The 72089-nt window shown below is 31.4% G+C and overlaps 3 protein-coding genes and 1 long non-coding RNA gene across 10 annotated transcripts; all 4 read left to right on the top strand.

Annotated features, from left to right (window-relative positions):
• Positions 1–7215: 7215 nt before the first annotated feature.
• LOC118033365 (transcription factor PRE3-like) lies at positions 7216–8640 on the top strand. Its single transcript, XM_035038320.2, has 2 exons — positions 7216–7723; positions 8290–8640. Exons 1-2 carry the CDS (start codon positions 7598–7600, stop codon positions 8437–8439), a joined length of 276 nt encoding a protein of 91 aa, XP_034894211.1. The 5' UTR covers positions 7216–7597; the 3' UTR covers positions 8440–8640.
• A 36285-nt stretch (positions 8641–44925) lies between these two features.
• LOC118033366 (F-box/kelch-repeat protein At1g74510) lies at positions 44926–48408 on the top strand. Of its 6 annotated transcripts, XR_012167984.1 has the most exons (4): positions 44927–45094; positions 45725–47323; positions 47644–47694; positions 48016–48408. XR_012167984.1 is itself a non-coding variant. In XM_035038323.2 (2 exons), exon 2 carries the CDS (start codon positions 45775–45777, stop codon positions 47158–47160), a length of 1386 nt encoding a protein of 461 aa, XP_034894214.1. In that variant the 5' UTR covers positions 44926–45094; positions 45729–45774; the 3' UTR covers positions 47161–47562. The 6 variants fall into 6 exon arrangements, 3 of the variants coding, with proteins under 3 accessions (XP_034894214.1, XP_034894213.1, XP_034894212.1); XR_012167985.1 differs by lacking the exon at positions 47644–47694 and having other exon boundaries at positions 48016–48404; XR_012167983.1 differs by lacking the exon at positions 48016–48408 and having other exon boundaries at positions 47644–47916.
• An 8717-nt stretch (positions 48409–57125) lies between these two features.
• LOC118033369 (uncharacterized) lies at positions 57126–63681 on the top strand. Of its 2 annotated transcripts, XR_012168095.1 has the most exons (5): positions 57126–57234; positions 57348–57567; positions 59688–59774; positions 61992–62079; positions 63409–63681. It is a non-coding gene; the product is annotated as an uncharacterized lncRNA (long non-coding RNA). The 2 variants fall into 2 exon arrangements; XR_004684847.2 differs by lacking the exon at positions 59688–59774.
• Positions 63682–65094: 1413 nt separating this feature from the next.
• Positions 65095–69875, top strand: LOC118033370 (RINT1-like protein MAG2). Its single transcript, XM_035038325.2, has 4 exons — positions 65095–65583; positions 65680–65772; positions 67651–67754; positions 67846–69875. Exons 1-4 carry the CDS (start codon positions 65280–65282, stop codon positions 69757–69759), a joined length of 2415 nt encoding a protein of 804 aa, XP_034894216.1. The 5' UTR covers positions 65095–65279; the 3' UTR covers positions 69760–69875.
• The last annotated feature ends 2214 nt before the right edge of the window (positions 69876–72089 follow it).

Genomic DNA, 72089 nt, shown 5'->3' with positions numbered 1-72089 from the left:
CTATATTTCAGTCTGGTAAATGAAAATTATGCAATCAAAAAGGAAAATGCGGATTCAATATGGACTCGCCCTTCACGAGGTGGCAATGGTAGTTTATTCATGGATTTTAAGGACCTGAGCCATCATCATGCCAACGAGGGGACCCCTGTCTAGTCTTGCTTAAGTTTGAGCTATTGATAAACCTTTCAACTTTTAATTCAAGTCTGTTTGTTTTTTGTCAATTGTAACAACTCAGGCTCTTGTATCCTATGTGATGACCATTTTACACCCAATGGTCTTGGAATTCAAGATGTTGCATGTTGGGCTAGCCATAATGAGATTACACAAGGTATAACCTAATAGATTGGTTCTAGTCGTTAAGTGCATCATGGGGGTAGGTTACTATCTAGGCTTAAAAGGTCCATCGAATGCTCAGCAATCGTCCTCAAAAGGTCGATATGAGGCTTACAAGTAGTGTGAAGATAAAGGCCAAGAATAATATCAGATTGACATATTAATCACCATCGAGTAAACAATTAAACAAGAGTTGAATAGTTTCATGAATCTTACCAAGACTAAAATCATTGGGATATTGTTACTGCTCCACATATCCTAAATTTTAAGGTGTGTGCTCTTGAAGTGATTAAGATTGGTTCTAGTCGTTAAGTGCATCATGGGGGTAGGTTACTATCTAGGCTTAAAAGGTCCATCGAATGCTCAGCAATCGTCCTCGAAAGGTCGATATGAGGCTTACAAGTAGTGTGAAGATAAAGGCCAAGAATAATATCAGATTGACATATTAATCACCATCGAGTAAACAATTAAACAAGAGTTGAATAGTTTCATGAATCTTACCAAGACTAAAATCATTGGGATATTGTTACTGCTCCACATATCCTAAATTTTAAGGTGTGTGCTCTTGAAGTGATGCATGAAAATATAAATAGGGATACATGCTAAAGCAATAAAGGCAATCAAATAAATCAAACAAGCACAAAAAATGAGATAGTAATAAAAAGACAAACAACAAAGCTTAGTCCTAAAAGTTCATGGTGGAGTCGCTATTCTATTACACCCGGACATCACGATGATTGATTAAAAATAATCTTGTAAATTATCGGACAAAAAACAAATATCTGGCATCTTGTTTTTTGGGGAAAAAGGTCTATGTTCAAAAGAGTCGCCACCTAGTATTATAGTCACTAGAAACCCTAATTGGTCAATATAGATTCTATGGTACGGAACTAGTTATGCGAAATGAAAGGTGTTATTACCCCTTAAATGTTCAACCTGAGGCAGACTATTGTTGGTCTTGTCTTAAATTGCTAAAATTTTGTTTTTTTTTTTTTCGCCTTTTGTTCTTCCTACAATGTTCTTGACTCTGGCGTTAATGAACATTTACCAACAAATATTTTCAACTTTGGTGTTGATAAATATTGAACAAACCTAAAAAGTGCAATATTCCTGACTCTAGCACCAGTTAATAAGTTCGCAAAATTTGGATTTTTAATTGAAGAAGAAACAATTTTTTTTATGCCTTTCTCTTTTTGTTTACCTGTTTTATTTACTTTTTTTTTTTAGATAAGAAGGAAAAAATACATTGCATAAAAGATTCACATTTAATAGTAATGGTCTGTAGATTGAACATGCAACATAGAAAAACAATATGTTAAGAAAAAAAAAAAAAACAACACGTGAGGGGACTATAAATAAATCAATGAAGATCTTCAAATATTGTTGATTTTTTTACATTCAAAAGGAGTTCGTTCAGCTAAATATCAAAATAAAAAAGGAATAAAATACATGGAAAAGACATAAAGATACTTTTGATAAAAGGTGTTGATATTGCTATATACACCCTTAGCCAAAAGTAACTTGGGCTGGTTGGGCCTGAGGCCTAAACCTGACTTATTCTTTTTTATAACATGTATGTAATGTCATCAGGAATTGTTTGATAGGAGGTGTTGATATATGATTGGTGGCTATTTTTACAATGTAATGGTGCGCAATTCATGGTGGTTAGCTTCTTTTAACAATAACTTTAACTGCTTCTTTTATTTTGGTCTTAGCAACCTAATTTATGCAATTTTTCCTCAAAAATCTATCAAATTTTGCCTATAAAATATAGTAATGTAAATCCTTTTGTTTTTAAAGAGATAAAAACTGGATTATAATAACTAATATTACTATTGCCATCATTATTGTCGTGTTGTCATTTCAATCCATCCATTTTATCTTATTAATTAAATATATAATATTATAATTTTTTATATTTTAAATAATATTAATATAATTTTTTTTCATAAGTTAATAAAATCTATAAATTTTTTTTTCAGAAACCAATAAAAAATAAACAAGAAATATTTTTAAATTAGAAAAAAAGAAGAAGAGGAAATGGTATCAAACGACCCTTAACTTTTGAAACTGGAAGGTAATTCTTTTAAAGATTTATTAGATTTAATTATTATTTTTTTAGATGAAAAGCTAAGTATTTCATTATTTCATTTAAAAGATAAAATAATCTTTTTTTTTTTAAAAAAAAAAAATATATACTGCATTTATGAGTCTTTAACAAATTATACAATATATTTCTTTTTAAAAAATGAAAAATAGTATCACGTATTAACTCTTTGTCTTTTCACAGACATAGATTTCATTAAAACTTAAAAGCACCAAATTGACTAATGAAAATGAAAAAAAAAAAAAAGTACAGAAAGTTGCAGCGATATAGTTACAACATGAGAAAGTAAAACAAAGTGATCCTCTAAAAGTAGAAAAATAAAACCTGATCTATAGAAGAATAAGATTTAAAAAAAATTCAAAATGAAACGTATTATTTTTTATGCTGCAATTACCGTTATTATAGGTGGATAAGTGTCAAAGTAGAGTCATTAAATTGTATATTATTTCTATTTTCTAAGGTATATCTTTAACTGTAATTTAATTTGAATAACGTCGCTACAGATTATAAAATAATTAGGTAATTTTAGTATATTAATAGTTATTTTTTAAAGTTTTTTTTATTTAAAAATACAATCAAAAAAAAAATATATATATATATTAAAAAATATTTTTAATATCAACATATTAAAATAATTTTAAAAAAACATAAATTTTAACCGTATTGTTAAATATTATAAAGAGCTGTGATATCACTGGAGACCGTTTTTGAGGCAAACCATATAATACCACAAACTTTAAATACAATAAAATATTAAAGTACGAAAAATACATGTATAGAATATTGTGGTTACAGTTAAAAAATAAATATATCTGTACCGCGTAGGGCTTGGGATACGAGACACCACCACGTGTGGCGGTGTGCCTGTGATTTGGGCCAAGAACATGGTGTGCTAGCTTAGCTTGCTTTGCACTTTTGACCAGTCAACCTTTAATTACTCCTGCCCCCTCATTAATTTGGCTGTTTCTCAAACAGTGAGGGCTCGTTAATCATAGCACTAGAAATTACTGTTGAAAAGCTATAGCTATTAATTCGTCTATTTATTTTACTAATTCATTGGTGGCTTGTGATTTGAGCTCTATTTCATGATTTTAATTATTACGTTTTGATAATATTAAGTGACTAGTTCGTGCAACACGAAATGCTTTTTGGTTCTTTTTACATGCTTACACTAAAAAAAAGACACACACACATCCTCTGCATCCTGGGTTCAATCTTCATCGTGCACGCTTGTTACCCCCGCGGTATCTTACATGTTCACTGGGTTTGCAGGATATTCAGTGAGCCGTGGAATTAGTCGTGGTGCACGCAAGCTGGCCCGGACACCCACATAAAAAAAAAACAGTAATTACTTACAACGAAACAGGAAAAAAAAAAAGGCTAAAGTTGATTTCAAACGGTAAAATCAATATGATTTTAAAAAAGTTCATATCAACAAGAAAGATAAAAAATAATCAACCAAAAAAATTAGAGGTCAAAATAATCTCATTAAAAGAACATACCTAATTAGCTATGCTATTTGAATGAGGTCAAAATCCTCGTTTAATAAATGAATCAAATTAAAACAAGTAGTTTAAGGAAGATCAACAATAACTAATTTCAATAATAAAACTCAAGCTTGAAGAAAGCCTAAATAGTCCCACAAGCCTAGTAGCAAAGAAAAAAGAAAAAAAATTACCAAAGTTGTCAATGAAAGTAAATTTATAATTTTGACATAAAAAAATTCAAAAAATATTTAACCAACTAATGAGTAAGGGGGGAATCAAGGTTTTTAGTAGTCACACAATTCCCTTAACTAAACAAATTAGGGGGGAAAACACTACAAATGGCATTACTCATGAAAACATGACACCAATAGTTGTTTTATATTTAAGAATTAGATTCATAAGGCACTGGAAGTTGATCCTATAAACCTTTTAAGAAAAGAAGATGAATAATGACTTATTATCTAAGTTAAAAATAACATTAAGTACCTCTAAGTTAAAAGGACTCTTTGATAAAGGAGAATTATAAAAACTAGTCTGATCAGTTATGAGATAGAAGCTTGAAGTAATTATATAAACTATAGTTGAAAAAAGTTGCCTCGATCATGGCAAGACCAAAGAATTGGCATAAGAATTTTAAAAAATGCTTTCTTGTGTGTTTTACATATTCCTTAACTATCATGTCATTCTTTCTAAATAAGAACACTTAGGAGGCAAAGCTAAACAAGTCATAACTCAACAATTGATCAAGACCTTAAGCTTAAAATATCTACTGATACTAAATTGAAAAAACATAAGAAACAACATACATCATCTTAAACTAAATGATGAGGATAACGGTTAGTGATGGCCAAAATCTCGTAGACCTTGAGAGAAGGTTGTAACAAGGTTGCCTAACCAATACTTAATTTAGAAGGAAGCAATATCTAAATATATTAGTGAGAAAGTATGATGTTACACACCTCACTAAGAGAACATGTTTTGAGATCAGAAAAGACATGTTGTTTTATTCATAATCAACAACAAAAACCTATGACAATACTAACACGTGGTGTTGATGATTAACTATAAATAAGATCACTATAAGATATGATTAAGCATAATCAAGCACAAGAACAAGCTAACCACATTATATAATGGTTGTGTTATTGAGTGATTTTAGTACACAAGGCAAGTCAATATAATTTTTTATTTATCCTAAATCAAAGAATATAAGAGATTATTTAAGCTAAATACAAACATCTATGTGTTGGCTATATAAAAATAGTAATTATTCACTACTAAATAAGAAAAACAAGGATAACATTGATTGCAAATACTAAAATAGATTAGATCCAAGTTGAATCCAAATTGATTCGGGGAAGATAGGAAACAACTGACATGAAAAATCAAATGTCATAATCATCTAAAAGTGCTAAAAGACATGATTGATGAGAATACGATAATTGACTATAGAGATAAGGTTTCACGTTATTGACGAGACAAACCAAACTCTACCATGAATAAGAGTCTGTAATAGATTACACAGACATAAATTACAAGTTAGGTTGGAATCATACGTTTACTAGGAAAGAGACATGCTAATAAGGATATGAATTGTATTATGATTTATGTTGTGAGCTTTTGATCTGCTATGGGCAGTTTATATAGAGTTAGGAAATGTGGTTTTCATAGGATTTCATCTTTGTAACAATATATTAAGGCCATCCAATTACTATAAATGATGATTAGCTCCATATACACATTTTATTTATGCAATTTTCCTTTCTTCTATCATTTTTTTATCTTATATTTTTTGTTATAGTTTAGTTTTGCTGCATTATCTTTCTAGCTTGTTAAAATCAAGTAGGATTCCTTACATTTCATTTGTTTATGAAGCTATTATTTATCTCGGCTTGAAATTTATTTTTTAAATGTGGTTATTTCTTATCAGATAAAACAAAAAAAAACATTTATTCTAAAAATTATTTGACTCATCACAAATAATTCAAACATGGTTGATGTGCATGTCCCCTAATCAGCTACCCTATGTCTCCAAGAATCGTATGTAATTGATTATGATAACAACCATATAATCATGTTTAGATAAGAAAGAAAGAAAGTATTCCAATAAAAAAAACAAAAAAAAGCAAAGAAAAATAATATATAGTTGACATAGCTTTAATTTCTGTTGAGATATTTTAATTAACAGTCATCTTAAATTACTACTCCATGGTTCCACTTTTGATTAGAAGTTGTTTATAAGTATCAAAAAATCATCTCAACTCAATAATTTAAGTTGTTAGGTAAAGTTCAAAATATAATTTATATTTTTTTTTAACACACCCCTTCAAGTAAAAGTTTATTGAGCTTGAAACTTGCATAAACTTACATTACCTTGTGCTTAATTTTTATCAAATAAATATGAATGGTGAGATTTGAATTCGTGTCCGCTTGGTCATCAAGGCTATGATACCATGTCAAAGAATTATTTCGACTTAATAACTTAAACTGTTATGTAAAGTCTCAAGATATAGTTTATATTTTTCTCTTATAATAAGTGATATTAGGGGAACGAGTTGGCTACATTTGATATTTAATAATAAAATATATTAAGAAAATAAAAAAAAATATGTGAACTATTGCGCCTCTATCGAGATATCACAAATTCAGAACAACTTAAATGAATTGATTTTTTTAAAAAAACTAACTAGCTTCAAATATTCTCTAAACTATTGATTAACTTGAACTTATAATTTATACAAATTGTCTGCAAATATTAACTTAAACTTATAGTATTTAATAAGAATTTGTTGAAAGATATATCCCTGCCCTCACTCCCTATTATTTAAGAAAAAAGTAAAAAAAAATACTTTCATAGCTTAAATTTTAAAGATGATCTATAATTATGAATTATTGATTTAAAACAATTAATAAATATAGAGTGCATAACATTTTTTTTTGATTTGATGATAAAAATATTTTCAGACTAATTTATATATTAATGGAGACTTTTTGTTTTGTTTTTTTTTTTTCAAACGTTCACCTCTCGTATCTGTTTTGCTATAGTAAAAGAATCTAATACATTATATGATAATATATAATAAATCTAGTCAGGTCGGAAGAAAAACCATGTTAATTATGGAGATAATAAAATAAGATGGTATTGGGTGGAGGGACTGACGTGCTCGCTGGCTCCGAGTGTGAGATTCGAGTAGAGATCAAACTCCGACCTGAAAACAAACCCTAAGGAAATACAGTTTGGCGTATCTCTACAGACTTGATTCTCTCTCTCTCTCTCTCTCTCTCTCTCTGAAACCCCTATTTAAATGCAAGCTTATCCCAGTGCTCTCTCCCATGTATTAATCTGTTTTCTCCACCAGCTCCACCGCCACTGCTTGTGATCTTGTTCTTGCTACCTCTCTCTTTCTTAATTTTCTCCTTCCAGTGCCTCACTTGTTTCCATAACTTGTAGTTGTAGTAGTAGTCTCTTCACTCCTTTTCTTTCCCTGTGGCTTTCTTTCTTGCTACCTAGCTAGATATACTTTTTACTTGGTGCCTAGTCATGTTAACCTTCAATATATATTTATAGACTACTATTATTTCTTCTTTAATTATATATCCTTACTTTGTTTCTTAATTATACATCATTAATCAGCTAACCTTTGTTTTAATTACAAGTTAATATTAAGATATGTCTAGCCGGAAGTCGCGATCAAGGCAATCAGGTAGTTCAAGAATCAATGATGATCAGATCCTTGACCTTGTTACAAAGTTGCAACAACTTCTTCCCGAGACTCGCAATCGGCGTTCTGAAAAGGTACTATAGTAGGAGTCATAATATTATCAAAAAACACTTTTCTACTTATCTCTAGCTATGTATCAAGTCTATTTTGTAACTAGTCGTCATATACTATATTTACCACTTTCCTATTAATTTGTCTGGTCTCAAACAAAAATTAATCCAAGAAAAAAATAAAGGGATCGGATGTGCATGGTTTACGAGCGAAAAACAATTCTAATAATTGGTACAATTATTGAAGATTGATCGATTCCATCATATATATATATATATATATATATATATATATATATATTTCTAGCGCATGTGCTTTTGCTGTAACTTCTTCCTCTACTTATCCATGGAATACCTACAAAGACACATGAACTTTAAGAATAAACTTCCATGTATCACTTCTGATATTCAAGTACTGTGCAATTTCTTGGAGTACTGAGCTGTTTACAGATCTTCTGTATATGCTAGCTATGACGTTCACTCTACTTTCTAGCTAATGTTAAGACCTTCTGTTCTGTATATGCTTGTGCTTAATTTCCTAGCTTTCAACTTAAAATTGGATTTATTTTTTATTTTTTTATTCTTCGTAGGTCTCAGCTGCCAAGGCCTTGCAGGAGACATGCAACTATATTAAAAGCTTGCACAGAGAGGTTGATGATCTTAGCGCGCGGCTTTCTGAGCTATTAGAAACAGCAGACACTACTCAAGCTGCGATAATTAGGAATTTGCTTAAGCAATAGGGCTAGTTAAGGATTAGTACTTGTTAATTAGCCCATGCAGTAGGATCGTGTGTGTTTGTTTCCCTCTCTTCCCTTGTTTTTATCTATCTTTTAATATCTAGATTTTAGCACTAGAATCAATCCGTAATAATGCTTTTTAGAGATTAAAAAATCCTTTGGCAAAGCTTTGTCAAGGAATATAATAATAATAATAATAATATTTGCTGGCAAATGAGCTTATCAATTTCTGCACAACAGCATGCATGGCACTTTTGATTAAAACAAATCATTGCCATCGTTCTATCAAAACAACGTATAGCAAGGTATTATTAATCCCCTCTTACGAAAAAAATAAATAAATAAGGGGAGAGATCAGTGGACGGTTCTTGGAATCCTTGCATATTTTGACTTTTAATTAATGAATTAAGGTTAGATCTAGATTGGGTCACTATTGTCTGCTTGCCAAGCCCATATATATGGGTGTGTGCGCGTCTGCAGGTTATTTTGGTTAATCTTTCACTATAGTGCTCTGAAAGGATAATGATCAACAAATATATAACCTCTTCATCTGCGAAAAACATATATACAAGGTATTATATGATCAGAGACGGAAGTTCGTAGGGTGGTGGTGCAATTTTGCTGAGATGTGAAATCACATGTTCAAAACGGATCATGGCTTGTGAAACGCCGAAACAGACATACATATGATAATGATAGTAAATGAAATCGGCTAAAGATTAGGAAAGGGACTTGTATATTTTTGTCGGCTGAATAATTGTATTGGGTTATTAGAAATTACAAATCATCTAAATATTTTATTTTTAATAGTAATTTATACGAACTATTAAAGAAAAATCTCTTCAACTTTTAGAAAAAAAAAATTGTTATACCTTTGAGTGCTAACTCTTTTATCTTATGTTTTAAATATTTTTGTACTGTACTTTATTTACATCACAAAAAATAAAAAGCATAACTTTTTATTAATAGAGAAACCTAAAAACCCAATAAATGATAAATTAATAATTTGCCTCTTAAATAATATCACATATATTATTTTAGGTTAATTTTAGAAATTTATCCAATAAAATTCTTACATGATTGTTTCTAGATCTAGAATTGTAATTCCATGTAATAATTACATTCTAGTAATTGATTTCTAAAATATATTTATAATCAAGTCACTTGATTAATCATCCCATTTAATTTCTGACAAATGGTTCTTATGTATTTAATCTATTAGGTTTCCTAATAAGTTGACTCAAATATAAATTATAAACTTAAATATAATACGATTACATAAATTAAACAAAGTAATTTATTATCGATTCAATAATTAATTACTTTATATTTGAAAATCAAGTACAATGTCTAGAAATTTATTATGATCTCTTATATATTATGAAAGTCATAAGTGGTTTGATTGGACCTTTCAGTGACCAATTTATCAATATAATTATTATCCCTTTATTAACAATGTTTTGATTTAGATATTATAGCATAGAGTGAGTCTACTATGTCAAATCATGTTTATTCTCAACACTATAGTTATTGATTCTTTGAGTAAGATTTGAAACTCTTTTCATATCTCATTTCACCTTACACAAGAATTTAGAATAAATACTATTTGAAAATAGATGAAATATTTTTTTTTTCTAATTCACCTAGAGTGATAAATCATATCTTGATTACTTAAATACTTTCATATAGTTAAAGTTATACCCAATATTTGTCTATTTGTTACCTTTGATTAGAACAACGTGTAGCAAGATCAAAACATAACACTTTTTTTTTTTTTTTTATATAAGATAACTTAGTAATTTCAAGTCTAAGGGTTATTTATATAATCATTATGTGAGCCTTTTATCGTAGACACAAACAATCTCTCCATATGAAATTTTCTTGCGAGTTAGTTCACTGTACATGTCATCTAATAAACACCTCTATATTAGTTCTAGGTATCCTTCATACCTCAACTTATAAGAACAACCACTTCCTTTTATAAAGGAAATAACATAATATGTATCCGTATCAACAACTCTAACTAATATCCAGTCTTAATGGAGCATTGACTAGAAACATTTATGAATAATACTTTGATGCAATAAGAATTTCATAATTATAACAACTTTATAGTTTTCCTTGCAAAGCATTTTTGTAAGAACTTTATCTTTACCTTAGATTCATTAATAAAATATTGGATAAATATTAAATATAATTATCCTTTAATTAATTAATTAAATATATTTACATGAACAATATCAATATCATGTGTAACCAACTAATTGGCTATAAATTAAGCATATACACTAACAAAAAAAAAAAAAAAATCAAAACATCATACAACATCATCATTATATATACACAATTCCTATGCAATTATCAAGTACCATAAGTTTTCATGTCAAATATTGTGTTTATGCAAGCATAAGAAGCTTAAATGAAAGAGCCTAGACCTGCAAAACCTATGATGTACTGAATTGCAGCAAACCTAACTTGCAAGAACCAAAGGGAGTGAGGTGCACCAGAATGACCCAAGGTTCGGCCATCAAGTGATAAATATATGTGAAAAGTGTTGGTTGTTTTAAATAGTTCACACCTTGATTAGTTGGAGATCGAGTTTGCTATTTGTACTTGTAAACATATGGAATTTGTTCATGGTCACAAACTGTTGGTTTTCCAAATATAATACACGCGATGACAATGATACAACAAAATTATTCGGGAGTCCCTAGGATCCCATTAGACAGATCTAAAGTTATTTAGGGATTTATTACCTGAATATCTGATATTCATCAGTTTCAAATAATTCTTTAAAGGCTGAGTTGTCATAAATCATAAGTCGTTCAATTATCCAGCCTCCAACGATAATCCACATGAACCACTAGTAATAAATCTCTAAAATCCCTATTTAGAAGAGAGGAATTGTTATGCCTAGAGTGCTAGTTATTTATTCTGTGATTTATGTAGTTTTTTTTTTTTTTTTTATCTAACAGACAACAACTTATTAAAAATAAGAGGCATAACTTACTATTTATAGAAAAATCTGAAAAACCTTATAAATTAATAAAATATCAACTTACCATTTGAATAATATCCAAATATTAATTCAGGATAATTTTATAAATGAACTCAATCAAGTCCTTACTTGATTTTTCTAGGTTTAGAAATATAATCTTTATATTAATTATATTCTTGTCCTTAATCTCTAAAATATATTTTAATCAAGTTATACTTATTAAAACATCATAATTTAATTTCTGACTAATGGTTCTTAATGTGTGTGACTTATTAAGTTCATAATATGTTAGCCTAAATATAAATCATAATTATAATTAAATAGAATTCAATAATTTAAATAATTTAATTTATTATCAATTCAATAATTGATTAATTTATATTTAAAGATCATATGCATTGTCTAGCAACGTGTCATAATATCTCAAACATTAGAAAAGTCATTAGTGGTTTAACTTAACCTTTTAGTGACTGATTTCTCAATGTAATTACTATCATTTCATCAATAATATTCTAATTTAACATTAAAGCATAAAGTATGTGTACCATGTTAAATCATGTTTATTCTCTACTTAATAATATTCCGTATAAAATTCTCATACGGTTTAGTTCAGTGTACATATTTTATGAAAAACACCTACATATTAGTTTTAGGTATCCCTTTATACCTCAGCTTATGAGAACAATTAATTCCTTTCATAAAGAAAAGAATATAATATGTATCAGTCTCTATGACTCTAATAAATATCTAGTATTTAACATTATATGAATACTGAAAATAAATTAAGTTTTTATTAATAATAACTATGTATTAATACAAATATAATAATATTATATGTAATCAACCAATCAATTACCAATAATATTAAACTAACATGCATTTGAGGTCTTGGCCTAGTGGTGGAAGGGGCTTGTTCTCTTCCTCTGCACTAGGGTTCTCTTCCTCTGCATTAGGGTTCAAACCTTACTGTGCACACCTATCACCCCCGCGGTGCCTTACATGCTCACTGAGTTTGCAAGATGTTCAGTGGGCCGTGGGATTAGTCGTGGTGCGCGCAAGCTGGCCCGAACATCCATGTAAATAAATAAATAAATAAAAACTAACAAAGACTAAGTCCTTTCCATGCATCCTCTCTCCTCGTTCATTATTTTTCTACACTCTAATTTCCGTGTTTCTAACATATCCGTGTTCTAAATGACATCTACATGGATCGGTGTCGAGCGAAACACCTTCATTGGGGCTTTTGCTTATAAAGCTAAATCAAGGATATGTGATAGGATCTACAATCGATTTGATATGGGACCTTTGGCAATATTTAGGAAATCTTGATTTGATAGGCTTGGAGAAAGGCTCGTTATGGTTGCCTCCATGCCACCTTAACATTTCTTGATGGTTTTAAAGAGTCCAATCACGTGCACTACAAGCACGTGGCATCAATCCAGCCCTTCAGAATAAAAGAATATTAAAGTTCATTAGGGTTATCGCTTTTACACCTTTGTTCTTTTAAGGAGGTCAAATCAAACACCCTTTTCGTGAGCCTTGCTAGCAAAACTCGCTAATTTTCATAATCAAAATGTCTGTAGTTTCCTTGAGAATGATGGCCACGAGATTTCCTACTGTGCGTTTGTTTAGTCTTAGATTTTGTATTTATATTGTAAAAAACATAATTAGATATCTAGTAATATATCAAACTATATTTTATAGTATGACATCCATCAAAAAATTAAGTTTGAAATGTAATTTTTGTAAAGCAGTTTTTACATGCTTTTTTAACTGAGTTTTGTAAAACTTTATTTGTTTTTTCGTTTCAAAAATATTTTTTTCAAAATTTAAAATTTTTTAATTTTTTTCTTTATTTTAATTTTTTTTTTGTATTTTCAAATCATTTTGATGTGTTAATGTGAAAATAAATTTTTTAAATAAAAAAATTATTTTGATATATTTTCAAGTAAAAAACACTTTTAAAAAATAACCACAACCAAACATTTTATACATGTCTTTTGCTGCATATAGACCTTAATTATAGTTTTTATCAAAAACATATCTAAATTCAACTAACCGTACATAATCATACTTTTTTAAAATTTATTTTTTTAAAATCACAACCACAAAAACATCTAAAAAACAAATACACTCTTAATGTATGTGCAAAACTCGCTAATTGTTCGGTTTATATCACTAATCAACCATTTATTCAAAATTAGATCTCTTCTTTAGCAGGTGAATACATAGATTAATGTAATATAAACCCTTCTTTCTTCAAGCTCATATTCCAAGCTTCTTAATCAACCATTTTCCTAACATATCCTATAAGAATACTTATCTTCATCATCATTAGAAAAAGAAAATATCGACCAATCAATTTAAAACGTCAAAAAGTTCAGGTTATTTCCGCGCCTGAGCCTCTAATTAAGAACTTACATAATAAAGACGCATGACTAGTCCTTCATGTTTTTTTCGTTGGTCAATGAGAACACATATTGTAATGATTGAATTACATGAAAGTCAAGAGAACTAAACTAAAACGACAAGCAACAAGATAGTGCCTAGAAATTACAATATTTGAGAGAGAAAAGGTACAAAAATTCTACCCGCTTTTGGATGCTATGCCTAGAAAAGTGTTACTTTCCCTCTACACATGACAAAAAGTAATTCATTTAAAGTGTTAACTAGAGAAGAGGAGCGGATTAAGAACATCTTAAAGCACGAATTGCATCATTTTTATGACAGCAGACGAATAAGACTCCACAGCCCAATCTACTAGCCAGGAGAACTCATCAGAGCTCTTAATCTACCAGCCAAGAGAGTGTATGGCTGTGTTAGCTATTGTGTTTTTTTTGCCAAACTCAATAATATAATATTTGGTTATTTTTAACATCTGCGTTTTGGTTTATGGACCCACAAATTTTTAATATTTAACCACAGGTTCTGCGCAAGCAATTTTTTCATGCTTCTTACTGTATTTTTGTTAAATGAAGAATTGCACTCTTCACTGTTCACATAACAGTGGAGAGTGCAGCTCCATTGTTCATGTGAACAGTGGGGTGTGACTCTCCACTCTTCACGTGAATAGTGGAGTGTTTTCGGTTGGATCGGGTCCGATCCAAAGCTAAATGTATTAAACCGAGTTCGACCTAGTAAAAAAAAATTATTTTTTTAAATTGTGTTTTATTTGAAAAAATTATAAGGAGATTGCTTGATGACAATCCCAATTTTGTTCTTGCCGGGTCCAACCCAGTTAAAAAAATTCAATTTTTATTTTTATTTTTAATTGTGTTTTATTCAAAAAAAAATTAGAAAGAGATCGCTTAATGACATAGCATTTGCAGAATTTGATCGCTTAAGAAACCATGGAAAATATAGTCCTTGTTGGATAAATTTCATACGTGATGAAATTGCACATAGTTTAATAAAACAATAAAAAAAATATTTGATATCAATATTATTTATTTCATGATGTAATAGCAGTAGTTAAATCTATAATATTTAATTTAAAAACCATCAATATATATATAACCTTAATTTAAAAAAACATTCTTTTAACCAAGCATTTTAAACTATTTTTTGTTTAACCTCAATTTCAATCACAGTTTTAACTAAACATATATTTTTCTAAACCAACCTCAACTAAAAATATTTTTTATAAAATAATTTTTTTTCAAACCACAACCACAACAACTATTACAATACAAAATATACTTGTAGCTAGGAGAACTCATTAGAGCTGTTAATCCAGCTCTAAAGTTATTGCAATAACTAGAACCTCCGGTTCTTTCAATGTTTGTAGGAGATGGAAAAAAAAGCATGAAATGCCCCAGGTGATTCCTCAAAACTCCACCAATTCCTAATTGGCATGGCTTACCGAGAACAATCCATCAATTATTTTTGTGTTGCCAACAAATTTTTTTAGGCTTGGATTTGGTTTTATAATTCATTTGCCCATGAAGAATTATTTTTTTTATCACATTAGTATATCCAAGCTCATGAAAAAAGCTGATTAGTTTCTTAAATAACCTTAATACTTTTTGGATATTTTTTTTAACTCAAAAATATCAAATTTAAAGCAAAAAATATCAAATTTAATTTTAGTTTTATATCGAGTAATCAAAGTTAATAATGAAGGGAATTAATTGTGCTAATTATTAAAATTAATTCTATATCAATTTTGGTTTCAAATTCCACTATAAAAATGAGACAAAATGAAGAGTTTTCTACAAATATTTACACAGATTTTACAACTCTTCCTTACTTAAGTTTCTAGCATATTTTCTTATGGTTTTAGCTTTATTTTAAGTTATTTACCTCCTTCCTATCTGGAATGGTTCAATCTTTGTAGAGAGATACTTGAGTTCATTTCTTTGTATTCGTGGATCTTGTTTAAAAGTACATTTAAATAAGATGATGTTATTGGAATCTTAGAAGGTTTATTGCAAAAATTATATTTGAACCAAGTGAGAAACAATAAATCCTCGAAGATAAATTATTAATCCTTATTAACAATACTTTTCATCTTGATAAATCTTTAAGTGTTTCAATAAGTGAGTATCCTAAACTAGTTTTGTTCATGTATAAATTCTATATATATTTAGTATGCATATTGTGATAGTGTTTTAATCTCTTATGCAAGTTTAGATATATGCTTAGTATGCATACTTGAAACCTTATATGATTTTAGCTATGATTACAAGATGGCATTGATATTTTATATTGTATGTTTATAGATTAAACTAATTCAATAAGTATGCTCTTTTAATGATAAAATAATCTTTCTTATCCAATCATTTAGTTTTTAGACAATACTCTTAAGACTTTATTCTTTATTAGTATTGTTTAGTTTATATATCTTGTTTTATGTCTTCTCATTTAATTTTAGATGGTTGTTGGATACCTTTATTTTAAAGCTAATAGTTTATATTCATACAATTTGTATGAATTTATGCATATTCATATATCTTTTTGAACTAAACTTTTAAAAAATTTGTTTGTTTAGTTTATAATTGTTTTTTTCAAACTTATTTGTATGTTCATGCATTTTATTGATTTTTTTATACAAAATTATAATGATATGATGTATGTCAAAAAGTACAGAAAGAATATAAATTATTTCTTTTCAATATTTCTTAGTTGGATAAATTTATTATTTTAGCCTTTTGTAGTTGTAATAAGATTTCATCAAACTTTGATTTATTAAACTTTTGTGTTTCTTCTTTATATTAGCACTTTATGCTGTTACAGGATCAAGGCAACACAAACACCTAAAAGAGAGGTGAATTAAGTATCCAAGGTAAAACTTTAAATTAAAATTTTGTTACTTAATAATATGCAATTCTAAACACTCAACCAAATACGGAAGTAATAAACAACATTTATAGAGGTTCGGTGAACCGTCTACTCCTTCTTGAACTTCTATTCAGGAGTTTCACTATCACACACTAGTCTTTTTAGCAAGTGAGACCAAACCATTACACGATATTTTTACAGGTGCAAGATCAAACCCAATCATTTTATAGACTTAGAATCAAACCGTTATCCCTAATCTCTTTATGGGCTAAAGACTACAAAACCTTTCACAAATACTTGTTAAAGGAAAAGTATTAAACCACTCACAACTTTATCTTTGGGATTCTTTTATAAGTGTTTAGAGTGTCACTTACACTTTCCATAATATACTCTCTTACTATAGTTGATTGGAATAACAATTAAGGTTTTTAGAAGGATTTTACCAATTAACACCTAACCTTGCTTTTGGATGATTACAAATGAAACAAGGGTGTTATTGATTGTTTTTTAGAGGGAGTATGCTTAGATTTTTATCTTAGAAGTTCCACTCTTATTTTGGACAAGTAAAAGGCAATTTATAGGCTTAGAAAAGAAACTAGTTGTTAGATATACTTTTTTGCCTGTTGGCATAATTAGTTAAACCATTTTGAGAATTGGTAAGACCCTTTTAAAGTTGGTCAGGCTGTTTTTGAAGAACCCTAATAGTTTTTAGAAATTTTCTAGAAACAGACTAGCTATTTTGAGAAATAGCTAGACCAGTTTGAGAAGCTGTTAGACCATTTCTCAAAATGATTAGACTGTTTTGGCTACCTTCTCGTTTGTCCAGATTTTTTCTCATTTTTACATTTTGGTATTTTCTTGGTTTTCTTTGGTTTTTTTGGTTTGTTTAAGTTGTGTGAGTATTATAAGGTATCCTAAACAAGTATATGTGTGTGTGTGGCATGCTAACATATCCTTTTTTAAGATATTAATAATGTGATATGCATATTTCAAACACAATGTTTTATTATACCAAGTGTTTATTTTATCATCAAAACATATAATTAAATTATTATTATAGTCATGAAGCTAACACTTTCATACTTATTTTTTGAGGAGCCAAATGTTTTATTTATAAATTTTTTGTTATTGTTTTATATAACTTATCATAACTTCAAAACAAGAAACAATTGTTACAACTAATGTTGCTTCAACAAGTATTACATCGGTTGTGAGGTTTTTACCATCACCTACTTTGGTGAATGGTGAGAAACCTGAAAGGGTTATTGTATTAATTTTTAAGTTGTGATAGCAAAATATTCTATTCTACATAACAAATTTGAACTTAGTGAAGTTCTTGATTGGAGAAACATCAAAGTTGTCCAATAATGAATCTAATCCCACTATTATGGCAATTATGGATGCTTTGAATTTTATTGATTTTATTTGCAAGAACTAATCTTGGATGTATTAGAAAATACACTATATGATGTGTATAGTTCAAATAAAAAAAAATGCAAAGACACTGTAGGAAGCTTTGAGGAAAAAAAAGGCACAAAGCTAAAAATTTGATATGAAACAGTTCATAGAATACAAGTTTTTGGATTTCAAGATAGTCGACTTAAGAACTGTGATATGCTAAGTTTAAGAGCTTCAATTAATCTTATATGATATTCATGCTGAAGGCATGTCTCTAAGTAAATCCTTCCAAGTGATTGTTGTTATAGAATTAAGGCAACACAAACATCTAAGAGGGAGTGAATTAGGTATGCAAGGAAAAACTATAAATTAAAAATGTTTTACCTAATAACTTGCAATTCTAAACACTAAATCAAATACGAAAGCAATAAACAATAGAAATATGACAATTAAAGAGTGAGAGTTTAGAGAGATTGCATCAAGATTTATAGAGGTTCGGTAAACAAACTACTCCTCTCCAGAAACTTTTGTTTAAGAGTTTCATTATCACACACTAGTCTTCTTAGTGAGTGAGACCAAACCGTTACACGATCTTTTTGCAAGTGCAAGATCAAAGCTAATTTTTTTGCGGGCTTAGGATCAAGCTATTATCCCTAATCTTTTTATGGGCTAAAGACCATAAAACATTTCACCAATACTTGTTGAAGAAATAAGTATTAAACCACTTATAAATTTTTCTTCGCAAGACTTTTCGAAGTGTTTAGAGTGTCACTTACACTTTCCACAATACACTCTCTTAGTAGAGTTGATTGGAATAACAATTAAGTTCTTTAACATGAATTTTCCAATTCACACCTAACCTGTTTTTTGGATGATTACAAGTGAAGCAAGGGTGCTATAGGTTGTTTAGATTTTTTCCTTAGGGGTTCCACTCTTGTTTTGAGCAAGTAAAAGACTATTTATATGTTTAGAAAATAAACTAGTCATTAGACATAGTTTTCTACCCATTCGTAGAATTGGTTAGACCATTTTATAATCGGTCAAACCATTTTAAGAATCGATTAGACCTTTTTAGAGTCGGTCAGGCTATTTTTAACAACCCCATAAGTTTCTAGAAATTTTCTAGAAACGAATTAGCCATTTTGAGAAATGGCTAGACTGCTTTGAGAAACAGTCAGACCATTTCTCAAAATGGTTGGACCATATTGGCTGCTACCTTATCATTTTCACAACGATGAGACTGTTTTAGCTACTGTATAGATTTTGTCCCATTTTTATGTTGTGGTCTTTTATTAGTTTTCTTTGGTTCATTTGGGTTTGTTTAGGTTATGTGGGTATTATAAGGTGTTCTAAATAAGTCTAGTGCTATTGGCTGAAATTCTATTACAAATTCTTGATCAACAATGTCATATTATAATTTCTACTAGTTTTTTTTTTTATTATTGACTTCGTTAATCCTTTTTCTTGAATGTTGTAAACTTTTCTATATCATTGCAACAGTGTGAGAAACATGTATGGATGTGTGTGTATGTATGTGTGTGTGCGCATATGTGTATCCATACATATATACAAATCTCTATTTTAAAAGAAATTCCTTAAAGCCTACAAATTAACCATTTAGTCAATTTAACCAACATTTACCATTTGTCATAACTACACATTTTCTAGAACTTTTACTTGAGAAAATATAAATGCGACATCTAAGTCTAATTAGCCAATTCATATAAAACTTGAACACCTTTTCTCCATCTCATTTATTTCCATATAGCTTTACCCATAATTCTATTTGGTTCGATTAATCATTTACACACCCAAGTTTTTTAAAATTTATACTTACTCTTTCTAACATATAACATAACATACAAAACATTCATTTAAATCTAAATTATACTTTAATTTTTATTTTCCATGCTTTCACATTAGTCCTCATATCAGTCCATTTTAAACTTTCCAACATACACAACTAACCATTTAATCTATATAATTAACTCTAATAAATTTTTAAACTTTCTTAGCACATGACCAAAAATCAATTCATAACAAATATCCTCACACATAAGTGCACACAAGCATGATCCAATTTAATATTCACATAAAACTATGGCATCCTTTTCTTTTTCTTATATGGCTATCAATGTATCAATTATACAACTAATTGTTTTTGTCTTGCTTTTATGATCTAATTTATTAGTTGAGGATATGGTCGGCATGAATGGAAGTTGAGAGTTGTTAAATTGTATAAATTGATGTTGTAGGCATGTATGGAAATTGGGTTAAACTTTTTAATGCTATATGTTCATTAAAAGTATAGACATGATAAATTGTGTTTGAGGAATATTTTGTTAGTATGTTTGAATTTCATGATTATAGGAATGTTTAGGTAAAGTGGGAAATGTAGGAAGGAAGTTGGAACTTTTGATATTAAAAGTATAGATGGAATACAAATAGAAATAAAGAGTCTAAATGATGTTTAGAAATTTATTGGAATACTTGAGAATAATGTTGAACATTTTAATGAGGATTATTAAGTGTTTAGTTGTTTTGTAACTAACCGTAAAGATAGTAATATTTTTTATGTGAATTGTAATAAACCTTAATGACGGTAACTAGTAGAAAATTTTTATAAACAACAATGGTAGTGACTTGTAGATCATTGAAACTGACCACAACAACAATATCAAATATATATAAATTGAAATTTGATTCTAAGGGTGATAACCACTATGTAAATAGAAATCAACTGCAACAACAGTAATCAATATATAAATTGAAATTTGATCACAATGATGGTAATTATTACATAAATAGAAATCAAATGCAAATATCAAAATAATTATGTATAATTGTAATCATCCATAATGGTATACCTCGTAACACAATATTTATAAGTCGTACACATAAGTAGGGGCTACTGATTAGATGTTTATGAGCTAGTTGCATGAGTGGGGGCTACTAATTAGATGTTTAAGAGTCGGTCACATTAGTAGGGGCTACTGATCAAGTGTATATTAAGTCGGTTGCATGAGTGGGGGCTATGGTTTGGAAAGGATTTAACATGGCTGCAAGAATGGTGACTAGTGTTAAAATAAAATGTGGTGTAAATATTGCTATAGGGCAAGAAAATAAATGATAGGTGAAATATGCATGTAAAGTAGGAAAATGATATGTGAAAATTAAATTGACCATAATGATAGAAATTCGATTTGAGAGAAAGGAAATTGACAACAATGGTGGAATTTAATGTATGAAAGTTTAAATCGATAGAAATGGCAGACCTAGTATTTCAAATGTTAATCTAGTCACAATGGTGATGGTTATTAGGCTTGCAGTATGAGTTACAGATTTCTAAAAGACTTAATGATTATGAAAAATGAGACAAATGGGCATGAAAAATAATTGAGTGGGAAAAAAATATTGTAATGTGCTCCAAATAGAAACCAGAAATGTTTAAGTTGGAAAGATATTGTTATGTGCTATAAATGAGCATGAAAAGTAATTGAGTGGGAAAAATATTATATAGCGCCATAAGTGGACATGAGAAATATTTGAGTTGAACCATCTAGGTGGTGGCCCAGTGGTAAGAGATTGGGACCAAGAGGTTTGCTCCTTCTATTGTCTCAGGTTCGAGCCCTAGGTTGCTCATATGATAGCCACTGGAGGCTTACATGGTCGTTAACTTCAGGGCCCGTGGGATTAGTCGAGGTGCGCGCAAGCTGGCCCGGACACCCACGTTAAACTAAAAAAAATATATATATATTTGAGTTGAAAAAATAATGTTAAAACTTGCGACAAATGGATATCAAAAATATTTAAGTTGGAAAGAAACATTTAAATGTTCCATAAATGAGTTTCAGAAATACTTAATATAAAAAAAATTGAAAGAGCTTCATGGGTGTAAAGTATATGAGAATAATATATATATATATATATATATATATATATATATATATATATATATAAAATGGAGTGGAAGTATATTGAGTTTAAAAATTCCATTAAATGGCTTGGGGCGTTACAAAATCATCTCCTTTTCTGGTTTCCCTCATCAAAATCTATCAAAACCTTGTGAATACATGTCAAATAACTCATTATATGTTCAAACTCATCCAAGAATAAAATACCATAGAACTAGAAGACTTGTAAGATCCCTTTTAGATGATGAAATAAGTCACACATTAGATGTTAGCATTTCTAGAAAATTCAAAGTCTCTAAATTTGTCTAGTATATAGAAGCTCAATGTCTGAAGATCCATCTTAAAGTGTACTATAATAAAATGACTAAAGTTATTTATGATGAGAAAATAACACAAACATTATAGAAGCATTTGTGTGGATGTCATAATTATTAGGAGGTGGAAGTAGCCTTTCTGATCATTTAGAATTGGCTATGAAGAGATTTTTCGAGTAAGTATTGCTTGTGTTCTATCACGTATTGTTATCTTTTTACTTTTTCGTATTAAGTTTTTTCTTATAGGCTTTACAACTATAACCATTAGGTGATATATGATAGAAAACTAAATCATAAAGAAATAACTTGGTGTTTAGCGAAAGCTTACAATTACTATCAAGCCTTTTAGTCCTTGAAGGAAACACTAGTATAAAAAAAAGATAAGTTTCATAACTTAGAAGCAATTTGCCATATTTTTATTCAAGAAATGAATTCTTATACAATAAACCTTTTACTTTTAAAACATATATGATCCAACTCAAATATGAACTCATGGTTTGCCAATAAAGGAATGGGGAATTAAAGATGGCTTTAGATAAGGCTCAAAATGACTTTGATCAAGCCCAGCTCATTCTTCTTATATGCGGGCTCTAGAGGCCAGTTTTGAAAAGTTTTATGTTATATGAGACTCGTACTTTGAGAAATATTATGGAGGACCAATTAGTGAACATGATGAGTGACCTTCATTTTTATAATCTATCAAATAATGTTAATGTGGGTTTTATATTATTATTCTACACATAATCTATTATTGGACTTAAGAAGATTTTCTCAATGAATGCTTAAGTTGTTACTCGAGGCCAATATTTATCTAGTAAGGGCCCTAATGAAGACTATTAGTCTTTGATTTCTTGTTTTCTTTACTTGTATAACTTTTTCTCCATGGTGTTTGTTTTGGGTGTATTGAATACTACCTAGATTAGACTTTTAAACTTTGTTTTTTTCCATACAAGGAATGAACTTGTTTGAATGTTATAATCTTTTATTTAAAATTCTTTTAAGTAATATATGGACATTTCATATAGAGATATGAAGCTTTTGTGTATAGATATTTTCATGAATGATAGGAGACAAAAGCAACCTTTATACATATAAGGTGGAAATGTTTTTCATTTATAGAGATGTAGAAAAGATGTTTAATGATAATACATTTTCAAATGATTTTAATATCACACATGAGGGAGATTGTTTCTTCTATATCTTGGAGATGATAAGTATTGGCTTTGATTACTCTAGTGACTTTGTATGATCCATCCCATTTTAAGGCTAGTTTACCTTTCCCTTCATAACTATATTTTGCCTTGGGTTTTCTTAATAATAAGTCTCCCACTTTGAGCTACAAGTTCTTAACTTTATAATACCATATTATATTATACTCAAATCCCATGTTCTTCATATATGGTACAAAATGAGGTTCCTCTATAAGATCCAGGTTTACGTTGGGTTCTCTCTCATTTTCCTTAAAAGAGAAGTGTAACACTTAATAACTAGGGCATCTTATCTTTGCATGTATCACAAGTAATAAGAAAAGATGTTTCTCCCATTGAGGTTTTTTAGTACTCTTAAGCCTGTTTGTGAATGAGGTTGCGATTGCTTTTTAAAGTGCTTTTCATGCCGAAATACATTTAAATGATTTTTTTTAATTTTTTTTAAAATTATTTTTTAGATCAGCGCATCAAAACAATAAAAAACACACAAAATAATAATAATTTTTAGAAAAAAAAACTTTTTTGAATTTATGTGGAACGTGGTTTGCATCATGTTCCCAAACGTTTATTTATAAGCCTATAGGATCTCATCAAGAAGTTCACCATTTGATGAAGTATTTTATCAAAACTAAAATGAACTATCTTTCATCCAATACCATAAATAATGGATCTGAGATGTCCATCGTCTACTAAGAGAGAGGCTAAGGCGAAGAAATAATTGTCATCTTGGTGGAGGGTTAATGAGGCACTCGAGAAAACATTTGGAACTTGTCATATTTTTTCACCAAGTTTATTGCATCTTAAAGAATGGTGGGTTAGTAAGAGATTACTCATATGGTTTGGCCAACTAAGGCCCTTACTCCTATGTGAATGTAGTAGACTCTTTCATAGATCTCCCTTAACATATATGTTTTTCCGGAAGATAAACATTTTGACAAGGAATTCATTATTAACCTTCTATATAATGTACCATCCATAAAACAATACTCAACTTCTCATCCTTTCAACTAGGCAACTTAATAGTCCCCTGAAGCAGGATGAGGTTGTCAGCCTCGTGAAACGTAACAAGGTTGATGTTTGCTATTTGTTAGAGACCAAGCTGTCATCTGCTAAAAGTTGGTCTCATGCATAAATTTCGAATGAAATCTTGGAAATTTCTCTGTAATAGTTTGGTTGCCCCTAATGCCCGTATTATTGTTTTTTGGAATCCTAGCATTGTCAATGATGATTTACTTGACTTTTCAGCTCAAGCTATTCATGTGTTTATTTCTAACTTGGAAAATCACTATACTTTTGTTGCTTCTTTTGTCTATGGCTTTAACAATATCCAAGCACGGCGAGCCCTCTGGGAAGATCTTCGCAGGTGGAGTCCAAACTCTCCATGGCTTCGCAGGTGGAGTCCAAACTTTTGTTGCTTCTTTTGTCTCTGGCTTTAGGGAGTGTTGCACTGGTTTAGGCCTCGCTGATCTAAATTCCACTGGTTACTTCTTCACCTAGTCTAATGGTCTTGTTTGAAGCAAACTTGATCAGGTCTTGGCCAATCCTCTCTGGTTCTCTTTGCCTCAGCAAGCCCTGGTGCCTTCTCTGATCACTCCCGTGCCTCTGTTCAATTTGGCCCTCAACAGCCTAGAGGGAACAGGAACTTCAAATTCTTTAACATGTGAGCGGATCATCCTCATTTCCTGGAGGTTATTTCGCAGGGTTGGAATACTCAAGTCAATGGCTCCTGTATGTACTCTCTCTGCAGGAAATTAGAATGCTTAAAGAGGCCTTTGAAAGAGCTTAACAAGCTACATTTTAGCCATATCTCTGAAAGAGTTACCCGTCCTGAAGCTGATCTGGCTACTCTCCAATCTCTTCTCTACCATAACCAAGATAATACTCAGCTTCTGTCGCGGGAAAGGAATCTCAGGTCTTCCCTGTTGAATTTAAAATATACGGAGCAGATGTTCTTTGGGCAAAAGCTAAAATCTAACTTTCTCAAGGAGGCTGAAAAAGGATCCCATTTCTTCCATTCTCTGATGAGTCAGAAACATCGAAGAAATCACATACCAGCTGATAAGGAATCTGATTCTATTCCTTGATTTTAGATGATTTGTTATTATATACATATCTTGTAGGATACGTAGTTTGCTACGTTTTATTTGTTTCCTATTATATAGGATTTGCTAAACTGTTGTACATACATTATATAATGAGAATCAATCACCTCTGCATTACAAGGGTGAATTACAGCTATTCTTAAACCCTATTATGGTATCAGAGCTCCTTTAGGTTTTTCTTTACTCGATCTCTTTATCATGGTTACGCCGTTCTCATCCCTTCCGCTGAACATGATGGTGCATATGCTTACCATCAAACTGACCTCCTCAAATTATTTGTTATGGAGAAATCAGTTTACACTGTTGTTAACAAGCCATGATCTTCTTGGATTTCTAGATGGTAGTATCACAGTACCTTCTCTATAGATTATGGGTACTGATAGCTCTACTCAGGTGAATCCAATCAGACCCTATTAAGTCTCGTATATTCTTCCCTTACGGAGGAATTTATGAGTGAGGTGTTTGGTTTGAAACATGCTCATGAGGCCTGGACTACACTTAAAGCCTCCTTCTCCCACATATCAAAGACTAGCGAACTGCAACTTAAGGACGAGCTCCAATTGATGCAGCGAGGCTCCAAATCAGTGGCTGAAATCTCTTGTCTCTTCAAAGGCCTCTGCGATCAACTGGTAGCAATTGGTCGACCCATCGATGACCTGGATAAAGTTCATTGGTTCTTGAGAGCTTTAGGTCCTGAATATAAAATCTTCTCCACAACAATGCTTTCCCAATCTCCATTACCTTCTTTTGCAGATATCATCCCAAAAGCTTTGAGTCATGAGATTTTTGAGCGATCAGTGTATCAACAATCTGCCAACTCGGTGTTTTATGCTCAGCAGCGTCACTCTTCAATCACTAAATCAAAATACATCAACAGAGGAAAGCCCAAACCTCCCTCTGCCTCTGTCACAAAATCTAGTTTCTCTCCAGTCCATTGCCAACTCTGTGACAAGGAAGGCCACTTGGCTAAACGTTGTTGGACATTTCTTAATCTCAAGAAAAAGCAGTCTGCCAATCTTGTTGAAGCCTTTGTTGCTTGTTCAATCCCGGCCTCCCCTGATCCTGCCTGGTATCCAGACTCTTGAGCCACCTCTCACATGACAAATGATCCCCGAGGGTGTTGATATTCCTGTTGTATATTCTGGTAATGAAAGGGTGATGGTTGGTAATGGTCAATCTCTTACACTGGCTCCGTTTCCACTCTTGTTCCCAATAGCCCATTACTTTTATCTAATGTTTTAGTTGTTCCTGGTATTACAAAAAAAACTTATTTCCATCAGTCAACTTATAAAAGATAATAATTATTATGTCATCTTTTTTTATTCTGGTTTCACAATACAGGACCGGGTCACAAGAGTAGTGCTGGGAGTCGGCAGATATAAGAATGGCTTATACGTGCTCCAGCAACATCATCATACCCTTGCTTCCATAGTTTCTTCCAATAAATTGCGTGTCTCTGCTCATTTGTGGCATGCTCGTCTAGGTCATCCTAGTTTTTGTACTATTGACTCTCTCACCAAGTTAGGTTTTATTTCCTATAGTGATAAATTCATAGGTTTGGATTCTAATTTATGTGTTGGATGTAACTTTGGCAAAAGCCATCGGCTACCCTTTTTAATTAATAATACTCGTTGTGATTTGCCTTTTGATCGCTTACACTGTGATTTATGGGGGCCCTTCATCTGTTTGTTCCACTACGGGTTTTCGATATTATGCAGTTTTTGTTGATGATTGTACTCGTTTTAGTTGGTTTTTTCCACTAAAACATAAATCAGCATTTTTTGATACATTTGTTAACTTTCAACAGTATATTGAAACTCAATTTTCATCCAAAATTAAGTCCTTCTAATGTGATGATGGAATCAAATTTACCAATAATAAATTTCACTCTCACCTCACATCTTATGGTATTGTATTACGTGTTGCATGTCCCTATACACCCAGTCAAAATGAAATTGCTGAACGTAAACACCGACATGTCACCGAAACAGGTCTCACTCTTATGTTTCATGCATGTATTCCATTGTCTTTTTGGGTTGAGGCCTTCTCAACAGCTGTTTATCTCATCAACTGACTCCCCTAACAAACTCTTACTGGCAAAACTCCTTACGAGCTTCTGTTTGGTAAATACCTCGACTACATTATGCTTTATACTTTTGGATGTTTATGCTTTCCTTATTTGAGAGATTATGCTCCTAACAAATTATCTCCCAAATCTTCTCCTTGTGTCTTCTTAGGTTATAGCCCCCTTCACAAGGGTTTCCGCTGTTTTGATCGCAAGACACAACGTCTTTATATCTCTCACCACGTCCAATTTTATAAAACTATATTTCCTTATGTAGGTGATCATGTTCCACAAAATCATAATTCCACACCCTATATTACTTTCTCTGATTTTTTAGACTCTCATAATATTGTGTCTCTTGCCTCCCCACCTCCATTGGTGTCTCCTCTAGTTTCAACTTCTACTTGTTTGCCATGTAGTGATAAACTTGTAGCCTCTTGTTCCTAGCCTCTTATTATTCTTATCATCCCATCTTCTAGTCCTGTGGTGCGTCCTGCTACTGTTCAGATTATTTTATCCATTGTAGTCAGTTCTGGGTGGCTTCTACATCAATTAGATGTTCAAAATGCCTTTCTTTATGGTCATCTCTCTGAACTGGTATATATGGATCAACCTCTTGGTTACACAGATCCACAGTTTCCTCATCATGTATGTCGACTCAAGCGTGCTCTTTACGGACTCAAACAAGCCCCTCGTGCTTGGTTCTAGCACTTCAGCTCGTTTTTACTGTAGCTTGGTTTTCTTATCAGCAAGGCAAATTCTTCTTTGTTTGTGCATCATTCTGCAGCTGGAACGGTTTATCTCTTGCTTTATGTAGATGATATGGTGTTTATTGGTAGCAATCCCAGCTTGATCAAGACTCTTATCACACGGCTGTCCACCGAATTTGACATGAAAGATTTGGGGTCTCTACACTATTTCCTTAGTGTTGAAGTCCATCATCACTCCCACGGTTTATTTCTCAGCCAAACCAAGTATGCTCTTGATCTTCTCCACCGTGCTGACATGGTTGAAGCCAAACCCATTACCACTCCTTATGTCATCGATCAGCATCTCTCTACTGACGGGAAGTTATTTTCAGATCCCACACTTTTTCGGTCTCTTGCTGGTGCTTTGCAATATTTGACAATTACTCACCCTGATCTCTCATTCAGTGTCAATTCAATTTGCCAATATATACATGCTCCAATAGAAGATCACTTTTGTGCACTCAAATGTATATTGCGTTATGTTAAAGGAACGGTTCATCATGGTCTTCAACTTCATTGCACTCTTTCTCGTGATTTGCTTGCCTATTCTGATGCTGATTGGGCTGGTTGTCCTGATACACGTCGGTCTACCACCGGCTATCTTATCTTCTTGGGTCCCAATCTTATCTCCTGGTGCTCCAATAAACAATCCACTATTTCTCGCTCCAATGCCAAAGCTGAATATCGATCCTTAGCTATCGCTACTGCTGAAGTCGCTTGAATTATTCAACTACTTCGTGATCTACATCTACAATTACCTTCACCTCTAAAGCTGTTATGCGACAACAAAAGTGCTATATTTATGGCAATCAATCCTGTCACTTGGCCTCGCTCTAAGCATATTGCGATTGACTATCATTTTGTTTGTGAACTTATTACCAACGGTTCCTTAAAGGTCGCCTTCGTTCCCTCTCATCTTCAGATTGTCGATTCTTTTACAAAAGGAGTCCCCAAACCTCAGTTCCTCCTTTTTCGTAACAAGCTTCACGTGGTTCCTTCTTCCATGCTCAGCTTAAAGGGGGGTGATAAGGAATCTAATTCTATTCCTTAGTTTTAGATGATTTGTTATTATATACATATCTTGTAGGATACATAGTTTGCTACGTTTTATTTGTTTCCTATTATATAGAATTTTCTAAACTGTTGTACATACATTATATAATAAGAATCAATCACCTCTGCATTACGAGGGTGAATTACAGCTATTCTTAAACCCTGTTACCAGTTATTCAAGTTCCTTCTGGTAGTATGACTTCTTCAGGTGATGAGGTGGGGCGTGAGTTTGTTCGATTCTATAAAGTCCTCCTTGGTAGTGCCAAGTATATTGTTCCTATCAATGATAATGTTATTCTATCTGGCCCCTGCCTCAATAGTTTTTCCCATGATTCCTTACTTGGACCTATGACAAATGAGCTTATTCAACAAACTCTCTTCAGCATTTGTAATGATATGTCGCTAGGGCCAGATGGCTATACCTCTCTATTTTTTAAAAAATCTCGGGGTATTGTTGGAGCTAACTTTTATACTGCCATCAAAGATTTCTTTGCTTCTGGGAAGATGCTCAAGCAAGTCAACCATTCCATTATCTCCCTTGTTCCAAAATCTACCACTGTTAACTCAAAAGCAGATTTTTATCCCATCTCTTGCTGCAAGTCATTTACAAGGTCATCTCAAAGATCCTTGTTGGACGTATGGCTTAAGTTATGAATACCATCATCAGCCCTGCTCAGAATGCATTTCTCGGTGGTAGGAACATGGCTGACAACATAAACCTCTTGCATGAGCTTCTTCGTCATTATAACCGTAAGAGATCCTCCCCCAGATGCACTATCAAGATTGATTTCAGAAAGGCATTTAACATTATTTAGTGGTCCTTCCTATATAATGTTCTTCTTTTATTAGGCTTCCCAGCTCCTTTTGTTGATCTTGTTATGCAATGTGTGGAGACAGCCTCTTATTCAATTTCTATTAATGGTGATTTATTTGGTTTTTTCATGGGCAATGTGGCATCTGTCAAGAGGATCCCCTTTCCCCCTATCTTTTCAATGCTCGTATGGAATATTTTTCCAGGATGCTTTCACTGAGCACCTAGCAGACTAGTTTTAATTTTCATGCCAAATGTAGAGCTGTGGATATAAGCCACTTAGCCTTCACAGATGACATCCTTCTTCTTTGCAAGGGTGATATGCCATCTGTTAGTATCCTATACCAACAACTTTTTTATTTTGGTTGAATGTTTGGCCTTGATGCTAATAATTATAAATCTTTTATATTCTTTGGTGGGATTGGTGAAGACACTAAGTTATCCTGCCTTCAGCTTACAGGGTTTTCGGAGGGTTAGTTTCCTTTCAAGTATCTTGGAGTGCCTCTTAGCCCTTATTGCTTGTTGGCCAGCCAATTTTCTCCTCTTCTGATGAGCAGGCATTTATCTTATGCTGGTCAGCTTGAGCTCATCAGATTTGTTTTGCATGGCATGGTCTAGTTTTGGCTTGTTATTTTCCTTGTCCCTGTTATTTGTTATAAACAAGATAAATAGTCTATGTCGCAGCTTCCTCTGGTTTGGTAATCATTTCTCCAAGCACTTTGCCCTTATTTCCTGGCACAAGATGTGTCTTCCCTAATCTGAAGGAGGTCTCGGGCTCTTAGACATTAAGGCAAGGAATAAATGTTTTTTAGCTAAGTAGTTGTGGAACATCCATAAAAAATCTGATTCTCTTTAGATTCGCTAAGTTGATCATTTTTATCTTCCACATAACTCTATATGGCCTTTGGAGATCCTTTTCCCTTTAATGGAAATCAATTTGTTCTCTTAAAAGTCATTTCATAGCCTAGTTTGAACCTATTTCGGATGATATTGATACTCTTCAGGGTTGGCATCATGAATCGGCGTCTTTCATTGCTAATGCTCATGAGTTCTTCCTGGTTAAAAGAAATACTATCAGCTGGCATCATGTGGTATGGGAGTAGTGGTCCTTAACACGGTATAATTTTACTATATGGCTTATTGTCCTAGGTAAGCACGGAACAAAGGATCGACTCACCTTCCTCTCTATTGACTCAATTTATATTCTATGTAATCGGGAGGAGGAATCCAATGCTCACCTGTTTTTCAACTATGATTGGACTTCATTGTTATGAAGCGTGTTAAGTAGTGGCTTCGTCTAAATCATTCTATGTCTTCCCTATCTGGTGCACTTCGAGGTCTCTCTGGAAGAAGTAAGGGGTTGCACTAAAGAATGAAACGAGTTGCTCTCCCTCTCCTTGTGCACTTAATTTGGAATGAAAGGAATAAACATCTATTTGAGCATGTTTCCAAGTTAGTTGATGATGTTTTCTAAAAGTTTCAAGTTCAGTTCTTTATGGTTCTTCATTTACATGTGAATCGTGTTTCTTTTACTTCGTGAATGCATGGCGATGTCTTGGCCATGCAAGCTTTACATGAGAGTTATTTATTGTTGTTCCTGCTAGTTTGGTCTTGGGGGCTTGTCCCTATGTTTTTTCTAATGGTTTCTTTAGTTGTATTTATTTGGTTAGGTTGGGCAACCCCCCTATGATTAGGTTCCTACCCTAACCATATGTTATTTTATCCTTGGTTTTTTTTTTGTTTAGGGAGCATGTTCCCTTTGTTTCATTTTTTGTTTTATATTCTGGTTTCCTATGGGTTCCAAAATTGTAATTTTTTATCTCTTATATATACTTACATTTGATCAAAAAAAAAAAGGCAACTTTAATTATATCATGGGGTATTTCTCTTGGAAGTATATATTATTTAAATTGAGTTATCTAGTCTTCTATGATTTGGATAGTTGACATAAGTTCTCATTCTTATTCAATGCCTAGTCTTTTGATCATTTACATTCAAACATCATAGGACAACTTCATTAGATTATAGTTAACCAACTTTGAAAAGAGATCAACTTAGTCATTTTCCTCTCAAGAAACTTTGATGATAGAGATTGTTTTTCCTTTTTCTTTTTTTTTTAGGCTAAGTGTGCAAGTATGCTTTATTAGTACTTAATTAAAAGGGCTTTTTAGCTTCAAAATTTCCTTCACATTTCTCGACTATGAGTTAAGCATCATTATACACTTGGAGGGGTGGGCATTATAAGCCTCAATTATGCTAAAACTTGTTATAAAGGCTTTATATTTATTTTATTTTATTTTATTTTATTTTGATCAAATATAAAAAATATATAGATCAAAACAATACTGGAAGATCATCTAAGTACGGAATATTTATAGAAAGCCAAAGGGAGCAAATTCCCGAAAGCAATGAAAGAGGCTGAACACAGTGAACAAAGGAACAGACTCCCTTGAACAACTAAAGCACTAAAACAAACCAGCGGTATAGCATAAACAGCCCTTATGTATAGGAAGGAAAGTCTAAAGGTTCATGGGAACATGCTCCCATTAAGTCGAACAGAACAAATATAAATAAGTACAACTAGCACTAAGCAAAATAGCATTAGGGCAACCCGAACCACAATTGCCTTCAAATCCAGCAAACCAATCATCCAGAAGGATTGATAGCATTCTGACAGCATAAAGACAGCAAAACACAACAAGGACCCCATATGAGGGAACACAAAGATCCGCAACCAACTACCTCAAAAACAACCAACAATGGACTAACAACATCAGATAGCACCAGGCATGGAGGTCCCACACCAGGCTCAAACAAAACATAAGATCCAGATACAATCATCCAAAAACAACCAGCAGGGCCATAAACCCTACAAAACAACTACAACAAACCAAATGACAAAACCAATGATAATCCAACTAAACAGGGAAACATCATGGTAATTGGAACTAGAGAATAAGTAGCTAAAAAGTGGACGAAGAAGGAGTAGTATCAGAACTACTCAAGGATATAGTAAGGCCTTTGAGTTTTTGTTTCGCCAAAGAGATGGCATCAAAGGTGGCAGCAACCCTACTTCTTGTTAAATATTGCCTCCTTGTATTCATCTCAGCAGGGGCAGCTTCATCTTTAGTAGAACATATAGGGTGCTTAGCACCAGTGATGGAGACTTTTGATCTTTGGCGGTCAGGCAAGATTTACTATGCATGATTCTGGTTGGTTAATATTTGCATTTCCTTCTAAACTGGAAATGTTAGAAACCTTGAGTGCTAGCCCTTACTTTGTGTTCGGTTGGCCACTTATTTTGAAAATAATGCCTAAATTCTTTGACTTCCAAGCTTTTGATATGACAAAGTTGTCAACCTGGGTAAAGCTCCCCAACTTGCCTTTGAGATGTTGGACTCCTCTGTGTTTGTCAAAACTTGCTAGCATGATAGGTAAACCCATCCACTACGACATTTCTACAACAAATATGCCTAGACTCTCCTATGCAAGGATATTGATTGAGGTTTGTTACATGACCTCCCCAATGCTATCCAAGTTGTCTTACCCAATGGCACACCTTTTTCCCAGAAAGTCATTTATGAAGCTTTTCCCAGGTTTTGCACAAACTGTCAAGTTATTGGGCATTCAACCAATGCATGCAATAGGGGTCATAGCCCCATGAAGGGGAAACGCCCTCACCCAGCTTCTGGTTATGAAGCCCCTTTTGAGGCTGTTGATGTAGTTGAGAAACAACAGCCTGATTTTACAGGCACTTTTGCTAACTCTCTTGACACTTATGTAGTTGCTTCTGCTGCTGCTGTGAGAAATTTTATAAAGGCTTCATATTTGACCATATTGTTGGAGGATAAAATTTAAATGAAATCAATATTCAAAAATCTACCACTCAAGGCTTGTTAAAATAATCTCAACTATATATCCATAAATAATGAAGGACTCGTCCATATAAAGTTTCCATATGATCGAGCTTATTTTGGATTTGGGCATTTTATGTTGTTTAAAACATTAGTGATTTTATAAATGAGCATTATATGATGAAATATGTCAAGGCATGTGCTCTAATGGTTGGCCTTAGTTGATATTAGAGGCCAAACTCCATAAATTTAATGGCTTATTTGACTAAGTGCCCTAATACATTTATCTTGTAAAAAATTTGTCTAATAATCTAGTTAGCCAAGATGATTATCTAATGTGCATATAATTATGGCTTTCGTTTTCTTGTAACACTTAGTAGTATGAGGGCCACTTTATTAGTTTTTAAATACCTGGTCTCTGCTTATTGAAGAACTTTGTTGGTGTAGTATACAAGCTTTTGTACCCTTTCTTCTTCTCGCGTTAATTGGTAAATCTACCACCCTTAGGTGAAGAAAAAGATTCTTACCTTTCTTAGGCTAGGACAAAAGCTTTAAAGAAAATAGGTGGCTTCAAGCTTCTAAAAAACTTTTTGGAACTCTAAAGTCTATTAAAATTAGAGATGTTTTTTGAAATTTTTAAGAATGGTAAGAAACATTCCTTGGCGAGAAAGATGAAATTGTTAAGGGTAGCCACATTTCTCATAATCCTTTGGATATCTTTAACTGAATAGGGAGGATTCATGTTAAAAATAGCTTAGAAATTTTTAGGATCACACTCTATTCCTTTGTTATTGACCAAAAATCCCATAAACTTCTCCTTTTTTATAGTGAAAGTACAATTTATGCAATTTAACTTTATCTTGTATTATTATGAAACAAAAAAGACCTTCTTAAGTTCATAAAGATGTTCTTAATCATAACCATGTTTGTAAGTCAAACAGGATACATCACTTTATGGATAAAATTGACCTCTAGTAACTTGTTTATTTCCTTGAATATGGTATTCTATCTTTGTCCATCATAGTTTCTTTTCTTCTAATGAACAAGGGGAAAGAAGGACTAACATTCAATTTGTAAGAGGACACATATTTGATAATGCCTGGAATGTCTATAGGTTAGAAGGTAAGATTATCTTTTTGGATTTTAAAGAGCTCCAGTAAGGATTTATCTTGCTTGTGGTCCAAAGTGGACCTAATGTTAATAGTGAAGGTTCCTCCTTATTTGTAAAGACTCACTTCTTTCAAAAATTTTATAGTTTTGATCCTCATTTTTTTGTTTTTCTTTTAAGGATCTTTTTTATTTCACCAATAAAGCATTTTCACCTTTAAGGCAAGTAATGGTGCATGTCTTAGAAATAATTTGATTTCACCTTACTATCACCACTCCCTCATTAGTATGGAACTTCATAGCTAAATATTTGGAGCTAATCATTTTATTTATCTTATAAAGAAAGTGTCTTCTAATAATAGCATTGTAAACCAAATCCATCTTAATAGTTATAAAAGGTTTGTTAAAGTGTATAATTGGATAATTTTTAATGGTGATTGGTATTCTAGAGCACCTTCCATTGGCCCACCTCAACGTTTTTTCTTAACTAGGATTAGTTTAGCTAGATTCAACTTGAAGGGGTCGATGCCCATCTATGACATCATTTCTCTTGATATAATGTTAATCGTTCTTTCATCATCCACCAACACCCTATATACCCTTTGTTGTTATAGGATTAAGGCAACAATAACATCTAAGAGGGATAAATTAGGTGTTCCATTAATAATAACAAATATTGCAATCAACTCAATCAAACACAATTAACCAACAGTATAATTAAAATACTTAGAGTAAAGAGTATAGGAATAAAAATTACAAACTTATTTTTTAATGTGGTTCGGCAAGCCTATATCCACACCTCAAGCATCCAAGCCAAAGATTACAATCTTCACAATGAATCCTCATAAAGCTCTTTTTCACCACTTAAAGAAATTCTTATTCAAGATTTCTCACCTAAGTGATATGACTCACTAATGACCAAGAGTTTTTTACTTAAACTCTTAAGCATTACAATTGTTTAAAATGTAATAACACTTTCTTAAATAGTAGATAATACAATTAAAGTTCTAGTCTTTTTATATCTCATAAGATAACACCTACTGGATTTGAAAGTGTTTTAGTATTATAAGAATGAGAATGTATACTCTTGTGTAAGATTATAAAGGTTTTAATGCACAAATATGAGTATAATTAGGGATTAGTTATTCTAAAGTGTTTTTGCTCTTAAGATAACTTGCATATAATATGTGTTTTTATCCTCTATGTAACTTTTTCATTAGACAAGAAACTAGTTGTTTTATAGTCGTTATTGTTCCTCTAATAGATGAAACGGTTGACCAGTTCCTGCAGATTCCTAGGTCTTCATCACTAATGAACAAGTCATCGACCGCTTCACTTGGTGTAGCTAAGTGGTCAACTAGGTTAACTTAAAACCCAGTTTTGATAATTTTAAATCAGCTGAATCTTAAACTGACTAAATGCATATCAATCATATAACGCATGGAATGTGAAGTGTGTAAATTTATTTTAATTTGTGCTATCAAGCAAGATACAAAGATTTATACAATTTACACTAAAATGAATCCTTAAGAGCTAAGTCTTTGCTTGTTTTATATCGTGGACTTGTTGATTAATTTCTCCATTCAATTCTTTGTGCTTGTTAATGTGATCTTCATATAAAACTTGTTGAGACTTATTCTCAACCAAGCATATTATTGACGTATATAATTTTAATTGTTATCATAAAAATATATAAATATTAATATGTGACTCATGGTTAACACCCTTTTATTAGAGATCATAGTGATAATCAATTAGGCATTTTTATAAGGAAAGGTCACCTTTTCTCTATCTTTGAGAGTGAATTAGTTGCATGTCATGGGTTTAAGAATCATAAGTTAAATAATATTTGATTTCTATAAGCTTGTTTATTCTTGTTGGAGTCACCTCAAACTAAAATCATATATATGATCAAATTAAATTTGGGTAAGGTTTTATAAGATGTTCTAGTCTCTTATCCTTATTGTTTAGGTTCCGCCTACTTTTTAAAAAACTTCAAATGATTCATAGATTTTCATAGTTGTTTGATAGGCTTTTATATTATTTAATTTTTGAATTTAGGTTGGGTTATTATTCATGTACTCATGCAAAACAAGTCCTCTTTGTAAATAGAAGACCCTTTAATGCTTAAGTTAGCAAAGTGTAAAGAGATGTAATGTATAAAAAGAGAAGATGAAAGTATGGGAGATTGTTTTATTTAGGTGATTTTAAATAGAGGTGTATGTTATGATAAGTTTTGTTGTTTTTCCTTCATACATGATGATCTTTGGGTATTTGTATACCTATAGATCATATGCACTAGCACTTTAGGTAATAAGGTTGTATACATTCTGCCTAACCTACATGTAGGAGTAATCATGGAGAATAATTACTTTATTATGAACGAACTCACAACTATCTTGTAAAACAAATTGTTCATGGAGGTACCTTCTTTGTTAACTTATGAAACAAGACATTCAAGTAAGAACCACAATAATAAATTTTAAGGTGAGGTATTTAGGAGGCGGTGGTGATTAAGCGAGCATGACTAATTATTTTTTGGTGTGCCATAAAGAGATTTGCTCAAAACACCAAAGGACCAATAGGCTCTGATTTAAACCCACCTTCCAGCTATTAAGCTTATTTTACATCAATGTTTCTTCTTGGTGCTAGGCTTGGTGGGTTTGATATTGCCTTTTTTATTTATTTTTCTAGGCTTGGTTTTGCCTTTCTTTTCTTCCTCCTCTTCTCTTCCTATTTAGGTTTGGCCCTTGCTGGGCCTCATCTTATCCTTTTATTTTGTTGTTTGGTTTTCACTTCTTGAGCCCGGTTAGTCCTCTTCCTCTTGATTAGTACTTAAAAGTGCATTTTTATCAAGGTTTTATATTATCATTTTGTACTTGAAGTATCAATAACTCCTTAACTAAAGCATGTTTTATAATAACAAGTCTGATACTATAAGATACCTTAATTTATGGTAAATGTTCATTTTAAATGCAGGCCTATCATATAAATAAAAGGATTGATTGATGAGTTTAAGTACTGAAATTGAAAGAACAAAGAGAGGGCTAAACTTAGAAAAAAGAGATGTTGGTTCAGTCCAAACTGAAACACTATTCAGTAATTGGGTCATATCTGAAGCTGTAGATCTCGGCTTTAGGTCTGCTTTATATGGATGAAAATCTAAGACATAGGCCTGCAACTTTCATGTGGAGTATAAGATTTAAAAATGTTGTTTTCAAGTCCAAATTATAGAAACAACGAAGAAGTTCGAATATGTTCTACAACCCAGACACTGTTCAGCCCATATCTCGAGTTCTAGAAATCCAAATGACTTAATTTTTTTTCCTTGAAAGCTGAGACAATTTCCTAGAACTTTTATGGTAAATTTGGTTAAAGTTCTAACGTTAGCAATGATGTTTTATTCAAACAAGAAGATAAAGATTGTCACCAAGTTAAGATGTGGCCACCCACTCAACAATTATTCATCAAATCAATAGTTCCAAATTTTGGCCTATAAAAGGAGGCATTTGTCATGCATTTTGGCATCTTAGCTATTCAGATCAAGATCATGCTCTTTATTTCTTTCTTTATATTTTTATAGTGTTTAAGTTTTATTTCATGTTATTTTTTCCTTAATCTCTTGGTTATACTTTTCATTTCCTTTACTATACTTATGTTCTCCTCTTGTTTATTTATGTTTATCTTCTTCATTATGTTTAGCTAAGTTCATTATGTCAAGATGAAAAGGTTTCACTAATGGTGTTAGAATATATATAATATAAACTCAACATGGACTTCAATGTTTATATCCAATAAAGTTTGTTATTAACATGTCTTATCTTTTTATCTTACTAATTCTTAATATCTTGCTTGTTAAATGATTAATCTAGATTTGTGTTGTATAACACTTGGTACAACAAATGCCTGGCACTTTCACAGCCAATCGTATGGTATAACCTACACCCGTGCTATGAAAAGAACTTGATTTATTGTCAACATAAGTTAGCATCATAAATTCTTGACAATATTTAAAAGTTTGGTGTACTTAAATAAGATAATTAATATGATCATGTTAATAATTTATAATAAGCTATTAATGACAAATCATCCGATTGGAACCTCTTTTGTGTGTGGTTTCCACTTGAGTAATAAAAAGAGTTTATATTATACTTATTTGAAATACCATTAGTGGATCCTCTAACCTTGACAACTATTTTTATCATTGTTTAATCTTCACATTAATCTTACATCTCAAAGTCCTCATCGTCGTCATCCTCGTTGTTGTCGTCATTGTTATTACTATTATTATTTATAATTTATATAGTTAACCTCCATGTGGTTTGACCCTGGTCTTGTCAGGTTATTTATTACTTCGATACTCTTGCACTTGGGATAAAACATCAATCTTTTAATCGTGTCAGAAATCAAATATATTCCTACATTTAAGATATTCATATTTTATTTAAAAAGTGAATATGTAACGTATTATATTTCAAATACTTTTCTTTTTGAATTGGCAATCATATAAGTAACAATTTGAGTAAATTTCTTTTTTTATAAGAATGATCCCAACTCATCCATCGACAACTTTATCAACAAATACAATGATACATAATTCATTCCTACACAATTATATGTTTGCATTACTTTCTTAGTGATATACATATAAATTGTTCTTAAAATATTCATTTGAAATACATGGAATCTCTTTAATATAGAAGGTTAGGTAGCTTGAGGTTCTTCCCAAAAAGAACTGAGATAATCAATGGACAAATACTTGTAATACATAATTAATTTAAGTCATATATCTTTGGTATCCATAAATGTCATCATCAGATATTCCACTAACTTAAGGAAAGATAACCACAATAGTGAAATTCATACATATTCATCACCAGAATACTTAAATCAACTCTAAAAATAACATAACCTTAAATATTCCTTTTATCAAAATTTTTATTAATACCATAACTTCCATTCACATCGTTCCCTTCATCGATGGGTAGCCTTTCTTCTTCGCCCTTTACCTCGACCATAAACCATACATTTTTCCTCCAAATTTATTAATAACTTTCAAGATGAGAAATCAGTTAATTCAATAGCACTTCATTTATATCCTCAATATTTAAAGGTATTTACTTAAAAATACATATAAAATCACAAAACATATAATAAACATTTGAGTTATTTGAGTTATTAATATTTAACACATATACAAGAGATACAGTTCTTATTAATCTTCTTTAATTATTTTAAATCGATATCATTTCCTAATTTTATATATACTCATCAACCTTGGTTGAATTCTATTTTCGATTCCTTTATATTATTTCCCTATCATGTTCTCATATAAGTCATATTCATGTCATATTTTACATCATCTCACTAGCACAATTTAATTTATACAATATCTTATTCCTAACATGGTAGATTTAAAGTTCAATTTTTTTTATTGAACCCTTTAATCAGAGTGATTGTTCCCTTTTAAAAACATATTTAATTTATTCCATATTTCATTCTACATTCACACTTAACTCACACAACTATTTTATACAACAACATATATAATGCATTTCATCCTCCAACTTACATCTCTCAATTATCACCTTTCATGGCTCATTTAATTGCTTCATTTTCCAACAATTCCTCCCAATTACCATTTAATATCCATAATCATTACTTCAATCCTTTTTTCTTTAATGTCTATTTCATCTTGTTTTAATTTTTTAATATTTATTCAATTATCTTTTTACCCATTTTATTGTTTTTAATAAATTAACATTTCTTGAAATCATTTCAAAATGCTTAATGCCACACATAACTTATCCATATCAATTCCAATCCTTACATATAAATTATCATTTCAACATTACCCATATTATTTTCCATTCTCCCTTATTATTAATTTGTATTATTTTGTTTGTCCATATATTTTTCTTTTAAAAAATCATTTCTTTGTACCCCTAGTCATTCACATATTTTTGTACTCATTATTTATTTTATTTATTAACAATATGTTCCAGTGTTTTTTATAGTATAAAATCCTATATCATCTTTTAGTTATCAGTTCTTATGAATTTATCACTTCCTCTTATCTTCACAATTCTCATATTACTTATTGTCATATTTACATGCATTTCCTTCTTCTCTAATCTCTGAAATCATGCTTATTTAGTCTACTGCAATCTCGACAAAATTTCCCTTTAAAATGGGTCATTTTCATATTTGGTGGTGCTTATAATTGACACACAAGTTAATGCGCAATTTTGATTCTGACATCTTAAATCATATCCTCACATAATACTATAATAACCTCATGGCTAACTTATCAACATTCATCCATGATGAATCTTCCACTTTTCAAATCAATTCCTTATTAACAATAAATTTAATAAACATAATAAACAACTAAATACTTAAGTTACAATTTGTTTACACATCAAAATAAAATTATTTAATATATATGTGCGCGCGCACTCCATAATATTCGAATCAGTGATATATCCCTTCCAATGGATCATCACTTATCTATGAAAGATATTTTACCAATGATCTATTACTTATATTTGTAATGAGATTAACATGGAATCAAGTAATTAGCATTATAAATACATGAATACCATTACAAGAATTAAAATATGAGTAGCACATCAACAAGAGTCTCTTATTCTCATTCTTAAAAGACATTCAACTTGTTTATTTGATTTAACAACTTAAGCATTATGACCATCATCAACTAGGCCAATTTAATCTTAGTCATCCTATACGGATGTTCATAACCCTTAGCTATCCCTCATGAATTCCAATCACTTGGATATCCCTCGAGAATGCTAATAAAACTAGTTAACCCTTTTAGTTCCCAATAATTTGACTATCTCTCAATTAATGCCAATAAATCTAGCAAATTCATTTGGTTACCAATAACCCAACTACCTTATTTGGATGCCAAAACTCCAGCTAACCCATTTGATTACAAATCAATTTGGTTATCCCTTCATGAATGCCAATAATAAAACAAACCTATTTGGTTGCCAATCAATTTCAAAGATCCCTCATGGATGCAAATAAATTCTTCTAATTCTTTAATCTTTTTTTTTCTTCCAAACATTCAAAACTCAGTCATTTACAATAAAAGAATTTATATCAATAGAATTAATTAAAATTTAAATTAGAATAAGGTGTTGAGTACTTACCTATACCTCCAGTTAAACACGCTCCTCCAGTTGTAAAAAATACCACTTATGGTAGCTCTCTTTATTCTAAAGAAGGTATCATTATCAATATCTCTTTTATCTCATCATACATCAACACTAATGTTACATAATTTTATCACACTACTCATAAATTTATTTATTTTTTTGGTTTGTCATGCATATAAGTACTTAGGTTTACCACTTTCAACCATTACTCCTATATCCTTAACAATTACATCCACCTCACAATTTTCCTTTTATATTTATCTTCATTCTTAATTTTTCATAATGATATTCTTACCCAATTAAATTATCTAATTCATCACCCTTACATAATATCATATTTTCTTTCACCCATTTATGTTATGATTTTCTTTACTTTCTATATGAATAGCTTATATCAATATATTTACTACAATTCATATTTTCAAAAATAAAATTCTAACTTTCGCTAATTTTTGTAAATCATTTCCTTTTATTTTTTGTTCTTTAAAACCTCAATTTCATGTCCAATTCACAATCTATTATCCATGTATTCATAACAACTTCCACTTATACTTCTAAATCCCAAAACACAATAATTCATTTTTCAACATAGTTATAATTCAATTTGTTCCTTTTAACTCATAATAACTCTCTTAACATTTAAACTAAAAATAATTCATATCACTTCATCTTTACTTTTACTTGTTAATTTTCCTTGACTCTACTTATGGCCGCCCTAAAACTTCCATTTTCTCATGAAATTTTTCTTAAATCTTCATGGTTTCAACTAGATTCTTCATCATTTATACCATGTAATAACAAGTACAATTAACTATGTCTTTAATTCAATTATTTCTTCAAAAATCTTTATTCTCACTAACCTTAAAATTTCATTATCATTTTGATAAATTAACTTAATCCATTTGTAATCACTTTACATAATAGCATAGCACAATTACATGAATTGCACAATCTAAACACTCCAAGATAATTTCCTTTTGGCTGGCCTATAGAATCCTACTTGTTACTATGATTTGTTCTTAATTTTTCTATGATTTAACATACATTATAACATATTCCAACTCAATTAATTCAATCATAAGTAATTTTAGATTTCCCCCAAAATCTTATTAAGAACCCTAACCCTAAAAATTCATGAATTGCTCAAAACTACTTAAAACTTACTCAAACTTACATAAATGAGTTCTAAGCATCTTAGTAGTCATTTATATGAACTCCAAATGCCTTCCAATCAAAAGTTTTTCAAGCCTCCTTCTCTCTCTTTTGATTCCTCTAGCTTCTCTTTCTAACTTCCCTTTTTTATATATCTTTTTTTTATCATGCATTTAAGTGTTTTTCTCCCTTTAATCCATACTAAAACCATCAAAACTCCTAAATCCCCTCACAACTATAAGGAAAATTCAAGATTTTTATAAAGAAAAAGGTGAGTCTTTTTATTTTATTATGAATTTATCCCTGTTTTGTACATCATTGTTAACTTCTAGATAGTTCTCATGAGTATTGGTAATTTATATAATCTTTCTAAACAAAAATCAACTTTAAATTTTAACTTAAGATAAAACAATACGTAAGGATACTCCTCGTAAAATATTGGTTCGATCCAATGGTTAAATTGAAAATTATGTTTAATAGCGTAAAGTTGGACAATATATATTTTTATGCCAAAATTTGAATTTATGTACTATTTTTTTGCTTAAATCATCATAATTTCCAAACTACTCTATTGATGCTTTCATCCCTACTTATAATACAAATTCTCCTCAAGTTTGTTAAAAACTACACGAATTTTATGATATTTATCTTATTAATTTTATGAATTTTATCAAGGGTTTCAAGAATATGAGATTTCAAAGAGACTTAATTAGAGTTTTCAATCTTTTTAATTTTATAAAATCTGATTGATTTTTTTATTTAAAAAAACTTAATGTAAATAATTATTTTAATTATCATATTATATGACACTTGACAAAAAAAAAAAACAATATTATGATAAAGAAATAAAAAGTAAAGGTTATAAATATTTTATTTGATTTTCAAAGAATTAATTTCAAAATCAATGATAAAAAATTAAATTTAATGACTTTTATACAAGGTCTTTTTTTTTAAACACATCTGTATTAAAAATTATTCAACTGAAATTAATAAACAAAAATCCATCTAATGTAGTTATCAATAAATAAAAAATACTGAATGCAAAATTTTCTTAATGTAATATTTTATCATAAATGAGGTTTTTTCACTCTAACATCTTTTTTTTATTTTTAAATAATTATTATTCTTACCATTACGTATTTTTATTTTAATTATCATTATTAATTAAACAACTTTATAAAGGAAAATGTGGCATCGCGCGGCGCCAATATATATACCACAAGGATCTGTGTCGCAGTATATAAGCCGCGCCGGAAAAGTATTATATTAATCAACGTTACCATTTAACACATTTTGTTACTCTCTCGGCTGTCAGCTAATATAACCCGAAAAACAAGAGAGAGAGAGAGAGAGGGAGGGGAGGTGGGAGGGGGGAGGGGGGTGAATCTAACGGAAGAAAATAGCAATTGGATTTTGATTCTCACATACCATTGAATTGCAGCGAAAGCTCAAAACTTTGTTGCCGAATTTGTGTGAGTGTCTTTCTTTCTCTCTTTTTAATGATTGCTGCAAACATTTATGGTAGCACAATTTGCTAATGTTGTTTTTTGTTTTCTAAATCATTTCTTATATGGATAGTATTTTGTTATAGGTTGGCATGGATTAGTCTTCTCAGCAGATCTTTATTTGTTTTTTTTTAAGGAAAATTTATTAAGGAATTCGATTGTAGTCGGATATGTGTGCTTAATTCTTGAATTACTGTGGTTATTTTAGCTCAGAGATCAGATTGGTTTCCTGCCGTTTCTCATGTATAGCTGCTTTCACTGTCTTATTTATTTCTGTAACTTGTAGCTTTTTTTTATTGGTGAAATGTAATCTTTTACTAGATTGTTTTGTCATACCTGAATTTAGTGTTTGTAGATTAAAAAGATTTTTTTTTTAAAAAAAAGGTTGTTACTTTGACATGCATCATTCTATGTCTGTTAGGTTTTGCATTCATTTCAGAATGCTGCAAAGATCTGGGTTTTTGTTTCCAATTTATTTTTTTATTTTTTTTGGCTTGGCTGTACATTTCTTGGTTGCATGCGTTTTTTTTCAATAGATTTCATGACTAATTGATATTCCTTTATTGTTTGACTGTTTTTGCAATTTATTATTACAAGGGAGTCTGCTGGTAAGCTTTTGTTTCTTCTATTCTTTTAACCCCAGCACTATGTTGGAAGCTTCATCTTATCCTGCCCCAAGAGAATTACCAGCATCATGTGAGCAAGAGAACAAGTGGATTTATAATGCTTGCTGCACTGTTGAGCTCTCAAACAAGCGGCCATTAGAAGATGGGGAAGCTGTTGCCTTAAGAAAGGCAGCAAAGGTGCTGGAGGGCCATGAGAGACGGGAGAAGATGGAGGCTCTGCATGTTCATTCCATTGTGCATACTGACCAACCAGATAATCAGTATCAAGCTGATTGTCTGCATGCTCTTTCAATTGCACAAACTAGTCAACTAGAAAACCACCATCAAGTAGATAATCAAACAGATTCGAGTTCACTCATTAACCAACTTGGTCGAGACTTATCAATAAGCTGTCTCCTCCACTGCTCAAGGTCCGATTATGGTGCCATTGCTTTACTCAATAAAAGCTTCCAATCTCTAGTTCGGAGTGGTCAGCTGTATAAGCTGAGGCGGGAAGCAGGAATTGTTGAGCGATGGGTATATTTCTCTTGCAATCTCCTTGAATGGGAGGCCTATGATCCTATTCGTCGTCGATGGTTGCATTTGCCAAGAATTAAATCAAATGAATGTTTCATGTGTTCAGACAAGGAATCGCTGGCTGTTGGTACGGATCTTCTAGTTTTTGGAAAGGGAATAGAGTCCCATGTTATTTATAGATATAGCATTTTAACGAACACATGGACATCTGGGATGAAGATGAACACACCCAGGTGCTTGTTTGGATCTGCCAGTCTGGGGGAAATTGCGATACTTGCTGGTGGTTGTGATCCACATGGCAATGTTTTGAACTCAGCGGAGCTATACAATTCTGAAAATGGCATGTGGGTTGCTATTCCAAACATGAATAAAGCTAGGAAAATGTGTTCTGGACTATTTATGGATGGCAAGTTTTATGTTATCGGTGGAATTGGAGCAGGCAATTCAAAGATGCTGACATGTGGGGAGGCATATGATTTGAAAACAAGAACGTGGCATGAGATACCTGATATGCTGCCTGCTCAAAATGGAGGGGCTGTGGTGACAGAAACACCTGCTGCAGCTGGGGCACCTCCTTTAGTTGCAGTTGTGAATAATGAGCTCTATGCAGCTGATTATGCACAAAAGGAGGTGAGGAAATATGACAAAAAAAACAATGTGTGGATTACACTTGGGAGGTTACCTGAACAAGCAGTTTCAATGAATGGTTGGGGCCTGGCATTTAGGGCATGTGGAGATCGACTTATTATTATAGGTGGACCTAGGGCTCTAGGTGGAGGGATGATTGAGCTGCACTCATGGGCTCCAGGTGATGGTCCTCCAAAGTGGAACCTGCTTGCTAGTAAGCCTTCAGGCAGCTTTGTGTACAATTGTGCTGTGATGGGATGCTGACGTGCACGCCTATATCACCAACAATGAGTAATTTATGGAAGTGCAAATTTTGCTGTGATGAGATGGGATGCTGATGTGCACATCGGTCACCAACTACATGTAGCGTATCAATCTGCGCTGTTGGATCATGGCTTTGTTGAGGAGATGGGAATCTGGACATCTGGTAATCGCTGCCTTCCCTTTTGGGATAAATTTGGGTTTTAATTTAGATCCATAGACACAGTTTTAGGAGATGCTGATAACTTTGCCTTTTATTTTTAATTTGTTTCATGGCTTTGTGTCGTTTTCTTCCTTCATAGTCTGATTGTCATTTGTATGTTTGGTTACCATAAGAGCTTTGCAAAGGTGAGAAAATCTACAGCTTGCACAGATGAATAAAATTACAGTTTTAGTTTGTTGTAATGTGTCATGTTGTTAATAATATACTCAATTCCTCCCTTTCATCATTGGACAAGATAATGATAATTCTCTTGTCCTGGACAGGGGTGATGTTGAATAATACCTTTCCTCTTCCGGCCAAGAGCTTGTGTTCTGGTGTGTTTATTTCTCAAATACAAAGCTCCAAATGAACTTTAATATATACACATGCATACATCCATATCTCTGAGCACCAGCCTCTGTACATATTCACTGTTTTATTGCCCCAGTTCAGTGCGTTTATAATTGACTGAACTGGTTATACTCCTGCCTATCTGATTAAGTTGATGACATGTACTGAAATGTCAGTTTCTTTGCCTTCTATTTTTGCTGAATCTTATGAAGTGTGGTTGTTCTCTAAATCATAAACTAGACAGCTTTAATATTCAGCAATATTTGTGTTGAGCATCAGTCTACCTGACTTGTTCTCCTCCTCAGCCGAGGTGCAGAGTTTCATCTCTGGTCATGCCTGGGGTGGCTCAAGTTGTGCTATCCTCAGGAGCCATGCCCCTGTTAACGTGAGTAGAATTCCCTGCCCTGAGAAGTGAGAACTGCCTCAGTCTCCTTGGCTGAAAATTAGCCACGTCAAAATAGAGCAAAATCAAGTGGGTTCTTACTTGCATACACGCTTTTTTCTTTCCTTTTCTTTTACATGTCCAGTCTGTTTTGTTGGAATTATTAAAACTTCGTTGTCAAGAACACTTTGATAGAAGGTAGGAGGAATTTGTATTCCAACTGATGTGACAATGCGATAAGGTGTTGGGAAATTAAAATTATTGATATATACAATGAGGGTAGGTCCATGTGTGATTTTAGTCAAAATTAATTATTAGAAAAATAATGTTTCGTGTGCATATTATCATTATTTGTCTAATGTATTGATGTTTATAGGTTATGGTATTTCTGCATTTATAAATGGTAAGCAATCACATATTTCTATTGTCATATATATACTGCAGAGGCCGTCAAACCCCATCTTATTACCGCTTGATTAAGCCGTTGGAGTGGACAGTTCTGTAGAAGCCAATGAGCTCTCTGAAGAGTTTTGAGTTTGAAATTCCGATGATTAACATAAGAAAAAATTACCTATTGATTCTTGAGTAACCCTGCTGACTCAATTGACCAAATAGCAACGTGACTTGCTAGCGGTTGTTTTTTAATTAAAAATATATTAAAATAATATTTTTTTATTTTTAAAATTTATTTTTGATATAGTATATCAAAATTTAAAATAAAAAAATAAAAAATATTTTTGAAATATAAATATATAAAAACAAAGATGATGAGAATAACAGTGGTTTATATGAGACCAGAAGATTACAAATCTAGAACAAAAGGATTGAAGTTTGAAGCAAGCAGGAGTGGGTGGTCAAAGCCAGGGAACCAGAAGTATAAATCTGAAGCCATCATGTTGACTTTTATGCAAAATGACGCGGTCAAACTTAAGAAACTCGAAAAAGAAAAAAGAAAATCCGAGGTAGAAAGAAGGGATCTTTTGTTGTGTTGTTATTGACTGTTCCTTCCGATACGTTGACAAGTGTGCTCGAGTTGTGACAGCAGTTACCTTTTGTGCATGCTAGCTAGGGATGGGTTTTAGTGCTACAAAACGCCAAAAAGGATTTTACCTGATTTTATTACACTTTACTTGTTTCCTTTGTAATTGTTCCTCCTCTCCATTCTCCCATGATCGAGACTATCATAAATCATGTTATAAAATTCCCATCTCTGCATTCAGTCCATTTTATTTTATTTTTACAATGTTGGAATCATTCCTTTGATTGACAATCACTTGATTCGCAACTTAGAGGCCGTTTGCTATAATTTTCCTTTTATGTTTCTTTTTTTTGTTGTTGATTTTAAAAATTGGAAACTTGTTTGATTTGATGTTTTCTTTTTCTTTGTTTGGTTAGAAAATACACTTAGTTTTAATTAAATACTCATATTATCAAAACTAATGCTTATATTATTTAAATATTAGGGGTTGGTCATTTCCTTACTCGGTACCAAATTGATCTTCTAGCACATTGCTCTCGACCTATCACACCTCAAACCTAGTCTCTACCCAACTCTAAGCACCCTACACCTAACCTTGAGTGCCTAGACCTAATCTCATTTTATTGGCAGCATTAAATCTAACCATTACCTAGCCTTAAATATCATAGACCCAACCTACTTTCAACACAAGGTGTTCTAAATCTAAACCTAGATTCCCCCCTAGTGCCTTGAATTTCATTGTCTTGACTTTGTTTAAACCCATATTGTGCTAAACTTGGACCTAACACAATTCTCAAGCACCCTAGACTAGGTCTTGTTTCGATCTCTAAGTGCTTTGAACTTGATCTTTCCTTGCTCACCATATGCCCGGAATTAGTCATATCCTGACCCTTAACACCTTAAACTAGTTTTGGCTTAACCCATAACATCTCGATCTAATCCTGGATTAATCCTTAGGTTAGTCTAAACTTGGTCTTGATCTAACTTTCAAGCACCTTGAACCTCTTGACTTAAGACCTGATCCAATATATGCTTGTAAGCAACTTGGACCCGGTCTTGACTTGACCCTGGACGTTATGGACTGATCCAAACACGTTTCTTTGATGCCACTTATAACTAATCTTGGCTCAACTCTTAGTTGTACAAAATCATATCCTTGTCACAACTCTTAAGTGTTTGAGACCAAGTCCTGACCTAGTCGTTGATCCTACTAAACTCAGCTTCAGATCTCAAACCTTAAAGGTGTGTTTGGTATTGTGATAACTTTTATTGTTGTAGTTTGAAAAAAAGCTATTTTATAAAAATCACTTTTAGTAAAGTTTGATTTTGTAAAATATATTTTTGGTTAAAACTATAACTTGGACCTGGTCTTGACTTGACCAGGTCTGGCCCATAAATAATGGAGAGTGAATTAATTCACTCTCCACTTTTCACTTTGTAGAACAGTGAAAACAAGGAAATGCAATAGAAGAAGAAAAAGGGGAAGGGGAAGAGCAGGCTACCCTACGCGGCAACGATGTCTGGCTAGCGATCAAAACGGCGGAGGCTAGTGGTGAACTGAAGGAGTTGCTTGGCCGATGGATGGCGATCCTTTTTATCTTTCCTCTATTTCTGCTCTTCTTCCTTCTCTCTTTCTCTTCTACTTTCTAGAGGAATTGTTGAGGTTCTAGGAAGTTTTGAGTTCTCTTCTAACTAAACCAAAATGATGAAAAATGGGATGACTAGCTAGTAATAGGTAAAGAGGATGAGGAAGATGACAAAGCTTGGGAAGTTTAGAACACAGTGTTTGCAACTCAGAAAAAAAACAGCTTAAAGTTGCTTTTTGTTATTCTGCAATTTAAACGTAAATAGTAATAGGTCCTACAAACAGAAACTTATGTTTAAAATGTAACCAAATGATTTATTTTTGTGGTATACTCTAAAAGAAAAAGCATCCACAAAAACAAACACCTACTAAATGGCCCACAACTAACCTTATTTGAATCTTGTCAAAGGTTGATTAGGCCTTGCACATCCTTACTCTAGCTTAGGCATGATCCACTTCCATTTTTTGAACTGAAACTCGACATGACTCCTAAATCATAGGCTGATAGTGTAAAAAACCATTTTTAAAAATTACTTTTTTATATAAAAGTTTTGAGAGCTTGTTGCCAATTTTTATTTTATTGACAAGAAACAAGTTTTCATATCTTACAATATTGTTGACCTGTACTACGATGTGGATTGGATTAAATTTTTTAACATAAAAAGAAACATATAGGTGTTGCTATTGTTTTTCTAGAAAAAAAAAATTAAAATGCATGGGAGTTAACCTAATATGACCTGGTTAACTTGGCGAGTCCTAAAACAATCTGGATGACTAATAAAAAAATAGTTTAACATAAAAAGATTCAAGACGACATTATTTTTAAAAAATAATAAGACGATAATATATTGGATCTGTTTGTGTCAACCTAGATTAACCTCTCATATAAAGAAAAATTAAAACAAGTTATGAATCTCAATTTCCAATTAACCTAATGCTAAAAAAAATTGAAAACAAATCATCTAAAAAAAAATACCTGAGTTAACCAGCCAAATCCTCGACCCAAATCATCAAATTAGGATAACTTCAATGAAAGTAAATCAAAATAAATTATGAAATCTGATTTCTAATCAACCCAATATTAAAGGATAGAATTGAAAAAAAAATCAATCAACAAAAAAAAAAACACAAAAGAATAACTCAAGTCAACTCAGATTAACTCGCGACTTTAGTCATGAAACTTGAATAACCCCATAAAAAGTAATCAAAACAAATTATGAATTCTAATTCCTAATAAAAAGAGTTAATTTTCATCTCTACCCCCTTTTTCATATAAGAACCATTAATTGTACATAAATTAATTTTCATAATTGGATTTGAAAATGTAAAAAAGTAAAGAAAAGAAATACAAAAAGAAACTCAAAAAAGATGTATAAAGACAATAGAGAATAGAGAGAAAATTTTAGTTAGGTATCTTCTAATGAAAGATCTCATCATAAAAATTAATAGAAATAAAAATTATACAATTTAACTTTGAGTTTGGGAGATATATAAAATTGAAGTCTTTAGAATATGGATGGCGAGTTGTCCATCCTATGCTTATTAGATTGTTACCTAGCCTAGAGGTGTTCAAGCTTGATTCCAAGTATAGTGTGGTTAGGCTAGGATCCAAACCTAAGTCCACATGCTTTTGATTTCTCTTAATTTTTGTGTGCAAAATATTTTTAAAACTTAAATTTTTCATTGATGTATACATTCAAATTTCAACTATGATAGTAGAGAATTATAAATCAAAATATAAGATTAAAAAAAAAATTAATGGTAAAGCAATTCATAGCTAACAAGTATATACACACACACTAGTAACAATTAAATTGTATTCAATTAAAAGGAAGTAGTTGATATAATAAAAGGATAAATGCATAACAACATATACAATTCAAATTACAAGATGAATAATATATTGACACTATGAACATTATAAAAAAAATCTAATAAAAAAAAGATTTAAAGGTATTGAAAAAGTTATCAATTAACCAATTAAATCATTTTTAGAAAATAAGCAAAATAGAAGGGAGTATAAAATGTTACTAGTAAAAGGAATGTTTTAATATATATAACCTAAAAAGGAAGTGAGATAAGAAAGAATTTCACATTAATGTACTTAAATGGCCCATTTATTTGAGTTTTAAGATAGATTCAGTATGGACAATTCGGTAAAAGAAGCCATATACTCATAATTTAAATTGCATATATAAATTTATTTATTTTCAAATTTCAATAGGTTAGTCGACCTTCTTCTTCTTCTTATAATGTATATCTTTGATTGTTTAACACCATAAATAGTTCTTTTCTTTGATATATATACATATAGTATTACACATACCTTGAATATAATTAAAAAAAAAAGAGCTATAAATACATTCTTACGACAAAACATCAATAATTCAATATTAATGATTTGGTAAAACAAATTAAAGATTAATTGACTCATTGGTCCCTTAGGAATAATGATATGTAATTCATATCACTCTTCCTTTTTATATTTCTAAAATTATATCAAGCTTTCACGTATGTTTTTTGTTGTTGAGGATGAAGACAAAATGACTAAGATTTGTTTGAGAAAAAATGGACATGTGTGCGGAAATTCAAGGAGTTAATGAATTTTATGTTTCTTGAGGCTTGAAAGTTAAGGAAATATTCTTGATTACAATCATCAATTATGTGAATTTGAATTTGAAATTTTTGAAGATTTAATTGTACCTTTATTTTCTCTTTTATGACTTCAATAAAATAAAATAAAATAAAAGACATTGTTAACACTCAAAATAAATACATTTCTATATGATAGACATGTTATTGATTGATTTAAATAAAATTATCCTATGTGGTTGTCATAGGTGTTACCTTCAAAAGTTATAGTTTTACATCAAACATTAGATGCAATCATTATTCATAATACCAATAAAAATAAGGCTATGCTTTTAAATATCAATTCAAGTTGATAATATTTTAATATTGAGATTTGACAGATCACCTCGTAACCCAAGTCTTGGGTTTTGCATGTTTAAAAACTATATTTTTTAAAAGATTCTAATTAATTGTATGATAAAAAATAAATGCTCACAAAATCGAGCATCAACCTAATATTATGATATTTGTTTGAGGCCGTGATACCCTTATAGAAAGCATAAAAAATAAATAATGAAGCATATTTTCCAATAAATCCAATATCAAATGATGAAATTAAAAAATAATCAATTAAGAAAACTAAAGGACAAAAAAAAAAAAACCAAAGGCACATCAGGTTCAATGAATATACCTATCAAACCCATGAACTGGGTTACTTAGATCAACCTAATAAACTTGCAAACTAAGTCATCGAGTTCACTAAGATTAATAACTTGATTTTTTTTAAAACAATTGCTTATTTAATTATATGATAACAAAAATAAACGATCATAAGATCGAGCACAAACATAATATTAAAATATTTATTTTAAATTGTGATAACCTTATAGAAAATAAAAAACAATAATAATTATGAAATCTAATTCCCAGTAAACCTAATGTTGAATGATAAAATAAAAAAAATTAACCTACTAAACATGTGAATTGGGTCAACCAAAGTTAACCTATAAACCAATAAACTAAGGCAATCCAGGTTAACTCATCAAATTCATAAATTAGTTAATAGACTCTATAAAGTTTAATAACATAGTTTTTTCTAAAACTATTTTTTTTTAACTATATCGTAAGAAAATAAACGATCATAAAATTGAATCCAATAAAAAAAAAAGTTATCTTGCCAAAGCCGCAAACCAACTCATGAACTCCATAAATTTAGTAACTTTTTTTTCCGAAACCATATTTCATTTAACTATATATAAAAAAATAAACAATCATAAAATTAAACAACAATATAATACCAGGATAATTGTTGGACATCATGATAACTTAAAAAAAACAAAACAAAATAAATCATGAAGCATAATTTTCAATCAACTCAGTAACTCAAAATATAAAATAAAAAAGCAATTAAAATGTTTTAGGACTGAATCAAAGAAGTTTTAAAAATCAAGAGTCTAAACTTAAAAAAAAAAAAAAAAAAAAGAGTTCATGGCAAGCGTTTCATACACGCCATTGTATGAGGAAGTCTGTAGACTTTGAGCAGTGTGTGAATACTCATCCTAGCTCCGATCGGCATCTTGTTTGTATTGTTGCCCCTTTTGTTAAAAAAAATGAAGAAATAGAAAAGATGAAGTACCAGACTTGAAAGCCCCTTTTGTTAAAAAAAAATGATGTTTTTTTGTATTAAATTAAAAAAAAAAACTAAAACAGATCAGACAATCACTGTGGATTGTGTCTAAAATCATTGTGGATTGCACTGTTTACATTTAAAATTCATTCTTGCGGCAAGTCTTAGCCAGTTTTGTTTCACTGTTTTTTTATTTATTTTTTTGGGCACGTGGCAGCATCCCTACCATATATCTTTATGTTTTTTTTTAGCAGGTTACAGGTAAAGCTTTTCATCTCTTTGTTTTTTCTGATACAAACACATAGAACGCCTCCCAAACAAATCAAATAACACATTCACAATTCCAGATCTATCTCTTCCCTGATCTGTTTTAGTTTTTTTTTTAATTAAAAAAAAATGCTAAAAGGGCTCAAGGAAACATTGTGCCCACTGTGTGTAATTACTGTGGGCTGGAGCTTAGTGTTTTCTCGCGCTAAGTTGGAATTCATGGAGGGAAGATCGTCTTGGTTTCACTCCAAGATCTCAGTTTGCATTTCAGTTCTCATCAGGAGGTCTGGGCGGAGCTTGCATTTCGTTCACTCAAAAAGAATGGGATCTAGATCCGTAAGTGGTTTTCTTCCTTACTTTATAGAGCTTTGTATGATAGGGAATTTTAGCTCCTCCTTTTTCTTGCTGCTTGGGTCCTCACGGAAAGATTTTGCCCACATCTTTATCCCTTCTTTGTTAGCCCCAGGTAAGTCCACTCTTGCATAGATGGCATCAAAATTGTCTTTCAGATCATACAGCAACTCTGGCCCTTCTTTGACAAAAGGGTGGGGGCGGCCATAAATCTCAGCATCAGCAGCAGCAGCAGCATCATCCTCATCTGAAGGGTATTTATGAGACTGTTTTTTATATACTCACAAGAATCAATCAAAACGATGAAAATGTAAAAAAGAAATATTAGTCACCTGTAGAGGAGAAATCAATGGTGGAGTCTGTATCAGGTTCGGTTGTAGAGGGGAAGCGGGTGGAGGAGAAGAGAAGGAGTTTGAAAAGTTGGGATTTTGATGATATAACTCTGGTTAAAGACAACATGGGTGAAGAAGCCATTGATCGGAGATGAAATGGAGGTTTATAAGAGCTGCTAGGGCTTTTGTTTGGATGTGAGGTTTTCGGTGGGTTAATCGGAAGCAATGCTTGGCAACTGGGAGCAGTGAAGTCAAGGTGGGAAGAAAGGTATTAAGGTGTGGGTGTAGTCAGGTGGACACATGATAAGGTGTGAGCATAGCTTTCATTAGCTCTCCACCATTTGATGGAGTCCTACTATTGATTGATTATCTGATTGATGGTCTAGATATGGACAGATTGTTTGTTCTGCTAAGATCGAGAGATCTAGAAAACAAGAGGCTTCGTTCGTTAAAGCACGGGGCCCCTAGCTAACAAACGCTCACTAAAGGTCATTTTGATTACCGAGCGCGTGTAACTGGTAATATACTGTATTTATTTGTGAATGACATATTGTATTTTAAATTGTTTCAGAAATATGTTAAAATAATTTTATTTTTTTAAATTTATTTTTAATATCATCTTAAAATAACCAAATGATATAAAAAAATAATATAATTTTTTTTAAAAAAAAAAACACAGTTAAATTGCATGCATGACCATTATAGGCATGACATCTTGCCATTATTATTATAGAAAATTATTATAACAAAATCTAAAAGGCATGTGGGATTTATTTTGCAAATCACATTGTGTATTCTCTATTCATATGTATTAGTTATTTACGATGTTTTTTATTCCAAGGTTTTTTTAAAATCAATTTGCCCTTTTTAGACTAAATAGAATGCCAGTTTAAATAAAATCATCAAGGTAGTATAAAATTAAAAAAAAAAAACAAGTGAAAAAAGAAGAAGAAGAAATTAGATGGAGGATTTGAAGTTTGAGGAAAAAATAAATTTGGTTCTTTTTACTGTTTTCAATTATGCATTTTTTATTATATTTTTATGTTTTTTTTTTTAGTAGGTTACAGGTAAAGCTTTTCATCTCTTTGTTTTTTCTGATACAAACGCAGAGAACACCTCCCAAATAAATCAAATAACACATTCACAATTCCAGATCTATCTCTTCCATGATCTGTTTTAGTTTTTTTTTTAATTAAAAAAAATGCTAAAAAGGCTTAAGGAAACATTGTGCCCACTGTGTGTAATTACTGTGGGCTGGAGCTTAGTGTTTTCTCGTGCTAAGTTGGAATTCATGGAGGGAAGATCGTCTTGGTTTCACTCCAAGATCGTCTTGGTTTCACTCCAAGATCTCAGTTTGCATTTCAGTTCTCATCAGGAGGTCTGGGCGGAGCTTGCGTTTCGTTCACTCAAAAAGAATGGGATCCGGATCCGTAAGTGATTTTCTTCCTTACTTTATAGAGCTTTGTCTGATAGGGAATTTTAGCTCCTCCTTTTTCTTGTTGCTTGGGTCCTCACGGACAGATTTTATAATTACATAATATAGATCCCAAAAGGAAAGACCAAGAAATGAAGAGTGAACGGTGGCTTGGATTTCATGATGGCTTAGGCTAAAAGGGAAAGGGACTTTATTCTACAGAGACGTCGCCGCCACCAGAAAATCTGGCTTGCTTGATTTTAGGAGTCCTTTCTTCTGGGTTGTATGTGTTCTCAGTATGCTACATTAAATGCAACGCCCACTTGGTTAGATTTGATTGAGAGAGCAGGTGAGTTTATTTGTGATTAGTAATTTGGTCAGATTTTGTATATTATTGTAGTGATTGACTGACCAGTTTTGGTTTTTTTAAAATTAATTTAATTTTTAGTTTGCTTTTTTGCAAAATATATCACTTGACAGTGAAGCTTTGTTTGTTAGGGGCTTGGCATGGGATTAAAAAGTCTTTTTGTGGTTCTTATTTATACATCTGCTTGCATTTCTTTGTGCTGGTATTTTTTTTCCCCCCCAAGAATTAAGGTGTTGACATGCATTTGGATGTCTTAGTTGAGATAGTTGAGAGTGGGTTGGTTCAGCATGCTGATGAAAGGAGAAGAGAAGTATGGTTTTAAGTTGTTTCAGCTGACAGACATTTAATGCACGTCAAGGTTGGCATGTTGCTGCCATTGTGATGTGCAGTGTTTTTCTCGAGTGGGAAATGTGGAGACAAAGTGAGGGGGCTGATTTGTTAGTTTGATTCTGACTTGGGTAGGTGATGGGTTGTCCTATTGGAATATTTTTTAAGAAATCTATTTCATATTTGGTCATTTTTTCTTGAGCGGGAAATGTGGAGACAAGGTGGGGGGGCTGATTTGTTAGTTTAATTCTGACTTGGGTAGGTGGTGGGTTGTCCTGTTGGAATATTTTTTAAGGACTCTATTTCATATCTGGTCATAGCAATCACATTTGTTTTGTGACATCCAGTTGCTTGCTTTGTATCATGTTGGTAGGCATGTATTTTCCTTTTTTCCTGCAAAGATATATAATGCTTTAAGCTCTGCTTTTGGGTGTGGTGGCTCCTAACTTTTTCCCTGTGTTATACTATGACAAAGGTTAGTTTTTTAAGATTATTCTCTACTTTTTCTCAGCTTTAGTTTCAAATCAATTTGGGTCGCAAGTTATGAACTTTGTGCTTAGAGGTTTGTTTAGACATGTCAATACTTTTTTCCAACTTTTTCCTTTCATGTGAAAGCCAGATTTCTTAATTGTTGCTTTGCTGTATTTTTAAGATTTTGCTCCTTTTAGTTGTCTTTAATTTTTTTTAGTTTTGTTGAATGATTATTTGTAGCATTATTTGTTGTCTTTTTTGTTATTAGTACTATACCAATTCTTATGCCCCAGTAATATTTGACTATAAACATTCAGCAAATCAAATTTAATAGCATTAGCCCCAAGGACACTCCAAGCACAAAATTACCTTAGCCTTCTCCCAGCCCCCAAACAATTTCATGTAATATTTGTGTTTGGTGGGATATAAATGAGGGGGGTTAAAAGAAAAAAAGGACAAATATGTTCCCAAAATGGTTCGTGTATTTGGGCTAGAAAAAACAGAGCCTAATCTTCTAGAACATTTAACATTGTTTGGGCATGGAAGCCTGCAGAGTTTGACAATTGTGTTGCATGCTTTAGGGAATTTAAAAAAATAGCAGCTGAATGGAAAGACCATTGAATTTTCATAGAGTTTTAGCAAAAACCCTCATTATAATCTTTCACAGCCTTTTTTTTTTTTTTAAACTCCTTTTCATAATCCTGGACTAGAAGTCTAGCATAAAAAAAAAAAAGATTTTTTTTATACTTGAGAGTTTTTTTTGCTCTAATCCATTTGGTCTTTTTAAATTGGGCAAGGGCTGTCAATGTGGCATTGTTTTTTTTTTTTTTTTTTTTTTTTCGATTTCAAGTAACTACAACTCCCCTTATTGTTTTCATTTGCTTATGTGGTTTTGTTTTGTTTGTTTTTTTTCCTTTTCCTATCATCTTATATGTATAAGTTTGAATGGGTTCATGTTTTTTTTTTTTCAGTTTACTAAAAAGGTAATGTGTGTGAGTTGTATTGTGTTCTCTTCTTTCCTTTGTAACATGATCAGCATAATGCATACATTATGTAATAACATTTTTTTCCTGCACTATGTTCAATGTTTCACTACAAAGCCTTAGGTGGTTCATTGTTTGTTAAGCTTCACGTTGTTTTGGTTCCCTTTTAAAAAATTGTTATTTGAGATGGGGCATTTGAAGTTGATTGGTGGCTTCAGATATGAAGAAAAACAATTTGTTTGTGGTTTTTTTCCATCTGGATTTTAGGTGCTAATTTGGCTGATTAGTGGATTTGTGCATCTGAAAATGTTTGTTTTGCAGGTTGCTTTATTTTGTGTGGATTTTCTCAAAATGTTTAATCATGTAGGCTATTGATTTTGCTATCCACTTTCAGGAATGTTTGACAAGGTATTTTCATGCCTTTTTTTAATTAAACAGTGTTCTGGTTCTTAGTTGTTTCATTCTTTCTTACAGCTATTTTTCTACTAAATTTTTTTTTAGAATATGTTTGTTGTTTGTTGAAAGAAAAGGCTTAAGTTTAAGTTTATGTCAATTGCTTATTCTTTTGTTTGCATGATAGCTTGAGAATTAGGGTGTTGTTTTGCTCTGCTAGAAATATATGTTTGCTGATATGTGTTTTGTGTTTTTTTTTTTAAGGTGTTTGCTTTGAATTCATGGTTAGTGATTATGTGTTTTAAAAAAGAGTTGATTGAACTCATGTTAGAGGTTATTTAAAAGAGATGCATTCGAAATGAAATATGCTTAAGAATAAAAAATAATAATATGTTGAAGATTTTTCCATTTGGGTATTAATTGCTAGGTTAACTGATGAAATAATTTAGGGAATCAATGTTATTGCTTCTATGCTTCAAAACAAAGAATTAAATTGTTTTTTTTATTTGACATGGTAATTTAAGGTGTTGTATGTTGAATTAAGAATTTTTGGCATGTTGTTTTATATTTCCATGGCCTATGAATTAAATTATATATAGTTAGCAATTAAATTATCACTTTAAATTTTAGTGTGTATGATTTCTGCCTGAAATGGTTTACAACTTTATGCTTAACCATTATTGTTTTATTGGGTTCTATTTTCTCTCCACGAATATACATTGCTCATTTCAAGATCTTTCAATTCAATTACATATGATTGCTGGCTGCTTTTGTTTTCAACAAAACTTGCATAAAGAAAATTCTCTTTCTGAAATTATGCTGTTAATTACCATGAGTTTAATTAATTTTAGTTGCATGTAATTGGTGGCTGAATTATCATTTTCAATTTAATTGCATATAATTGGTGGCTGATTTGGTTTTCAACAAGATTTTGGTTGGAAAAAAAATTATTCATTTGGTATCAACTCTGTTTATTGTAGCAAATTCCACTCACTTTCTTTATTGTTGCATTTGCTTCTTTCCATTGCAACAACTATCATTTTTGCAGCCAAATGAATACATTTTTCATAAATATTTGCTTTCAATTTTCATAATCGCATGTCTTTTTTTATTGTTGTTATTGTCCATCTCTCAAGTTTAAATTTGCTTGGTGACTTTCTATTTTTAAACATTTGTTGCAAGCATGCTATTCCAATTAGTGTTGAACTATCTCTAGGTTGCAGAGAGCTGTAACACCACATTTTTCCTGTGTCACTCAAGCTACAACTGCACCATTATTTTCAGACTTCACCTTTTTTTTGCCTGCAACTTTTGTTGCTGTATTTTTCTTTTTTCATTTTTATGTTTGTTTTTTTACAAATTAATTCGTTTTTTTTTTTGAAATATTAGAAATATATTGAGGTATTAGAAATATATTGAATTTCTTTATTGATAAAGTATTAGAAATATATTGACATAAAGGTAAAAAGACAAGTGCATGACATGATCATCTATTTTCAAGAACAAAAGATTGTGCTCCATAGGCTGTAAAAGCACATATGCCAAATAAATACATGTTTGTGATTTAAATATTACTTTGTCCATGCAAAATTAATGTAACCCATCATTATATAAAAACACCAACTCTATACTAAAACCCATCATTATTTAAATATTACTTTGTCCATGCAAATTTTTTTTTATATATTTTGGGTCATATTTTTATAGTTGAGAGTTTTTTGCTCTAATCCATGTGGTCTTTTTAATTGGCAAGGGTTGTCATGTGGCATTGTTTTTTTTTTTTTTTTCATTCCAGTAACTACAGCTCCCCTTATTGTTTTCATTTGCTTATGTGGTTTTGTTTGTTTTTATTTTTATTTTCCTGTCATCTTATATGTATGCCTTTGAATGGGTTCCATGTTTTTTTTTTTTTTCCAGTTTACTAGGTAATGTGTGAGTTGTATTGTGTTCTCTCATTTCTTTGTAACATCATCAGCATAATGCATACATTATCTAATAACATTTTTTTCCTGCACTATGTTCACACAAAGCCTTAGGTGGCTTCATTGTTGTTAAGCTTCACGTTGTTTTGTTCCCTTTTAAAAAAATTGTTATTTGAGATGGGGCATTTGAAGTTGATTGGTGCTTCAGATATGAGAAAAACAATTTGTTTGTGGTTTTTTTCCATCTGGATTTTAGGTGCTAATTTGGCTGATTAGTGGATTTGTGCATCTGAAAATGTTTGTTTTGCAGGTTGCTTTATTTTGTGTGGATCTTCTCAAAATGTTTAATCATGTAGGCTATTGATTTTGCTATCCACTTTCAAGGAATGTTTGACAAGGTATTTTCATGCCTCTTTTTTTAATTAAACAGTGTTCTGGTTCTTAGTTGTTTCATTCTTTCTTACAAGCTATTTTCTACTAAATTTTTTAGAATATGTTTGTTGTTGTTGAAAGAGCTTAAGTTAAGTTAGTCAATGCTTATTCTTTGTTTGCATGATAGCTTGAAATTAGGGTGTTGTTTTGCTCTGCTGGGAAATATATGCTTGCTGATATGTGTTTTTTTTTTTTTTTAAAGGTGTTGCTTGAATTCATGCTTAGTGATATGTGTTTAAAAAAAGAGTTGATTGAACTCATGTTAGAGGTTATTTAAAGAGATGCATTTCGAAATGAAATATGCTTAAGAGTAAAAAATAATAATATGTTGAAGATTTTTTCATTTGGGTGTTAATTGCTAGGTTAACTGATGAAATAATTTAGGCAATCAATGTTATTGCTTCTATGCTTCAAAATGAAGAATTAAATTGTTTATTGATTTGACATGGTAATTTAAGGTGTTGTATGTTGAATTAAGAATTTTTGGCATGTTGTTTTATATTTCATTGGCCTATGAATTAAATTATATATAGTTAGCAATTAAATTACGACTTTAAATTTCAGTGTGTATGATTTCTGCCTGAAATGGTTTAATACTTAGATAAAAAAGAAATCATTACAATTATATATGTGCATATGTTGCTTAAACAATTGCAATAAATATGGTTACTTTCTTGGTGAATGCTGTAAATTAAAGTCATCCCAGAGGTTGGGGAACCATGACACCAATTCCTGATACATGATATGCACAATGGATGATCCACATTCAGGCAGGGCTGCAATCCTTCTCTTAGGTGTTGTAGGCTTTGAAAGCACACCATCCATGCATACACTGCACTCAATTTCTTCACTACGTTTTAATGCCACAACAAACTTTTGTTTTGTTTCTTCTCACATGATTTCAAATGCTCCCCTCTTTCATCTTCCATGAAGGAATAATCACAGCAATGTGATGCTGGAGTATTTTTAGAAAAAAACTTTTTCTTTTTCTTTTTTTCAGTTTAGGATTTTTATTGCTTTGAAAAAGGTTTTATAATGACTACATAAACTGTATATACAATAATGTAAAAAAAAAAAATGGACAATTTTTATATCTTGCTTCATCCACGCATTTAACTTCATCTACTACATAAATGTTCACATAATTTTCAACCCTCAATTGCATTTATAACACAAAACAAAAAAAACCAAAAACATTTTTGTGAAAAGCTATTTAACATGTCCAAAAAATACAAACAACAATGACTTGGGTTTTTTGTCTTTACATAATTTTTTTTATTGACTTTACATTGCAGAAAAACTAGCAATTCCTCTACAAATGACTTGGATTTAGATTCCTATAGCAAGAACATGGAGAGGAATCTGGCAGCTTATTTCCACTTTTGATGTTGTTTATAACTTAATCTATATTATCATGACTGTTGCCTCTGTAATTTTGATATAATTTGGAAACAACAATGTCCTTTAAGTGCTCAGCAATCTGGCAGCTTATTTGCATTTTGTTGTTGTTTATAACTTTATCTATATTATCAAACCTTTGATACTATACCTAGCTGCAGTTCTTTTTATCATTGGATAGCAATTATTATTTTTCATGCATGTTATGCTTATTTTGGTAAAAAACTGCATTTTCATTCATAACCTAAAATCGCCCGTAGCAAAGCACAGGCAGTCAAACTAGTTGTTTCTAAATTTGGTCAATTTCTTTTAAATTTCATAGAAATACCAAAATTGATTTCTTTTTATGAAATCAAGTAACAATCCAATGCATGAGAATTTGTCTAAATCCTTATCACTATATAAAAATAAAATTAAAACAAATTATCAAATCAAAATCTCAACAAACACACAACCCAATGATTAAATAAAAAAAACAATAACAAAAAAAAAGATCAAAATAAAAATAAAAAACACACTATGAATTATTATTATAATTTACAATATAATGGGTTTTGGTGAATAATGCTTTTTCCACACCTTTTTTTTTTTAATGAGAGATTTATTATACAATCTAGTATATGTCTTTTTTTATAATTATTTTAAATTTTATTAAATCATCAAATTTGGGTTTTCTTATCATAACTTGATTTTGAAAGTTGGTTTACATTGTTTCCTTATGTGATTACAACTTTTACGTCTTGGATTATTTAATTTACAAAGTTTCGATATTGTTTTCTTCACTATTTTTCTTAGCATAGTTAACATTTATTCTTATTTCTTGCTAACCTTTTCTCATCTTAAACGAAACTTTATTTGTTAGAGTTTTTGTTGGATATTATGTATGAAATTCCTATTAGGAGAAATATTTATATTTTCCTATTTAGTGTATGATTTTTTATTTGGTGGAAGTTCTTCTTTAGTGTGAATTTTTTGTGCATCAAGTAGTTTATATAAAAAAGACTAAAGTTTTATTTATTTTTGTGTTTTAAAAGTATTTTTTTATAAAAAAAAAATTAAAATTTTTTTATTTTAAATTAATATTTTTTGATATTTTTATATTATTTTGATATGCATGCTAAAAATAAATTTTTAAAAAATAAAAAAAATATTATTTTAATATATTTTTAAATAAAAAATATTTTTAAAAAAATCCCAAACACCTTCTAAATTGTATGAAAAATTTGACTTTGCCCCAAGAATAATATAAGACAGTGGAAGGCTACGAGGGTGAAAGATGCCCTTGTCTTCTTGAAGGCTTCCTAACTTTTATAAACTAAAATAATGCTCCTTTCTGATTCTCCTTCTCTCTATCATAGAAGAAATTCGACTCCTTACAGTTGCATAAATTAATTCAAGCACCGATATTTAATAAAGAATCATCCTTGTAATAAAACAAATATTTTTTTTGAATAAAAAAAGTAATTAAAAGTGTTAATTCAATTTATTTTTATGGGTATACCAGATTTAATATTTTATTTTAAATATAGAAATTATAATAAATTATTAATTAAATTTAAATTAAATATAGACTACGAAATTAAATGTTGAATGAAACCGTAATAATTTACTCTGTAATTTCTGTTGGATGAATGGAATAGAATCATTCGTCGGAGAAGCAAAGCAAGCATCACTAACGTAACTGGAGGAGGAGGGGGAGGGATGTCCCTAAACTACCCTCACTCAACCATCAAATTTACTCACACCTTCTTCTTCCCTTCCCAATCCAATGGACGCGTCAATCCAAATAACTCTGCCACCAGTATCGTCTCTCTCCTCTTCAACTCTTTCTTTTCTCAACAGTGAACAAGATCTCAGCCGAGCACGAAGCTATATCGACGAGCTTCAATCTCAGTGTTTCGATTTAGACCGAACCCTAATCGACCTCAATTCCAGACTCCATTCCACTCTCCTCTCTTACGCTTCCTTCTCCGATGGAATTCATCTCCTTTTCGATGATGCCACTTCCAAGTTGACCGATCTACGTTCTTTCACTTGCCCCCCACCGCTTTCTTCTTCTCTATCACCATCAGGTTCGCTTTCAGTTTCAATCCTTTGTTGTTGTCTATTTTTTGCTTTTTAATTTTCTGTATCTATGGTATTTTTTGTTGAGAATTGTTAATGTTTAGATGGACAAGGAAGGAAGGAGGGGATATTGGGCGAGGCACTACCAGCGCTGGCCAAGGAGGTGGCTCGAGTCGAAACGGTTCGGGTCTACGCGGGTCAGTTTTGTTTTTTATTTCTGAAATAAATGAGTAAATGTTGCTGTTAAGTATTCCAAGATTTTGCTGCTTGATTGCTTCATACTTGTGGTTCACACCCGATTGAAGTATTTTGTCTATGTTTCTCAAAATGGAGGGTTTATATTCTGCTGTTTCCTGATGATTCCCCGAATAGGCTTTATGTATTTTTCTTGCACAATTGGAGGATGAGTTGTTTTCTGTGGCAACTCTACATTGCACAGCACGCTCTCTAGTTTACCTAACATGGGAATGGATTTTGATGGATACTCACAGTTTCCTACATGGTTTTGTGAATTTAAAGGTGAATTGGTCCTATTATCCTCAAATGACCAATCCTCTTCACCTTTTCTTATGTTGATAGCAACATCAAAATCAGTTAGTACTTCTTGCTTCCTTGGTATTTTTTTTTGTTTCCTCGTTTCTCTTTTAATCTTATGGCATGGTGGAGGCTCTTTTGAGTGCTGAATGTGGGATGTAATGAAGTTCATGTGCACGAGTTAACAATCATATGAATTTACCAGGCCATCTTTCTTTACATGTGTTGTGTTTCCTACCATTTGCTCATCTCCCCTTTATTGTAGCTATACTTAATTGTTTGTAAGTGTCATAATCACAAAGAAATTAGCTAAATTATGGAAAGATAAATTAAATTTTTATGATGCATTAATTGAGTCCATTTAACAGTTTGTAATCACTTGTTATGAAGTGAATAATATTATTTCTTGACGGTAACACTGTGTTTTTTAAGTTGTAATTGTACAATAATATTATTAAAAGCATAATTACAGTATAATTAATTAAGCTACCGGGTGGTAAGATAAATCATAATGATACAATAAACAAAAATATTTATTAGTTGGTAACTTACTATGTTTATAATGCCTTAAAAACCATAGAAATTGCCAATATTAAGATATTGAACCGGACATGTCCTAAACCAAAAATATACTGGTGCTTGCTATGGTTACTTGAAGGCGTAAAATTATAGTGCCTTTAAGTTTATGAAATAATAATTGAAGTCCCTATACAATAAGTGTAGTTATTTATTAGTTTGTATTTACTTAATTTTTTTTTTTTTTGGCAACAAATAATTTTTTTCTTCTCTAAGGTAATAAAGAACTTTTCTATTAAAATTATACTTAATTTTTTGTAACTATCACAATTACAGAGCTATTAGCTAAATAATTTTATGATGCATTCGAAGAATCTACTTAACTGTTTGTAATCGCTTATTACAAAATGAACAATATTTATTTTCTTTTGAAAGGTAACAATATAATTTTTGAGTGATAATTGTGTTACAATATTAGCACCTAGCATTATTACGGGGTTACCAGTCAAGTTATTGATTGATAATATAACTTATTGCAATAGAATAAATAAAAGTATTTAATAATATGTAATTTGAAAGCACAGTAATTGTAATGCCTTCAAATAAATATAGAAATGACCCTAATATAATATACTGGAACCCTTTTCAAGTCAAATACATTTTGGATTGCCGAATGCCATCTCACCTACTTTTTCCTATTCACAAGGAGTTTTTTTTTTTTTTTGAACACTTGCAAATGAAGGAAAGCAGTTGTCTCTGAACTTTGAAAAATTAAAAAATCTGCCCCTTAACTACGAACTTCAGAGTTCTTTTTGCCACCTTTCCTTTTATCTTTTGTAGAAATAGTTATAAAAATGCCCCTTCTATTGCTTAAATTTATTTGTGACTATTAACATTTACAAAAAACTTTTTTTTTAATTTATTAGTAATTATTAAGATTTATGAGAAATAAAAATAAAAAATTAAAGAAAAAGCATGTGGTTAAAATTTGTCAGTTTTCTCAACAACTTTCTTGCACCTTTCAGAGACGGCATTGAAACTTGATACATTGGTTGGTGATATTGAGGATGCGGTATCTTCTACAATGAACAGAAAACTAAGGAAGCATTCTTCCACACAGAGTGTAGAAGTGAGCAGTCTTTAATTAAATATAATGTAAATAATGCTGCAAATAACTTTTTATTGCATCATTTTAAAAAAAAAAAAATTTACATTTGCAGGAAATGCGCCTGCTTGCTATTGAAAGACTCGGACATTCAGAAGATGTTTTAATTTCTGTTACAGAGACACACCCTCAGTGGACAAGTCTTGTATCAGCAGTTGACCACAGAATAGATAGAGCTCTTGCCACATTAAGACCCCAGGCAATTGCAGATCACCGATCACTTCTTGGATCCCTAGGATGGCCACCTCCACTTTCCACTTTGACGTCCTCAAACCTTGATTCTGGAAAATCAGCTGAAGTCTCCAATCCTCTTTTCACAATGCAAGGGCTTCTTAAACAACAGTACTGTGAAAACTTTCTTGCTTTGTGTCACTTGCAGGAGCTGCAGTGGCGGAGAAAATCACGGCAACTTGAGGGTCACAACAGGAAAGTGGCCCTGCAGCAACCACTTTGGGCAATCGAAGAACTTGTGAATCCTATTTCAATTGCATGCCAAAGACATTTTTCAAAGTGGATTGATAAGCCAGAATTCGTTTTTGCTCTTGTCTATAAGATTACCAGGGATTATGTCGACACTATGGATGAATTATTGCAACCACTGGTTGATGAAGCAAGGTTAGTGGGTTACAGTTGCAGAGAAGAATGGATTTCAGCAATGGTAACCTCTTTAATAACATACTTGGCAAAAGAGATATTCCCCAAGTATGTTGCTGAACTGGATGGGGAGAGCGTTAGTGGTGTTCAATCGAAGGCTAGATTTTCTTGGCTTCATCTTGTTGATCTTATGATTGCTTTTGATAAACAGATTCAGTCTCTGGTAACGCATTCTGGAATTTCGCTTTCCCTTCAGGACGATGGCAACCTGCAGAAGATTTCTTCTCTATCAGTCTTCTGTGATCAACCTGACTGGCTTGATATATGGGCAGAAATTGAACTTAATGACACACTTGAGAAGCTAAAACCTGAGGTTGATGATGAGAGAAACTGGACAGCAAAAATTGAAGGTGCTCTTTTATCTGGTTTTGAAAGTTACAAATCTCCTGCAGTTTCAAGTGCCTTTGTTCGGCGACTTTTGTTGGTAGTTGATCGATGCCGATCACTGCCTAACACCTTTTTGAGGTCAAGGTTTCTGAAAATGGCTGGTGGGTCTATCACGCAACGATATTTGGATTGTTTGCTACTCAGGTGCCAAGAAGCTGAAGGACTGACTGCATTAACAGATGACAATGGATTAATCAAAGTTGCAAACTCTGTTAATGCTGCTCACTACTTTGAATCTGTTTTGAAGGAATGGTGTGAGGACACCTTTTTTCTTGAATTGGGATTTGATCACAGCAAGCAACTGGGAATAGGGATTAATGATAATAGTGGTTTGGCGGGGCGAATTGATGGACCTGTTGGTTGTGTTTTTGATGAGGAGATAAAGAAGTTGGAAAATTTTAGAAAAGAGTGGGTTGAAAGGATATCAGTCGCTGTTTTGAGGGGATTTGATGCTAGGTGCCGAGAATATATGAAAAACAGGAGGCAGTGGCAAGAAAAGGGTGAAGAAAGCTGGACAATCTCCAAAAATTTAGTCGGGGCTCTAGATTATTTGCAAGGGAAGATGGCAGTAGCAGAAGAAAATTTGAACCGGATAGATTTTGTTGGTGCCTGGAGAAGTTTGGCAGCCGGGGTTGACCACTTGCTTTTTAATGGCCTTCTTATGAGCATGGTGAAGTTTCATGATGCTGGTGTTGAAAGGCTTAATTGTGATATGGAGATTTTGTTTGGAGTATTCAGGGCTTGGTGCCTGAGGCCTGAAGCCTTCTTTCCTAAAACCAGTGATGGCTTGAAGTTGTTAACAATGAGGGAGGAGCAGCTCCGAGATACTATCTCAGGAGGAGGGAAAAGGATGAAGGAGAACGGCATTATCCATTTGAATGTAGCAGAGGCAGAGAAGATACAAAACAAAAGAGTATTTATGAGTTAGAGGATGGAAAATCAAAATCCATGTTAATTTTATCCACCTGGGGTGTAGCATGTTCCGAATAAAACAGGAAGCAGGTTGGTTCGAGTCTATTAATGGAATTGGCATTTTTTTTTTTATATTCATTTTTTATTGAAACTACATGTGGTTTTCTTAGTTTAGGGTAAATTTTAGTTTGCTTATCTAAGGTTTATGTATTATCTTAATTTTACTTGAAATAATATATGCATTTGTTTCAATTATCCTTCATAAATCTCAAATCTGTTTCAACATCAATTTCCATCATGTATGGTAACAAAAGTCTATAAATCAACCACATGTGAGAGTCATACGTGTGGTTGCTTTTAATTTATTATGTGGTTTTTTAATTTCAAAATTGTTTGAACAAATTTAAAAGAAAGAAAGCAATAATAAGTTTTGAAATCCAGCTTCATCTAATAGTTTGATCTAGGACTTGATTTATCTAGCACTATAACCGAGTCAAGTTTAAAAAAAACAAGGTAAAACTGGGGATGACTTGACAAGTTGATTCGGTAAGATTCGATTAAAAATTTAGTTATAATTTATTGATTTTTATTTGATTTTTTTAATTAAAACGATGTTATTTTTATTTTTTATTTAAAAAAAAATTAACCTGAACGGTCTGGTTAAAACCTGAAATTCAGATCTTAAACTAGGTCAGGAAGATGGCAAGGAGAGGGCATGAAGAAGAAACATATTGAATTGAGAAAAACTAAACTTGACTTGAAATTTTCTTCTTAAATTTATTTTCTTTTTTTTTTCCTTGATGATTAAAAATCCTAGTTTACTGTTTATAATTTTTTTTTTAAGAGCCAAATATATCTTGTTTTCAATATATTCTCTCTTTTTTGTGATGAACTCTATTGTTTATGTTAGGATATTTGGGTTAATTAAAACGAAACAAAGCTTTTGTTTGGTGGAATTCAAGCAACCCATAATTAAAACCTTAGGAGGATAAAATGAATTTTATCCTAAATTAAAACCAACCATATTTAAGAGTCACACATGTGAAGGTACACACACCTCTCACGTGTAAAGGCTTCCGTTAATACAGATTGACCTATGCAGCAAATTTAAAATTTATAAGGGATTAATTGAAACAAACAAAAGTTTTAAATGAAATTGAAACAACACATAAATCTATGTTAGGAGGAAAATTTGAAATTCTCCCTTTTAAAAATAATAATATATAAAGTCATTGACTAACTAATCACGTTATAAGTGATAATGAGCATTACAAAACAACTAGTACATGATTTTAATTATTTTTTATAAGAACTGAAATATATTTTTGAGAAATGCAATAACCAAAAAATATTCTACAAAAATCTTATTTGTAAAAAAATTATAGCATAAGGACTGAAATCACTTTTTCCAAACTTAAAGGACAAAATGAATCATTTCACCATATAAAATTGCATGATAAGTTAATTATAAACTAGTCCCTTTAGGTTAGCAAAGTAAATCATTTAGTCTCTCTATTATGATAAATTATTTAGTACTTGATTGAAGTTGACTATAATGGCTTAATTTTAATTTTTTTTAATGAGATTGAGACTTCCTTTTAATTCCCAAATTGAAAATGAAAATAGGAATTGTATAAAAAAATTCTTTAATTTAAAAATAAATGGTAACCTTGTTAATAGAACATGTTAGAATGATTGAGGTCTTTTCTAATAGTGCGAGCAATATTCTTAGCCAAAACTCTTAGATTAATATTGAGTGGTAACTCTACTTTCTTTACCCTTACCTTTTTCTTTATCATCTAAATATCGACGTGAAAATAACGATAACTATGTATTTTGATAAATGGTTATCTAGTACAAACTGAACCTATTTAGTTTTTTTTTACTATCTCCTTTTAGTATGACCTATAAATAAGAGTTTGAACTACCTTTTTAAGCCAAAGCAATAGCAATAGCAATAGCAACCATGGATTCAAAAGATAATTAGACATGAAGAAGACCTAGGCAAAACTTTAAAATCATATCTTTTAATAACCACTAATTTGTTCTTTAGTTTTACTCTATAGCCTTAATCTCTTCCTAGATCTCTCCCAATCTAAAAAGAAACATCTTTTTTATTCAGCTTTACACCTTTAATTTAGAGCAAGAGATAACCAAGTAAGCTTGAAATTAAGTATCATGTATTTTATTTCAATAACAACATAAAAAAAAGGTGTTAGTAGTTGTCAACATCTAATTTTTAATCTTAAAGATGCAATCATATGAATATATTTTCTTAGAGATCAACAAGCATGTTTGAATAATGCAAATGTTTTTTTAGAGACAAATGATTTTTTAATTAATTAG

Source organism: Populus alba, chromosome 15, assembly GCF_005239225.2.
Source record: "Populus alba chromosome 15, ASM523922v2, whole genome shotgun sequence".
Lineage (NCBI taxonomy): Eukaryota > Viridiplantae > Streptophyta > Magnoliopsida > Malpighiales > Salicaceae > Populus > Populus alba.
The sequence above is the reverse complement of the archived record's forward strand: the minus strand, read 5'-3'. Positions and strand labels throughout refer to the sequence as shown.

What these genes read in the sequence shown, in the direction of transcription:
- LOC118033365 (XM_035038320.2), top strand. Translation starts at nt 7,598, where the DNA reads ATGTCTAGCCGGAAGTCGCGATCAAGGCAATCAGGTAGTTCAAGAATC. An exon ending in GCAATCGGCGTTCTGAAAAG is followed by an intron (nt 7,724 to 8,289) that starts GTACTATAGTAG and finishes TATTCTTCGTAG; the next exon opens with GTCTCAGCTGCCAAGGCCTT.
- LOC118033366 (XM_035038323.2), top strand. Translation starts at nt 45,775, where the DNA reads ATGTTGGAAGCTTCATCTTATCCTGCCCCAAGAGAATTACCAGCATCA.
- LOC118033370 (XM_035038325.2), top strand. Translation starts at nt 65,280, where the DNA reads ATGGACGCGTCAATCCAAATAACTCTGCCACCAGTATCGTCTCTCTCC. An exon ending in AACGGTTCGGGTCTACGCGG is followed by an intron (nt 65,773 to 67,650) that starts GTCAGTTTTGTT and finishes TGCACCTTTCAG; the next exon opens with AGACGGCATTGAAACTTGAT. An exon ending in CTTCCACACAGAGTGTAGAA is followed by an intron (nt 67,755 to 67,845) that starts GTGAGCAGTCTT and finishes TTACATTTGCAG; the next exon opens with GAAATGCGCCTGCTTGCTAT.